Source organism: Apostichopus japonicus, chromosome 17 (assembly GCF_037975245.1).
Source record: "Apostichopus japonicus isolate 1M-3 chromosome 17, ASM3797524v1, whole genome shotgun sequence".
Lineage (NCBI taxonomy): Eukaryota > Metazoa > Echinodermata > Holothuroidea > Aspidochirotida > Stichopodidae > Apostichopus > Apostichopus japonicus.
Window position 1 is genome coordinate 24,230,193 of NC_092577.1, and position 63,640 is coordinate 24,293,832.

Consider the following 63,640-nt stretch of genomic DNA (forward strand, 5'->3'; position numbering starts at 1 on the left):
TCTCAAAAATAGATAAATCCTGCGAGAGTGCGCGAAAGGAGCCCAGACTCGAAACAACACATGTCACGTCATCTGCATATTGAGCGCATTTCACTTTGGCACCCCCTGGCACAACGAATGGAACAAGTCTGGAGTCCCTTTCCAAAAGACGAGAGAGGGACTCGCTAAACAAAACATAAAGTAATGGAGACAGAGGGCACCCCTGGCGCACCCCCCTCTCTACGTTAAAAACCTCCGAACAAAACCCATTTACGATAACAGAACTGAAACTTTGTTCATACAAAACAGAAATCCATTTACGAAAATTTCGGTGCAACTGAAACGTCTCCAATACATTCATTAAAAAACCGCGATTCACCATGTCAAAGGCCTTCTGCTGGTCCAGAGACACCAATGCACATGGCAGATCACGCTCAATAACATAGTCGGTCAAGTCGCGCATCAACCACAAGTTCTGCTGGATGCAATGACCCTTCACTGCACAAGTCTGGAGATCACCAACAAGATGCGGCATAGCCAGTGCAAGGCGGTTGCACAACGCCTTAGCCAGCAACTTGTAGTCCACATTTAACAAAGTGATCGGACGCTTGTTATGGGGATCCAAGGGGTCCCCAGACTTTGGCAGCAAAGTAATCATGCCCAGACGTTGACTTTGGTTTAACAGTCCGTTTTGGAAGGCGTCTTCGAAGACGGCTCTGATGTCGGGTCCTATTATTGCCCAGAAGGTTCGGTAGAACTCCCTCGGAAGCCCGTCCGAACCCGGGGACTTGCCATTCTTCATCTTCGAAAGCGCCTTCCAAAGCTCAACAGTGGTTATTCTGCCCCCCAAAATATCATTGACATCGTGGGGAACGGTTTTTGAGATTCCCCTCAATAAATCAGACTGTGCCGACAAGTCGACATTGCCACGCGTAAACAAACTCGAGTAATACTCTTTATATACGCGGACAATGCCGTGAGGGTCACTGACCACGGTCCCATCGGTAGCGCGCACGGACGGGACGCGTCTGTCACCTGCCGATGAGCTAACGGACTGGTAAAACCTCAGTGAAGGGCGCTCCTCGGCTTCCACCGCTTCGACACGGGCCCTGACGCGGGCACCGTGGTACTTTTCATCGAGATACGTCTGCAAAGCGATGACTGCCGAAGGGTCGCCAAACTTCACCTCCGCGCACAGCTTCGAGAATTTTTCTCTTCGACGCCGTGCGCGGGTCACGCAATACTGAATTGCGTAGCGTTTGATGCGCGACTTGATATTATCCCACCACTGGGATGTAGAAGCAAAGGCCGGCTTCAATGTTTGCCATCCTTTGTACCTGGTTTCGAAACCCTGGCGGAATTCTGCCTCGCCAAGAATCCGACAGTTAAGCTTCCATAGGCCCCGCCCGATCGGGAAAATGGAAGGCAAAGTAAAACGTGCTACCACAGTATCATGGTCAGAGAGCGGACAGCTGAGCGTCTCGCAACCCGAAAATTTAAAACTCATGGGCGAATACACCCGATCTATCCTGGAGGCATCTTCTCCGTTAGGCCTCACCCACGTATACCCCGTACTACACGGGTGCATATGCCTCCATACATCGGCCAAAAGGTGTGCCGAAGTAAATCTGTCCAGCTCTGTGATTCCAGCGTCAGGACTAGCAGACACAGAAGTTCCGAATCTGTCAAGACCCGAGTCTGGGACACAGTTAAAGTCTCCGACCATGACACACGGCGCACTACCAGGAACAAAGGAAGGCAGCGTGTTAAAGAAATCTCGTCTAGCAGAAGGCCGATTGGGAGCATACACATTGCAAATGGCGATGTTACCCTGTGGATACTTGAATAGAATGCAAACCAATCGGCCCTCGTGATCCGTCTCCACCCTAGTGGCACAACCCGCCTGACGAGCTGACAGAAGGATGACAGTGCCACAGGATGAAGACGAACCAAACGAAGCATGCAGCTCGCCACCCCACTCATAAGCCCATAGAGGGACATCTTCTTCCAAAATATGTGTTTCTTGCAGGCAAACGCAGTCGACCTCCATTGATTTACAATATTGGAAAATGCGACTGCGCTTGCGATGATCCCTCATGCCATTCACGTTCAAAGTGGCAACTGAAAGTGTATGGGCCATGAGAGGGCAGTGGGGCAAACTACGAAGACGACGATTCCGTAAGCTTCAATCGCGCCCTAGACGACATATCGTCGTCCGAGTCGTCACTTGAAGCCGACCTTTTAAGAGAGGGTTCCCCCATTTCATCGTACCAGCTCGTTCCAGTGGCACGTTTCGGCTCGCTGATCACCGATTCACCGGAGTCGCTATCAGACAGAGCCTCCGGAGGATCGATGACCACCGATTCTCCGTCAGACAAAGCCTCCGGATCTGGCGATACCGGCTGGGGACTGGGGACGGAACTGGACGAGTTGATGGGGGAAGCTGGTGGAGACTTTCTCGGTGCGGGCACGGGGTTGGGGTCTGCAACTACGGGGGTGGGTGAACCAGGTGCAGGGGAGGGTAAAATCCCACCAGATTCCCCCTCCTCTCGTGAAGTAGTAGGTGCGTCGGAACTTGACTTACCCCCACTCTTAGTCCTAGAGACATAAGAGGAGGGACAAGCTCGAAAGACATGTCCCTCCTTCCCACATAGTGAGCACACAACCTCGTTTGGGCAAGCGGTGCTATCATGCCCAAGACGAAGGCAGCGCCCACATTTCTTGTTTGGGCAGCCCTTGGCTTCGTGCCCGGTCTCCCCACACCTGAAGCAGGTACGGGGCTGACCGGGATACCGCACGTGGGCTTTATGCCCTGCTATAAACAGGAAGGAGGGAATGTCCTGTTTCAGGTCGATCCGAACCTGTCGGTGCCCGTTCAACACCCCAGGGGCTTGTGCATAGGAGCACATTTTGGCAGCCTTGACAGCCCCAAACCGACCCAAAACCGTTACGACAAGTTCCTGCCGCACCTCTAGTCCTACGTGGATGATAGTTACCCATACGGATCGCTCGTATGGAGTAACTGTCATCCCCTCGACGTTACTCAGCAACGTGACACCTTTCTGACGGGCCACGTCACTGGTAAAACGTAAATCGTACGTATTATGACCCTGGAGAGCTTGCAAAGCATCAACCTCTCCAGGCACAACAACACCCTTGCTCTTCAAAATACTTAAAACTTGCACCGGTGGAACCGCTTGTTCACCGGTGAACGACAACTTAACAATCCGAGAATCACGGCGCGATGCCATGATACCAAAGGTGGCTAGGCCACAGGGGAGTAACAAAAAACAACCTAAAGACAGGATAGTGAAACAACAAACGATATACGAACTGAGGAAAACACACGAACACAAGCTATCACACCCGCCTGGCGGGAAGTATAGCACAGTACAGCACAGCACAAAAACAGCTGTAATAGATGAAGAGCGAGAGCAAAACGCGTCCGCACTCCACGAAAGCCAACTGCCAACTCGTGCAATGGTGTTAGTGATGTTAAGGACGATAAAAGTACTAATTTTAATACTTTGTTTTGTGATGATCCCGAGTTAAGTACAGTTATGGGTTTCATTCATAAAGTCAAAGTGAATGAAAATGTCAAACCTAAGCATCAAAAGCTTAGAAGGTTGCCTTTCAGTGTACGGGAAAGGGTTTCAAATGAATTGAAGAAGTTGGAATCCTCGGGGGTGATTGAAAAGATAGATTCTTCTGAATGGGTGTCTCCCATTGTGGTTTCATACAAAAGGTCTGGGAAAATAAGACTGCGTAGATCTTAGGGAAGTTAACAAAGCAGTAATTCCCGATTTTTTTCCACTCCCTAAAATAGACGAGTTGTTAGGGGAGTTACGTAATTCAAAGGTATTCTCTCAACTTGATCTGACATCAGCATATCATCAATTGTTATTACACCCTGATTCTAGGTCACTCACAGCATTCATAACTCATAATGGGTTATTTCAATACAAGAGAGTTTGTTTTGGTCTCTCCTCTGCTTCTTCAGTGTTTCAAAAAATGATGTATACAATACTTGCCGGTATTGACGGAGTTCAATGTTATTTGGATGATGTAATCATATATGGTAGGACTGAAGAAGAACATAATAAAGCATTGGAAACTGTTCTAGCCAAACTAAATTCTTACGGTATCAAACTGAATATTGGAAAATGCAAGTTCAATCAAACTTCAATGAAATTTTTACGACATGTCGTAAGTGAAGAGGGCGTAAGAGTTGATGACAAATATACTGCAATTACAGGTGCTAGTGTTATGAAATAGTGATACCATCTCTTTGATGTTACCGAAACACTCCATCGAGACACCTTACAGGCCTCTTGTATATTTATGTAGGTCATTGATTCAGTTTTCCCACTAGAAGTTTTAACTATTTTATTGAATCTTGGTACAGGGCCTTTTCCCAAAATAGATTCCATTGTGTCTGTGGAACATTCGAGAAGGTTCTATCGCGTGGTATGGAAGTTTCCATACAAAAGGGGATGGACTTCCAAACTCCCAACCAATCAGGGCAGATCAGTGCCAGCGCACTTATTTTTGCTTTTTACGTGACCCGCCATGCGGGATACAAAACGTCACGGCCAAACGGCACTACCGAACCATCCCATTCTGACAAACGAAACTAAGGTCTAGCGAGCCAAAAAAACATACGCCCGCCGACCTGCAGAGACAAAACGCCCAACCCCCTCCCCACTCAAACATTCAAAAACGTACAGAAGGACGACCCGCACGCAGCGAAACGAAAAACCCCTCCCCAGCACACCAGCGTCCAAAAAAGGCAGCCCCAGATAAACGGCGAAAATCGCCTTCAATCTGAAGGCGAATGTCAGACTTCACCGCCTCCAGGACTGCCTGCCAACTGGCAAAATTCCCCCTAAAAACCAAATTACATCTATTCCGCCAAACATGTTTTTTTACAATAGAGCAAACAAAAATGATGCGGTGCAACACAGCTACCGAACAAACTGGAGGGTCTACCCCATATAAAATAAAGCCCTGCCCTACCGACCATGAACGGTCTCCCGTAACACGGTCGGTCCAGGTCTGGAACCACTCCCATAAGTTGACTACAAAGTAACAATGCCAAAAAACATGAGCAGTACTCTCTAAGCTGTCACAGCCGGTCCTAGGGCACAGTCCATCACCCAATCGCCAATGATATCTTTTTAGGTTGGTCACCAAGGCACCGTGTGCAACTCTCCATGCAAGATCACGGAGCCTGCAACCATTCAGCCTTGAATGCACCGAACGCCATACTTCTGCAGAATGACGTCCCTGGACAAAAGTTGCATTCAAGGCCTTATCCCTCAACGAACTGTGAACGAGGGCCGGCTGTGACAGGTCAACGGGGGGCAACTCAATCAGCGCGGAGCAGATGACACGCACCGCCCTGTTTGGAGTACTACTATGCGGTTCTCTGTTGCTAAACAGCGCCGGGACCCATCGACGCAGGTGCAAACCGCCCCAAAAACGTACAAAATATGAACAAGGCAACCCTGGGTCAGTTACCGCTACAAACAACTGCTTAAATAACAAAAAGGTCAATTTACTTCCCAGATGAACCACCCCCAGTCCCCCCTTCTCCAGTTTTTGGTACAATACCGCCCTCTTGACCAGCTCTGTACCACCGGACCATATGAATGAAAAAATCGCCCTCTCCAACCGTACCAGGACGCGACGCGGAATAGGATACACCGCGCCAGGGTACCACAAGATGGGCGAAACGAAACGATTAATAACAGTGACTTTCCCCAAGATCGAAAGCCAGCGGGTGCCAAAGGTTTCGAGTCTGCTCTCAAATACCTCAGCCCTCTCGTTCCAGGTGACATCACAAGGTGCATCGTAGCCGAACCATATACCATTAATTTTGATATTCTGATCCGACCACGACGCACCGAATGGTAAGTTTCTGTATCTCCAGCTACCAAGACGAAGGCCCTTTGTCTTTTCTGGATTCAACTTCGCCCCGGTAGCTCTCTCAAAAATAGATAGATCCTGCGAGAGTGCGCGAAAGGAGCCGAGACTCGAAACAATACATGTCACGTCATCTGCATATTGAGCGCATTTCACTTTGGCACCCCCTGGCACAACGAATGGAACAAGTTTGGAGTCCCTTTCCAAAAGACGAGAGAGGGACTCGCTAAACAAAACATAAAGTAATGGAGACAGAGGGCACCCCTGGCGCACCCCCCTCTCTACGTTAAAAACCTCCGAACAAAACCCATTTACGATAACAGAACTGAAACTTTCTTCATACAAAACAGAAATCCATTTACGAAAATTTGGGTGCAACTGAAACGTCTCCAATACATTCATTAAAAAACCGCGATCCACCATGTCAAAGGCCTTCTGCTGGTCCAGAGACACCAATGCACATGGCAGATCACGCTCAATAACAAAGTCGGTCAAGTCGCGCATCAACCACAAGTTCTGCTGGATGCAATGACCCTTCACTGCACAAGTCTGGAGATCACCAACAAGATGCGGCATAGCCAGTGCAAGGCGGTTGCACAAGGCCTTAGCCAGCAACTTGTAGTCCACATTTAACAAGGTGATCGGACGCTTGGTATGGGGATCCAAGGGGTCCCCAGACTTTGGCAGCAAAGTAATCATGCCCAGACGTTGACTTTCGTTTAACAGTCCGTTTTGGAAGGCGTCTTCGAAGACGGCTCTGATGTCGGGTCCTATTATTGCCCAGAAGGTTCGGTAGAACTCCCTCGGAAGCCCGTCCGAACCCGGGGACTTGCCATTCTTCATCTTCGAAAGCGCCTTCCAAAGCTCAACAGTGGTTATTTCGCCCCCCAAAATATCATTGACATCGTGGGGAACGGTTTTTGAGATTCCCCTCAATAAATCGGCCTGTGCCGACAAGTCGACATTGCCACGCGTAAACAAACTCGAATAGTACTCTTTATATACGCGGACAATGCCGTGAGGGTCACTAACCACGGTCCCATCAGTAGCGCGTACAGACGGGACGCGTCTGTCACCTGCCGATGAGCTAACGGACTGGTAAAACCTCAGTGAAGGGCGCTCCTCGGCTTCCACCGCTTCGACACGGGCCCTGACGCGGGCACCGTGGTACTTTTCATCGAGATAAGTCTGCAAAGCGATGACAGCCAAAGGGTCGCCAAACTTCACCTCCGCGCACAGCTTCGAGAATTTTTCTCTTCGACGCCGTGCGCGGGTCACGCAATACTGAATTGCGTAGCGTTTGATGCGCAACTTGACCTCATCCCACCATTGGGATGTAGAAGCAAAGGCCGGCTTCAATGTTTGCCATCCTTTGTACCTGGTCTCGAAACCCTGACGGAACTCTGCCTCGCCAAGAATCCGACAGTTAAGCTTCCATAGGCCCCGCCCGATGGGGAAAATGGAAGGCAAAACAAAACGTGCTACTACAGTGTCATGGTCAGAGAGCGGACAGCTGAGCGTCTCGCAACCCGAAAATGTAAAACTTACGGGCGCATACACTCGATCTATCCTGGAGGCATCTTCTCCGTTAGGCCTCACCCACGTATACACCGTACTACACGGGTGCATATGTCTCCAGACATCGGCTAAAAGGTGTGCCGAAGTGAATCTGTCCAATTCTGTGATCCCAGCGTCGGGACTTGCAGACACAGAAGTTCCGAGTCTGTCAAGACCCGAGTCTGGGACACAGTTAAAGTCTCCGACCATGACACACGGCGCACTACCAGGAACAAAGGAAGGCAGCGTGTTAAAAAAATCTTGTCTAGCAGAAGGCCGATTGGGAGCATACACATTGCAAATGGCGATGTTACCCTGTGGATACTTGAATAGAATGCAAACCAATCGGCCCTCGTGATCCGTCTCCACCCTAGTGGCACAACCCGCCTGACGAGCTGACAGAAGGATGACAGTGCCACAGGATGAAGACGAACCAAACGAAGCATGCAGCTCACCACCCCACTCATAAGCCCATAGAGGGACATCTTCTTCCAAAATATGTGTTTCTTGCAGGCAAACGCAGTCGACCTCCATTGATTTACAATATTGGAAAATGCGACTGCGCTTGCGATGATCCCTCATGCCATTCACGTTCAAAGTGGCAACTGAGAATGTATGGGCCATGAGAGGGCAATGGGGCAAAACTACGCCGACGACGATTCTGTAAGCTTCAAGCGCGCTCTAGACGACATATCGTCGTCCGAGTCGTCACTTGAGGCCGACCTTTTTAGAGAGGGTTCCCCCATCTCGTCGTACCAGCTCGTCCCAGTGGCACGTTTTGGCTCGACGATCACCGAGCCCCCGGAGTCGCTGTCAGACAGAGCCTCCGGAGACCCGATGACCACCGAGTCCCCGGAGTCGCCGTCGGACAGAGTCTCCAGATCTGGCGACACCGGCGGCGGGCTGGGGACGGAACTGGACGAGTTGATAGGGGAAGCTGGTGGAGACTTTCTCGGTGCGGGCACGGGGTTGGGGTCTGCAACTTCAAGGGAGGGTGAACTAGGCGCATCCGGCCCCCCCTCTTTGCGTGGAGCTTCCTCCGAGGCAGTAGGTGCGCCAGAGCTTGGCGCCTTTGATTGACCCCCACTCTTTGTCATAAAGACATAAGAGGAGGGACAAGCGCGAAAAACATGCCCCTCCTTCCCACAGAGTGAGCACACAACTTCGCTTGGGCAAGCAGAGGTATCATGCCCAAGACGAAGGCAGCGCCCACACTTTTTGTTTGGGCAGCCCTTGGCTTCGTGCCCGGTCTCCCCACACCTGAAGCAGGTACGGGGCTGACCGGGGTATCGCACGTGAGCTTTATGTCCGGCAATAAAGAGGAAGGAGGGAATGTCCTGCTTGAGGTCGATCCGAACCTGTCGGTGCCCGTTCAACACCCCAGGGGCCTGTGCGTACGAGCACATTTTGATGCCCTTGACAGCCCCAAACCGACCTAAAACAGTTGCGACAAGTTCCTGACGCACCTCTAGTCCTACGTGGATGACAGTTACCCATACGGAACGCTCGTACGGAGTAACTGTCAAACCTTCAACCCCACTCAGCAACGCGACACCCTTCTGCCGGGTCACGTCACTTGTAAAACGTACATCATAAGTATTACGACCCTGGAGAGCTTGCAACGCATCAACCTCTCCAGGCACAAGAACACCCTTACTCTTTAAAATACTAAAAACTTGCACCGGTGGAACCGCTTGTTCACCGGTGAAGGTTAACTTAACAATTTTGGAATCACGGCGCGATGCCATGATACCGAAGGTGGCTGGGCCACAGAGGAGTAACAAAACAAACTAAAGATAGGTTGGATAAAATACAATATACGATGACTATATACGATAACGATATACGATATACGAACTGGCGCACACCCGCCTGGCGGGAAGTATAGCACAGTACAGTGAAAAAACAGTTATCAGATGTAGAGCGAGAGCGAAAAAACACGTCTGCACTCCACGAAAGCCAACTGTCAACTGCCAGCGCACTTATTTTTATATCATTAAGTTAATACAGGATGGTCAGGTTATTGGCTGCCTACTAATTGTGCGCAGAGGGATTTTATAGAAGTAAGGTATAAAAGGCGGCATGGGGGGCCGAAAGTTCACCACTCCGTCAGCAGTTCGTCGCTTCGTCATTACTTCGTTACGATTTCATCACTCCTTCTAATTGCTTATTTGACGGAGTCAAGTCAAATCATTGTCATTTTGTTTTATTTGTAAGAGAATCGACAGAGAAGAAATTATACCGAATCACTTATCAAATCCTATCTCGTCAAATTGTTTTTCTGTGAACTAATTGTTTTTTCCGTTCGAGACATCTCCTGAAGAAGCATAAATACGGCATGAAGATAACCCCAGTACCTTTCTATCGCGAGTCCCGATATAGTATTACTATCGGAGGAGCCGGGCTCGTCACAATATTACACTAGTGTCCCTAAGGATGAAAAAGCACTACGGTCATTTTTGGGTTTGGCCGTATACTTTTCTAAATACATACCTAATTTTGTGGAAAAGGTACAAGCACTTAGGAAAATTTTGCGCAAAGGGAATACATTCATATGGTCAAAAGAATGTCACGAAACTTTTGATGATGTGAAATTTCATATTGGTAAAGATCCAGTACTTGCTATGTATGATCCTGGACTGGATTGTATAGTCAGGACAGATGCGTCACAAGACGGGTTAGGTGCCTGTCTTTAACCAAGTCAAAAGTGGGTTAGAAGTGACCGTTTTTTGTGCGTCCCGCACTTTATCTCATGCAGAAAAAAATATTCTGTAGGGGAAAAAGAGGCCCGTGCTTGCGTGTGGGCCTGTGAAAAATGGCATGTTTTTCTGTGGGGCAGGAAATTCAAATTGTGTACTGATCACCAAGCATTGATTACATTACTTACCAAGGGTACAGATCGTCAATCAATGAGGATTGCTAGGTGGGCTTGTAGATTGATGAAATATGATTATGAAATGATGTTTACAAAAGGTTGTGACAATATTGTAGCTGATTCATTATCGAGATTACCACTGGTTTCATCAGATTTAATTTTAAGGATGATGTTCAGGAGGTAATTTGCCAGGTTTTGTGGGAACCTATGTACAAATTAATTTCTTTAGACGAGTTTAAAGAATTTTGCAGAAATGACGATCGTTTTCGTATTTTGAAGAGTTACATTTGCAATGGTTGGCCCAAATTTCAAGATGTTAAAGATTGGGCTAAGCTATTTTATTTTGCTAAAGATGAATATTGCATAGTTGGTGATATTGTTACGAGGGGTGATAGGATTTTAGTACCTCATGTGCTTACTTCAAGGGTGTTGTCAGACGCTCATGAAGCACATCAGGGGATGACCCGAACAAAACAAAGGTTAAGGGAACTCTACTGGTGGCCCATGATGGATGTTCAAGTGGAAGATATGATTAAGGATTGTTTTGTTTGTCAACAATGACAAAACTCTAAAAACTGCTTATGCTCCTTTACAACCAGTGTTGTATCCAGAAAATCACTGGGACAAAATTGCGATGGCCTGAAGTTTGTTTTACGTCCACAGTAACAACAACCAAAATTACGTGGTTTTTGAAGCAAATTTTCAGTCGAGAGGGTTTTCCGAAAGAAGTCATTACAGACAATGGTCCTCAATTCAAGTCAAAAGAATTTGATGATTTTTGGCGTGAAAGGGGAATAGTGCACCGCTGTTCATCTTTGTATTATCCACAGGCAAATGGTGCAGTGGAAAGGTTCAATTCAGCTTTGAAAAGTATAGTTCAAAATACAATCAATTTGGGTAGACCATGGAAAGAAACAGTGTTACAATATCTTGGTGTATATAGGGCTACCGCACATGCAACTACTGGGGTGTCGCCATCTGTATTGGCACATGGTAGACATATTAGAACAAAACTGAATATTGTAGGATATGGGTTGCCTAAGGTCAATGTTGGTAAAGTTAGGCATAGAGTAAAACGCCAACAACAAAGGTACGAGAAGTATGCTGATCGGAAAAGGAATGTTAAATTTAGTGGTCTTCATGGAGGAGACTGGGTTCGGATACAAAAAAGTTGGTGGGTCCAAAAAGGGTCAGGCATTATAGTGATCCTATCAGAATTGTAAAGAAAATCAGTGATCATACTTTTCAAATGTCTGATGGAAGGAAATGGAATGTGAGTAAATTAGTTAAGTGTAATCCACCGGAAACTGGTACTAAATTTTGTTTTCATAATACCGTGCCTGAAAGAACAGATTATAAAACTCCTAATTTGGAATTAAGTCAAGAGTTAGGTCGAGCGAGAAGACAAAAGAAACGTCCTCAATGGCACAAGGATTACGTAATGTATTGATTTTATTTTAAGCCAGAGGAAAATGTGACATCTAATTATTATTGGCTTAACTTTACTTTCTACTCCCTACACCTGTTTCCGTTGGCATTTATGCAAATGTGCTTTACTTCAGTTTTATTGTTTAATTTATTACGTAACTGTTTGGTGTTTAACACGTATATAAAGTTTGCACGTGGAAATATACAAGGAGTTGGATTTACGTTACTGCTGTGTTCGGTATACTTATTTATACCCCCCTGACTACACGACACAGTCTGTTTAACAACCACCAAAAACCTAACTGAAAACCCACAAACAGAAATCTCTTACTAACCCACAAATGTATACAATGTAGCGTTCAACGTGACGTGAAAAGGACACGGACCCAAAGGCCAACAGAACCAAAACAATAAAGCTCTACAAAGCAGCCCCAAAATGCCAACTCCAAACCACAAACAGAACCCCCAACCCATATTTTGTAACGACCCCCCCCCCACACCTGACCACTAACCCACTTCAAAACTTCATCCGGGGTACGCTGTCCCGATAGTAGACAACAGGCCTGCGCAATACCCTCATTGAAGGAATACACTGTGGGTATGGATGCATTGCATTGTTTTCCTATTGTTTACTGGAACAGAAAGCATACATTGTAATATGAAAATTTAGATTTGTGACAGGTCCCACCTATGCAGCCTTCAGGGGTTTTTCTTCTTTTATCTGATGTGGTAACCACTTGTGCGAAAAACCCAAAATCATTTTATTTCCATGATTCTAATTAAGTGACAGTGCAAAGTCTGTCATGTTTTTAAATTATACACACCTTAAGCCATGGAAAAAAGGGTTAATATTGATAAACTGTATTCATGTTCGGTTTTTAGGTTCAAGAAAGATGATCTCTATAGATTGAAAGATGCACTTCAAATCCCGGAGAGAATCAAATGTACGAATGGATACAGTGTCCAAGGATTGGAGGCCATATGCATTTTGCTATCACGATTGGCATATCCATGTAGGTAAATATTTTCAACTTATGTCATACCAAAGAATTTAAAATGGAACTTGCTGCCATCTCGTTATTTGCCAAGCATATGAGACAGGAATAGGATGTCATGGGACGGCGTCTTTAACCGTCAACACTATAAAAAAAAATTTAACTTATGTGTAGGCCTATGCTGAAGTTTCGTCAGCACTGTTGAACATTACCCATGGTTTTCCTTTAATATATAAATTTCAATGTAGGACCACCATGAGGCATTAACAAGCTAGATCACTAATGGTGCAGTAGCTCATACCTTTTAGGGCACCTCCAAAAGTTTAGGACAAAAATATTTGACGACCAAAACATTTTTAGGGCACCAATTTTTTTTACGGGCCACAGAAAAATGTTCAGGACCCACAATTTTTTTTAGCCCACGTGATCTTTTTAATCTTCAGCACCGATTTCAACATAGTTCAAAAACTTTTTACCTTTGTCAAGGTTACCCTCTCTGGCTTCTTTTGTTGCCCGTTGCATTAAATTGCTCATACCTCTTTGGCCCTTACTGATGTAAGAGACAATGTACATAGCACACGCATATGGATCTACAACATATTGAATGTCCATGTTGGCTTTCAAAATTTCTAGCAGATCCTTCTTGAAGGCATTAACGCGTATTTCACTTGGAGACCTTTGTAGGAACAGCTTTTAGACTGAACCTGATGGCACGGATGTACTGTTCCATGCTATCATGTCAATATGAGGAGAACCTCTTTGCTGAAATTCAACTCGGTAGAAATGATCAATTATTTCACCAATGGGATCATATGAGCTTTGCAACACATCAGTGAGAAATCTACGTACCATGTAATCAAAGTGTCTTGCACAGGGGTCACTCTGAATTAGATCTGACTTTTCTTGCTATGTCATAGTTAAAGTCCTGTGCAGTTAGCTTTTTACCTTTCATTTTTTTCTTCCTTAGGCTAAGAGTCTTTCTGATGGATTTGGTTAATGTGCAATTTTTTGGCTTTGTAGAATATATTTCGAACTGACTTGGCAAATCATCTGTCTGTGTGTCGCAATAACCACTTACAGATGTTGCTGTAATGAACCCTTTGGTTAGTTTTGTTTCTAATTTGCCCACAAAACAGGGTTGGAAAGGCTAATTCTTCTGGGTACTTGTCTTGAAATAAACCTGCCTTCACTCAGGGCAAAGCAATATGCATGGTTATCTGCAAAGTTTGGAGTGAGCATGGTATCTAATGTGCCAGCTGCTTGAACTTCTTCACTTGGCACTTCTGTCCACTCATCATCAGAATCAGGTTAGATTTGCAGATTTATTTGTTCTGCTGTGCTTTCTAGAGGCTGTATTGTACTTTGAGTGTATATCTGTTTGTTGGCTTTCTATAAATTCTTCCCAATCATGGTTCATTCCTTTGAGTGAGTCTGTCCAGGTTTCTTGAACTGTTACACCTTCATCTCTGTATAGCTGACTATTTGTTACAAGCCACTTGGCAGCATCAACCACTGTATTTGGTCTTACATTTTGGGAATCTAAGAGAAAGCTTTCTTACAAACACTCAGTAAAATTGCACATTAACCAAATCCATCAGAAAGCTTTCTCTTAAACTTGTCCAGGCAGTGTTCTAACAGTGGTTGAGACATCAGCTGGAACATTGACTGCATTTCCTTTGATGCTCATTTCACGACCTCTGGGCAATTCTCTCATTTGCATGAATGGAGTACGAAGCGCGACCAGCCTTTCTTCCAAAGAATGTAATTTTAGTTCAACTGGCACTTCGGGCAAAGACATGTTATTGTCTAATCCTAGGGGTGAAGTTTTTCCTTTTGTGACATAAAGGTTACACGTTCTACATATGTATTCCTTTCCATCACCTGAAACTGAAAGCCCCAATTTCATTTCTTTGCAAGTTGATGTGAGATGTTCAGTGGAGAGGACACTTTCTTTCTACCATAATTGTTGACAACAGCAGCAGATAAATTGAGGTCCAACTGAAATGGATTGCCAAAATCTGATCTGTAGAGCTTGAAATGACTTTGTACTACGAGTTGGTCTAGATGCACATTTTTCAGGCAACTCTTTCTCAATATACTGTTTATCTGTACTGAGTTGTTGCAATCTTTTAATGTTTGCTAATCTTTCATGCTCCTTGTATATATTTCTTGTCTGGATTGACTGCATCCTTGCTTTGTTCTTATGCCTTTCATTGGCTAAAAGTTAGCTAATTGCTCTAGCCTGTCTCATGTGCTTCAGATTCTTTGCTCTTTCCTGTAATACAAAATGTTTTCTCTGGTTCTTAATGCGTATCCAGTTATTTTGTGCTTCTTCTGCAAAGTAGGATGCAGATTTTCTCAAAGTTTGCATACGTTTCTGGTTACCCACTTGCTCAGACTCCACATAGGAATCATCTTTTCTAAGAGTATGCATTCTAATGGTATTATGCCTCCTTTTTTCAATTTGAATGGCATGGTCTGTCTGGTTGTTGTTATTCTATGGAGATTCTATTCTGTTGCTGCTTTTTTTTTGGAAGTCTCATTTTCTCTTGTTTTGATAACATTGCTCGGCTGTTCTTTCTGTTTGTTAGTCTCATTCGCTCTCGTTGTTTTCATACCATACAGATTGTTCTGCTGTTCTCTAATTTTTTTCATTCGAGTAACATTTTCCTTCTGTTCTTTCTTTGTGTATCCTGTGTTAGACCTCATTATTTTCATGCGCTTTGCGTTTAACTCAGTTTGTAGTTCCCTGAATGCTTCGTTCTTACGGTTCTTTCTTTGTTTCTTTGATTTTACTCTGTCTCTCTATTTGTAGTTATTATTACATGCTGTAAGCTTTCTCTCGCATGGTGCTAGATGAAGCAGATGGCAAACCCATGTTACCTTGTTAAAGGTGTGCAAATTTCAAATCCTGCCAAAGATTCTGTCTATTTCAGCTCTAACAAGTTCTTCACTTATTTATGGCACACGTAATGGGTCCCCACAGCTGACATCAACAACAACATCATAGTGGTGACTGTTTGTGTTTCTCAGATATATTGCGCTTTTTGCGCTGTCAGTTGCTGCACTAAGATTGCTACATGAAGGGTATCGAAGAAACTGACAGTTATAATGATGCAATGCATATGTTTAAATGTCCGTTTGCAAAAGATGAGCAGCAGCCAATAGTTCAACCTCTGTTGGCCAAACATTAGCATTGTCCATGCCAGATACATTTATGTACTCTTGAACTGTTTTTGATGTATCATTCAGGTGGCTTTGTTGGATAGATAGAACCACTACTGTCGCATTACCTCATGATGTTCTTCTGTTCATGTTACCAAATGAGATAAACATCTGAAAAAGCAGTTGTCATTACCTTTCATTTTCTTAACAATGAATGCTTTGGCATCAATGTTACAAATTCGTGCACAATTGAACTCAGTTCGACCAATATAATATCGACTTGGTGAAAGTTGGACCCAACAATAGCTGAGGTTCCCCAATCACCATCTACTGGGAAGAAATGAAAGGTAATACTATTCTTGGTGGCAATTAGTTCAATTTCAAGTTGTTGACATAGTTCACCATTTGAATTTTGTTTGATCTGTTTCAGGATTTGCCGATTCGGTTCTTATCTTTTGAACAGTTCTCCTGATGGTTGCTTTCCTTTTATTGTTGCTGGCTTTTCTTGTTTTGGGCATATTGACATATGCTTCGTTGGTAAATTGGTAAATTTGTTGTGTTGCTGACTGATGGACCAATGTGGAATAAATAATAGACTGATTGCAAGGTTGATTGCTCAATGCTTGACATCTACTTTTTTCTCTTTGTTGGTGATACTGATAGCAGTTCTGTCGGTGATTGATGTTCGTTGCTCTGATTGACAGCAACCTTCATTGATGTAGAAAGATAGGCAGAGTGAGGCCAATTTATCAATGCTGATAATAGGCTAATTGATTGCGACTTTTAGGCTCATCGATTGTGGCTGAAATGATGAAAAATTGTGGTTGGTGGATGATAGGCTGATTGATACTTTTTAAGAAAAAGTCACCCAGGAAAGAACCTGGGCACGAAAACCAAACTACCAAACGACTGATCCGCTCTCAGCCCCAGTCCCCTTGCATCGGGACTGTGATAGGCTGATTGATTGTGGCTAATATATGTAGGCTGATTATGGCTGAATGCTGAATAAAATTGTTGCTGATAGACAGATTGATTATAGCTGATAGACGGATAACGGCTTCTATGCTGACTATGCCCAGGTTCATGAATGATTGAATGAATGATTGTGGCTGTTTAAATTGGCGGATATGCTGGTTAAGTTGAATTTGGCTAATATGCTGTTTCATTGTGAAATAAGTTACTTTGGCTGATATGCTCATTGACTGTCGCTCATATGTTGATTGATTGTAGCTGATAGGATGATTGATTGTGAAATATGTTTATATGGCTGATATGCTGATTGACTGTGACTGATAGATTTAGACTGATTGAGAGGCTAATTGACAGACTGACACACAAAATGACAAATATGTTCACTGCAATTGTGACTGACTAACTGATGAGGATTGACAATCTGATTGACAAAGAGTAACAAGTGATTGATACACACGGACTAACACTGGTTGTGAAACTAATTGATCTTTGATGATGAGCACTTTAATTGATGCTGCTTGACAAACTACAGTCCTGATTAATATGCAAAGCTCCATCTTACTGAAATGAATTCTCTCTGTTCAAACTTCAATCACCAAGTTCAATTTGTAAGATCAGTTTCCTAGTTGAATTAATTACTAAGGGAATTCCACAAGCATATACCAAGAGCATAAACCAAGAGCAAATTCAATTGCTGAGTTCAATGTTCAATCGGCACATTGAAATCTTTTATTTCAATCTCTGCTTGATAACAGACTCATTGAATTGAATTAACTATAAAGTTTAAGCCCTTTGACAGAGTGATTGAGACACATCGAAATAATGACTGATTGATTCTGAGTAAGAGTTACAGTGATTAATACTGACCAATTCCCAAAATTATCCTTTCCCTTATTCCTGAGATGCAAATAATATCGTGCCTGTTTTTGAAAGAATTTTCCCACAAAAGACTTTAACTTTAAAATGATCGAGAATTTGTACATTTTCTTTTACGATCTCATATGCAATACTTGCGCTTTTATTGTTTGTGGCAAAAGCCGAACAGGGTACAGATCACCCTTGGAGTGAGTTACAGCATCTTCTGTGAGGAAGTTTTGGGATCCATGGTAGGTTGCTTGCATATACTCATGACGGGTAGCAAGAGTTTTGCACAAATTTGTTACATTCTTTGAAGTTTTAGCTATTTCTTTAAAGTAATTGTGCTTCCCTTCCACCCTCAATGTGTTGATGAGTGGGCCATATTTCAACAGCATCTCAGGGTAATGAACCAAGTAGTTTGCTTTGGGTTTCATTGATACATGTGGAAACGCTTCAAAATACATTGTCCAAAATTCATCAATTAGATCAGCTAAAATATTGTCAATGCCCTAGGTACTTTCTTTGACATGCAATACTGTACGACATTCAATTCAATAATACTTCCCATTCCTTACTATCTTGGGGAATGAAAGAACCGACCATTAAAGGTAACAAACGACAGAGACACAGCTTGACAAGCAGTTTGCTTAACTTTAAAAGTCTGAATCTTGTCAGATATCCAAAAAAAGGTTATTGGTGCGATCAGAACTTCATAGGGAATTTTTTCTATCTGTTCATTAACATGGCTTTAACGTGAAAAAATGTTTCAGTATCACAATACTTGACAACCTCTGCAATGACTTCAGGGACTACCCCTTCAAATAGATCATGGGCAATGTCTGGTGGACTGCCTTCCACAACATGACAAAAACTGTAATTCATTGAGGCAAGAAGACTGCTTGATTCCATATAGTGTAAAGAGGGCAGGGTTGGTCTGTACTGCAACTGCTTGCAGTTCATATGCTTGTTTGGTTCTCATTCGCAAATTATCAAATCGAAATTGATTCTTGTGATCACCTTTCATTACATTACATAATCTACATAACCTCCCATGATTGAAATGTGTTTGAAATGCACCTAAATCATGAGCGGCCAAGTTATCTGCCACTAAGAAAGAAACAGTTCCACGAAAAGTATATTGAAGTTCATCTTTGAAAATTTCAATACCATTTTGGTCAACAATCTTTTGATCTGAAATAAGTGGCTGGATTATACTTTCATAACCATATTTTTGGACATAAGACCTATTCAGTGAGTGATTGTGTGCCCTACCATCCCGGAAAGGCCCCCAAATAATATCTGTTACGAAGTCCAGATATGATGGTTTGGGAAACGAACATAATAAAGTAGGTTAGAAAGGTTTTGTTTTGAAAATGAATCGAATACGTGTCTCTTGGTAACAAAAATATATAACAGCATAAATACATTTCATACCTTAATACTTCAAGTTAACTTAGCGCGCATGCAAGGTACCTCGGCTACCGCTGGGCTCTCCGTCGAGGTGTCAAATCCCAGGGTAGTCGGTCGGTGTTGATTAAGTAACCCTAGTGCGGGTGTGTCTGGAAGCTTCCGCAAGGCGCTTTACGTAAATAACAGTTCCGGAAGAGAACAGGACTAGGTAAGGTAAATGATAAGTCCAGAAGAATGGTATCCAAAAGAGAGTTAAGAGAAAGTCACACACAGGGTGATTGGCATGGTGAAGATAGGCCGGAACGGAAAAGGTGGGTTTTGTAAGTGCTAGGCAGACGTAGTTGTTTTACGTGGCGTGACGTACAGGTTGGTGCCACTGGGAGAAGAGACCGAGCCACTCCTTTTACTAATTTATATGACATTCGGCGAGGTTACTCTACCCTAGCTTAGAACTGCACTGATTGTGCTCTTACGTTTTCAAATGAGCATAATACACATTTAAGCATTACATAACACTTGTGTGGCAAACAAATAAATAAATAAATAACAGCAATTAGCGTAATAAAGCTTTAAAGTAACATGCTACATGTAACATGTAACATGCTCTATCTCTCTATCTATCTATCTATCTATCTCTCTCTCCACCTCTCTCTATCTCTCTCCACCTCTCTCTATCTCCACCTATCTCTCTCTCCACCTCTCTCTCTATCTCTCTCTCTCTCCACCTATCTCTCTATCTATCTCTCTGTCTATCTCTCTGTCTATCTCTCTGTCTGTCTCTCTGTCTATCTCTCTGTCTGTCTCTCTGTCTATCTCTCTGTATCTATATCTGTATCTATATCTGTATCTATATCTATATATCTATATCTATAAAGCATCTGTCCAGCGAGGTACTGAGCGTTTCGCTGAAGAGAACATACAACAACGGGGAGAGGGGACAACCCTGACGGACTTCTCTTCGAACCGGGAAGGGACCAGAAGTTAATCCGTTAACAGTGACAATGCTCGTGACGTCCTTGTATAATAACGAGACTCAACGAATATATACGGAGTTCAATCCGAAGGACTCTAAGGTTCTGAACAGGAAGTCGTGATCTACCATGTCAAAGGCCTTTTCCTGGTCCAGTGAGACCAGTGCACATGGCAAATCACGAACTTTAGGAAACTGATCAAGTCTCTCATCAACCAGAGGATATGTTGAATACACTTGCCTCGAACAGCACAAGTCTGGAGAGGACCTACAATATCCGGCATCACGTCCGATAAGCGATTTCCTAATGCTTTGGCCAGGATTTTGTAGTCCACATTTAACAGCGTTATTGGACGCCTATTTCTAGGGTCCAAAGGGTCTCCTGACTTTGGGAGGAGAACAATATTTCCAACCCGCTGTGTTTGGCTCATGTAATTCAACTGGAAAGCGGTAGCGAACACATCTCTCAAGTCCCCACCGAGGACCTCCCAGAAGGTCTTATAGAACTCTGCCGGGAGGCCATCGGGACCGGGGGACTTTCCCTTCTTCATCGCTGCTACCGCTGTCCAGAGCTCACCAATGGAGAGATTCGAGCCCAAGCTATCATTTTTACTCTCAGGGGGGGGGGCCTTGTCTATACCAGACAACAAGTCCTGGAGATCCTCGCTAACAGCAGCCCTGGAGTACAGGTTCGAAAAGAACGACCCAAATACCCCTAGGACTGCCTGCGGGCTCTCCACGACGACCCCACCAGGATGACACACTGCCCTTATTTTGCGGTCAACCACAGACTTGGTGTCGTCCCGGTAAAAACGAATAGTGGGCTTCTCGTCCGCCTCAACAAACTGGATTCTGGCACGCACTCGGGCTCCGTGCAGTTTCTCATCGAGAAACACTCCAAGTGCATGCAGATCAGACGATGAAGAACCATCCCTTGCTCGATTGCACAAGGAATGGAACTTGAATCTCCGTTGGTGAGCTCTCTCAACACAATACCTGATTGCGAACTGCTTGATGAGGGACTTGACCTCGTCCCACCAGACTAACGCATTGGGAAAAGCAGGCTCGAGGGACTGCCATCCTCTGTACTTCTCGACAAATTGCTCCTTGAAGTTTTGCTCTTTAACAATTTCCGTGTTCAGCCGCCAAAGTCCCTTCTCCACATGAAAGGACTCCGGCAGCTGCAAGCGCAAAACAACAGCGTCATGATCAGATAAAGGACATGAAATAATCGAGCACCGAGATCGAGGAAACTTGCGCGGGGCATAAAACCTGTCGAGTCTGGATGAAACTGTTCCATCTGGTTTATGCCACATACAAGCAACCACCTGGGGATTTTGGGACCTCCAAACATCCACAAGATCTCGGTGCTTGACAAACAAGCCTAGCTCAATTATGCCGGTGGTACAATTGGGGGACTCTTTCCTCGAACGTCTATCTAACGCAGAGTGAGGGACACAGTTAAAGCCCCCCCCCCCAAGGATACAATTTGCCTTACCCGGTACAAAGGATGGCAACACCGTGAAGAAATTTTTCCTACATGCTGGCCGGTTGGGGGCATACACATTGCAAACCACCAACTCACCCCGCGTGAGCCTTAAGTGTATGCACACCACCCGACCTTCATGGTCTTTCTCCACTTTTCCCACACAATGACACAGTTTTGGGGACACCAAAATGACAGTCCCGCAAGATGCCCCTGATACAAAGGAGGCATAAAGGCCTCCTCCCCACTCCAAGGACCAAAGATCAACATCACTCTCACAAGATATGTGGGTCTCTTGCAAAAGGACCACATCCACTTGGAGCAACTTGCAGAACTGTAAAATCCGTCGCCTTTTTGGGGTACCCCTCATCCCATTCACATTAAGGGTGACGAGGGATAAGGTGTCTGGTGTCATAACCTGCGATGTTTTCCCAATACGGCTCTTTTCAGGCCCTTAGCGGTGTTTCCCCTTTTCCTACGACCTAGCAGACCTCTTAGCTCCTCGTCACAAGGAACAACAGGAGGTCCACTAGCGACCATCGTGTCCGGTATAGTGGAAGCGACTGCGGGCAGGGTGGAAGGGCCGCTCGAGTCAGTGAGATCAGTGGCGTGTTTTGTCTCATCAAACCAATCGGAGGACTCCTTAGCCACAACTACTAAGGCGGAAGCACAGTCCTCCATTGGCGAGTCCGAATCTGGGCCACTTAATGTCTCTTGGGCCGGTTGACTCGAGGGCCGACTAGTGTCACCGATTAGCGGGCGTAGCTACCGGTGAACCAGTACAAGCGGCATCCTGCTCCGCATGCCACTCCGCTAATACCATCTCCGCCGTTTTGTCCTGCTCCGCCTTAGTGGGCAGGCTGGCAGTCTTGGCCGGAGCGGCAACTTCCTCCAGGGACGAGGTGGAACACGAAGGGGAGTTGAAAACCTCCACCGGGGCGCTAGTGTCGGACACTGGGGCGATGAGAGGAGCATCAGGTGATACGGTTTGAAAGGCCGGGACGGGGACCGCTTCAACCACGCCCGTAGCCACCCTCGCGGCGTATGAGCGGTCTGGGCATAAACGAGCGAGATGGCCCGTTTTCCCACACGAGTTACATACGATATTCCCTTTACACTCGGCCAGGGTATGCCCAACCTGTAAACAACCTGTAAACAGCGGCTACACCGCTTGTTCGGGCACAACCTGGCCTCATGCCCTTCCTGCCCACACCTCCAACAAGTGCGAGGCTGGCCCGGGTATGCAACGTGGGCCCTGTGCCCATTAGCCCACAAGGTAGAGGAGATATCGGACTTGAGTTGTAATCTAACTCGTCTGGTCCCGGTCTTTACACCCTTACATTCAAGGAATTCCGGCTCCTCGTAGCCGGTCACTTTCCCAAAACGCCCTAGTGTCCGCACAACAATCTGTTCAGACATGTCCAGAGGGAGATGGAGGACTGTCACCCACACCGAACTGTCGTACGGTGTGACCTTCAGTCCCTCGACTCCCTCCAACACATGGACCCCTCGGACGCGGGCAGCCTCCGAGGTAAAACGAACATCAAAACAATTCATACCCCGGAGAGGTTTACGCTGAAGCGCGTCAACTTCTCCAGGGACTTTTAAACCAACAGAACGCAAAACTGAAAAAACTTGTCCGGGGACGACCTTAACCTCCCCCCGAAAAACTCAACAATACGATTTTGCTGTCACGGCGAGCCGCCATGACAGCTAGGGGTGTGGCAAAGCCACGCACCTATACAAAAACCAAAACGAAGCAAACCCAAAACACACAAACTACACTAACACAAAACTGCAAACTAATGAAAGGCCAACGTAAAAACACAAAAAGGTGTGGTCAACGAAAAGTGGAGAGCAGCCGAAAACACGTCCGCACTCCACGAGAACTGAACTCCACCATCTGATATGACTACCAGAAACTTAGTACCCTTTTCCACTCGCTTTTGAATAAGTGGTAGCATGTCATTGACAGGTGCAGCTATGTTGCACTTGTTAGTGGGGTCTCTCAGAGTAACCGTGATGGAGGATCTTGTTGGTAGCCTTGAAAATGAAATATAAAGTAGACAAGTTGTTCAAAAAAGTCTTGACATTTTTTCCCCATTTATGAATCAACTTAAAAAAAAAAACATGCAAGAAGTTATAATAATAATTTAGTCAGGGGCGTTAACAAGATGGGGGATACGGTCACCGACCCCCCCCCCAAAAAAAGTCAACAAGAAAATCAAATATGACTACTATTTTTGAGATAATGACACAGTCCCACGCCTCTGATGCCCATGTATATATTTTAAATTAAGCTACTCACTTGAAATGTTGTCTGCCATGTTCATCTGCTTTCACCACAGGATCCAGCTCCCTCTCTCATTTCCAAGTAGCCGCTAGGAGTCAAAGGTAACCGGGATTAGGGAAGTCATGGTCTAGGTAGTTAGGGCTGTCGTCAGAAGGGAAGATGCGTCGTATATTGATTCGTCGATCTACTGCTGGGGATGTAGAACAGACTCTGACTTTATTTTTATTGTCTACAGAAGTACCATCGACCTGTCTCAAAACATTGCTGCAGCCTCCATACAGTACCTTACCCTGGCACTGTAGTAGTGGTTATTCACATTTGTCGCTCGAAGATTATTTCGTTTGTCAGGAACTTTGGCTAGACTGTGGCCTTTGTACAACTGTGATGCTTGGGGCCACTAACCTCCGTCGTAGTGCCATTACACCTGTTAAGCAGAAATATGAAATCGGTTACCATTACTATAATTACTATTTTATTTTGACTACACTGTATTTGATGTTTACTTACACATGTTGTGTTAAATTCATCAATTGTCATTGTCAACGGAATTTATTAAAAGTGTTGATACTAACATTTTTCTAATAACATTTAGTACGCTGTATTGGCCCAGATATTCAAATATGGTGACCTTACATTCCTGAAATTTTGAAGGAAATTTACCTGACTGGGACACACAGTCATCTTGTGTGTTCATTTAGAATTTTTTAGAACAATTTGGAAAGAAAGGACCTGGAATGTAATTGTTAAACTTTTACCATCTATAACATGCTATAATCTGGGGCCAATACAGACTACCTTTAAATACTAACATATGTATACAGAATGGTACGAGAAGTAACTTACTCAGGTTGGGATTGGTTTTCAAAATGTCCGCTTCAGCTAGCAAAACGGTTTCCTTAACACTTGACAGCGTTAGTCCACAAGTCCCTGTTACTGACTGCCTCCTACAATGTGCTTCGCATCCGTTTTCTTTAAGAATTGTTGTCAATGTTTTTGTGCGATTCCTCTAAAGGCGGACGGCCCCTTGGTCGACGAATTTTCTCAGATTTTGGTGTCTTTCTTTTACGGTTTTGAGGACTCAGTTCAAGCCACGCCATGCCAGGCGGTATGTTTTCCATGCTTGTTTACTAGCTAAATGTTGTTACATATAATGTCGAACACCGGGAACACTAATTGTATAAAGGCATCTGTAAAGCCGCTTTGAAAGTTCATGCATGCAATCAATGAACAGTGGGCCATTTGGACCAATTATTAGCCCATGCACCTTCGTTTCAAAGTAGGCAATTATGTTGGGACATGATTTTGTTTCTTTCCCATTAGTTGTCAGCAATTTTATGAATTTCGTGTCACAACTTGAAAAAAGGGTCTTTCATTTACGATTTTACTAGACATCTACGATAAAATATAAACAGCGAGGAAGGGAGTTAAACGGTGTATCACATATAATAAACAGTCCGTAGTCTTGATAGGCCTATTGATGGTGTGAAAAAGTTGGCAAAAATGGTACTGTCGTTGTGGCAACGTACGTATATTCACTAAATAATGGCATGACAAGCGACACGGGCTGAGCGACAGTTGATTCGAACAGATGTGAAGCAATTAATTTGACTCATTGTTCCATACTTAAAATTTGGATAAGAAATTAACACCTGGTTGTAAATATTGTTTGAGAAATCAGAGAATGGGGTTACGTCTAGCTAGGCTTATCTCGGCAAATAACGTAGGTCTTGGCTAAAGGCAGTAGTTAGGCTCGCTATTACTGTATTTCGCCAGTAGATACGTGCATAGGCTAGGCCTAACGAATAACGGTATACAAACAATTTATTCAAGTTGATTGGGACCGAGTTCGTTTGTAGACAGGTTTGACAAAGCTAGGCAGGGGAAATGGATTTAGGGATAAATAGATTGATAGCAACTGGATGGTATTGATTCCTTAAGGCTAAAGTGTTTTCCCTAGTCTTACTCTAGTCACTCTTGGCCTAGGCTGTTGTACTAATTATGCCTTGTTGCATTTAGTCTTGGTATTAGAAGGATTTCGGCAAAGGGGGTTTTCCTTTATTATTGCTTTCCAATTGACAAAACAGGGATTGATTGGAATTTGGAGGAAATATTGCTTATCAAAACAACATTGCATGTAGGGTTTATAGAAGTTTGACTGTAATACTAATAACTGTTGATTATGAATTACTGTAGCACTTAGCAGGTTTCATTAACTTAAGTTTAAAAAATGTTCAAACTTCAATGGTTCAAACTTCAAAGGCGAATGTCAGATTTCACCGCCTCCAGGACTGCCTGCCAACTGGCAAATTTCCCCCTAAAAACCACATTACATGTATTCCGCCAAACATGCTTTTTCACAATAGAGCAAACAAAAATAATGCGGTGCAACACAGCAACCGAACAAACATATAAAATAAAGCCCTGCCCTACCGACCATGAACGGTCTCCCGTAACACGGTCGGTCCAGGTCTGGAACCACTCCCATAAGTTTACTACAAAGCAACAATGCCAAAAAACATGAGCGGTACTCTCTAAGCTGTCACAGCCGGTCCTTGGGCACAGTCCATCACCCAATAGCCAATGATATCTTTTTAGGTGCTTTTTACGTGACCCGCCATGCGGGATACAATACGTCACGGCCAAACGGCACTATCGAACCATCCCATTCTGACAAACGAAACTCATGTCTAGCGAGCCAAAAAAACATACGCCCGCCGACCTGCAGAGACAAAACGCTTAACCCCCCACTCAAACATTCCAAAAACTACAAAAGGACGACCCGCACGCAGCGAAACGAAAAACCCCAGCACACCAGCGTCCAAAAAAGGCAGCCCCAGATAAACGGCGAAAATCGCCTTCAATTTGAAGGCAAATGTCAGACTTCACCGCCTCCAGGACTGCCTTTTTAGGTTGGTCACCAAGGCACCGTGTGCAATTCTCCATGCAAGATCACGGAGCCTGCAACCATTCAGCCTTGAATGCACCGAACGCCATACTTCGGCAGAATGACGTCCCTGGACAAAAATTGCATTGAAGGCCCTATCCCGCAACGAACTGTGAACGAGGGCCGGCTGTGACAGGTCAACAGGGGGCAACTCAATCAGAGCGGAGCAAATGACACGCACAACCCTCTGTGGAGTACTACTATGCGGTTCTCTGTTGCTAAACAGCTCCGGGACCCATCGACGCAGGTGCAAACCGCCCCAAAAACGTGCAAAATATGAACAAGGCAATTTACTTCCCAGATGAACCACCCCTAACCCACCCTTCTCCAGTTTTTTGTACATCACCGCCCTTTTCACAAGCTCTGTACCACCTGACCAAATATCGCTCTGAATGAAAATATCGCTCTCTCCAACCGCACCTACACCGCGCCCGTGTACCACAAGATGGGCGAAACAAAACGATTAATTACGGTGACTTTCCCTAGGATCGAAAGCCAGCGGGTGCCAAAGGTTTCGAGCCTGCTCTCAAGTTCCTCAGCCCTCTCGTTCCAGGTTACATCACAAGGTGCATCGCAGCCGAACCATATTCCATTCATTTTGATATTTTGATCCGACCACGATGCACCGAATGGCAAGTCTCTGTATCTCCAGCTACCAAGGCGAAGGCCCTTTGTGTTTTCCGGATTCAACTTCGCCCCGGTAGCTCTCTCAAAGATAGATAAATCCTGCGAGAGGGCACGAAAGGAGCCCAGACTCGAAACAACACACGTGACGTCATCTGCATATTGAACGCATTTCACTTTGGCACCCCCTGGCACAACGGATGGAACAAGCCTTGAGTCCCTTTGCAAAAGACGAGAGAGGGACTCGCTAAACAATACAAAAAGTAATGGAGACAGAGGGCACCCTGGCGGGTTGCCGGACAAATACCCCCCGGACATATACCCCCCGGACTCATACCCCGGAACAAGTACCCCCGGACAATCACCCCCGGACAAAACCCCCGAGGACGAATACCTACGAGGACAAATACCCCCCGGACATACACCACCGAGGACAAATACCCCCCAGACAACTACCCCCGGACATACACCCACGAGGACAAATACCCCCGAGGACAATTTACCCCACCCCCCAGCAATTACCCCCGGAAATTCTACCCGCACAAATACCTCACCCAGGTTACTACCCGAACTAAACCAGAATACGCCCCAGCCTCCCCCCTCCCCACGAGCCCGTTAACCAAGCGGACCTTTAGCTGGTAAACTCTGTAGTACGAAAGCCCATTAGGGCCATGAAAGAGAATTTTCTTAATCTGGTATATCAGATTATTATTCTGATATATCAGATATATTATTCTGATATATCAGATTATTATTTTGATATGAAACGTTACAGCATCTGAAAATCCAAAGCATCTGACAATCCAAAAGTTCATGTAGTAATTAGAAATTGGCCGGATTTTCCACGTCTTCTATAACCAAATTTAAAAGTAAAATAACGTAGCTGATAAAAGCTGCTTGTCCACAAAATCACCAAGGTTGAAGAATAACATGTATGAAGTCGGCCTGACGTTTCGACTGTTTTCTACAGTCGAAATGTCAGGCCGATTTCTTCCACCTTATTTAAAAGTATGATAGTTAATAACAATAATACTACTGCCACTCGTCGTCGTGGACGTGGATATCATCGTCGTGGATATCCAATAATATCGAAAGATATCAAATATATATGAGAATTCCTCTTGGTAGTTATTGCAGCTGATAAAACATAACGTAGTGCAGACGAGTTGTAATATACAGTTGCATTTGTCTAGCAGAAAAATCTTGCTTCCAGGGTGAAGTCCTTCTACTAAAATGGCTGCACATGGTATGTATCCACAAAATTGAGTCATGTGTTTTTTTTCCAGACTGTCTCTTGATTGGCCAGTTGTTGCCATGATACAAAAACATCTTCTAGGGTACGGTAGTGAAGATATTTCAACAACAGGTGACTTGCCTGATTTATTCTGTTGAGTCACAATGTTGAATAGGCTGACCAGCGGTGAACAAAACAGATGATTTCAAAAGGAATTGCTGGTCTGTTGATGGTGAAAGGCAATTGATGGTACTTTTTAAGAAGTCGTCACCCAGGAAAGAACCTGGGCACGAAAACCAAACTACCAAAACGACTGATCCGCTTAGCCTCAGTCCCCTTGCATCGGGACTGTGACTGTGTGATCATCGTCGGGTGTGCATCACCATTCCCCTCGAAAGGGAACAGATACTACACATGATCTTAGCCAAAAGGCCGAGAAGGCAATTGATGGTTGTGTAGTAAAATCAACTGAAAATTGTAAACAAACTGTGATGAAGTGCAAATGTTTTTAGAATTGATGATTAAATTTCGCTACAGTTCCGACAACCTCTTTGCATTTGTCGTTTAGTTGTACTCCCCCCCCCCCTTTCTCTCCGACCGACTACATGGTCACGTGGTTAGAGCATCCGACTTGCAGCCGGTAGGTTAGGGGTTCGACTGTTGGCTGGGTCATACCGAAGACTGGAACCTGCTATTGTGCTTGGTGCTCAAGCAATGGAGTAGGGAAAACAAGCCAGGTGCAACTTAAACCGATTGGTTAGAAACTGAGCCGTAAAACCTTAACAAATCAACAAAACAACTCTCTCTGTACCGATCAGGGTACTGCGAAAGGGACCACTGGCGTAGCAAGCGGGGGGACAGAGGAAATAATACCATCACAAATGTTGGGATCGCAAAAGCGATTGTGAAAAGAACGAGCGATCAAAAACTATTTAGTACATGGATGGGTAACTGATTGATCCGATTTGCATCCAAGGGTATTTCGAAAAATGAGATATATGCAGGCCAATACGCTGGGGGGGGGGAGGTCGAATGGTTCGGACGACCATCATATAAATAAATATTGAAAATTAGGGGTCACCCCTCACCTAAGACTCCTCCCACAGGATACAGATCAGTATCGTGAATTCGACCCCCATGGCGAAATCATGCGTGCGTGTCTGATTTACAAAGTAGAGTGGAAATGGGGAAATGGTGACGGTCGTGGGGAGGGGTATAAGGGAAAAGCGCATTTTGCACATAATGCGAAGAACGCGTATTTTATGTAGAATGTATGTAGACGTAGATCTCATTTGAGAATCACGTCACATGCCAGTGATATCCACATGACAAATTTCTCCTATCCCCAGTCTCTTTTCGGTCTAACAACAGCGAATAATTGTCGAACAGTGGCACTCCGTGCTTCTGTGAATATTTAGTTTAATTGAGAGTTAAAGATTGAAATAGAAAGTAAGAATGTATATGATGTCATGCATGTATTACAAGTTGCAAGTCTGATTTACTCATTTTTACTTCAACTCTTTTCATTTATGACAACTGATGTCTCTAACTTTGTTTGTTTAGCCTACCTTCTGTTTGTATTTCGGCATGACGTCATATGACCGTAAGATCGGACACGATAATACGGCTGAAAAAAAATTTGCGTTTCGTGCGCAATCGAGTTTGTGCCGCAGTCGTAATTTATGGGCTTTAAAGACTAACCCTAGTCGATTTTTTTTAACCCTACAACCCCAATCTTAGTCCTAGGTACGTCCCTGCCTATAAGCTGATCAGTATCAGTATTCTTTAGCAACTATTAGATAAAAATATAACATTGTTAATAACATAACATATTACATAGGAAGATTTATTGCACATGCCTAAATTTTTTTTTCTATTGGTGCGTCCAGGGAACTGCTACTCCATGGAAAGTCGTCGCGCAAATAATTTTGTGTGTATACCGAATTTGCATATACCAGACTTGCGTGTATACTAATTTTGTGTTTATATACCGGGGCCCCTTGTCGACTTGTCTCGTTTGTGATTTAATCTTCCTTGTAGTTTCGCACAGTGCTCAGAGTACAAGAGAGGCAGGTTTGTAACTATTACAATCTCATCCTGTTCCCGGGGTCGTCATTTAATGTCCCAATCCAACAGACGTGAGTCAATTCTCAGCCTTTAGCCACTTTCCGGAATGCTGAGAGAGTAGGTAGAAACCTGTCCGTCGCCACTGCAGGAGAGCCTTGTCGAACCTAACTAATGAACACAGTTAACCCGAATCACAGTTAATCCACTACAATGGAATCAACAACAACTGCTGTACGGCTATTGGACTGCACCGGAAATTGAAAAAAAACTAACATTTCAGCTTTTCACAGCCATACTCGAGATGGGAATTGAACCTGAACCAGCGTCACAAACACACAAAATGGAGGCGTGAAGAAGCGAAGATATTAGGAGACATTTTTGTAGGGGTGGGGACGTTGAGGTGTAGTTTTTTGATACCTCAAAGTAAAAATACACGCTCAATGCTGATTGTGTATATGTGACATCACCATGAATTTGGATGCCCCAAATCCCCCAAATTTACCCGAAACTCCTGGCGGCGCCAATGATGTTAGTATAGTCTTGCCTTACAAGAGCAACATATTACACCATTTGGCATCTAAGCACACTTTCGTACAGTAGAAAATCTGTTAAAGGTGATGGGGACACCCCATGAAAACTCCCGGGAAAGCGCCAGACGCTACCGGCCTTTGTAATAATTATTACAAGGAAATCCTATGATTCTTTGGCTTATGGGTGGCAATTTGTGGGCAATGTAGCAATCACTAATCTGTTTATAGTTGGAATGTAGAATTATTATAACTAGGGAAAATTAAATTGATATCTTAGATTATCATCATTCAAACAGAATAACCAGAGAATAGGTTTTTTGAAACCTTACAGCCAATTCTGCTGGTATAACAGGCTAAACCGTAACCAGGTTCGACTATGATAGCCCAGTGGTCCATGAAACAATGCATGGGGGGGGGGGGGTATGGATGATGATCATGCACACCAAACTAGAGGGGTGGACCCTGGTTGTGCTTGCCCCGCCCCTCCCTTCTGCTCCTCCCATCCTAAATTGGCGTGCACTCACAGCAAAAAATAGCTTAGAATAAGCAAAGCAAGAGGAGCGTGGAGGCCGAGTGGCTAATGCTGTTGTTTTATATATAATCCTGTTATGTTGTGTCCTTGGGCAAGGCACTTTTTTCTCGACTGCCCCTCTCCATCCAGGTCCATCCAGGTGAATAAATGGGTACCTGTGAGGTAACTAAGGTGTGTGCGCTGGATTCTCAGCAGCCAGCCAGATGACCAGGGATTCAAAGTGCTATGAGATGGTTGTGCCATATGAAGCGCTATACAAAAACTAACATAACATAACAAATCATCAAGTAAAATTACTCAGAAGAAAACTTGAAAATGGTAAGTCGCAATAAGCCGGAATTGTTCGGAGATTAATAATACAGAATAGTGTCACTATAACAAATATTAAATTAATAGTTACTACCAGCAGTGAGCAATTCCCAACCCAACCCCCGGGCCTCGGTTCATTGTCAAACCGTATCCAGGAGTTTTGGGGGCTTATATATGAAAAGCTCGAATCTTTTTAAAAGTCGGGAGGAGGTTATAAGGGCCAGGGCACACGACGACCCTAGTGGTGCCAGTTTAACCGTCACCCTGACCCAATTGTAAATATGCTCTCGGAGTTGCCCGAGGGACCAGGGTATATGCTGAGGCCCGCGGGAAACTAAACTCGAAAAAAGACGGGCGTATCCGTCGCTGCATCCGTCTCCTATAGTTAACGGCATATGTCCAGGGGTATATTCGTCCAGGGGGTAGTTGTCCGGGTGGGTAAGTAAGTAAAACTTTATTGATCCAATATGGAAATTCGTGTACTCGCACGTACATTCTCAAATGATAGAAAAAATATCACTGTACAGATAATATGGTAAGAGGGGTAACAAATTAAGGTTGAAGATTGCTGTTGAAAAGTTGAATTGCGGTGTCTGTTGGTTTTCAAGCATGGGAGTCTCAGTCTCCCACTGCCCCTACTCATGCAACTATCATGGAGATGGTCATGGAGTGGGTGGGCACTGTCCCCCCACACAGTGTCAAGTTTACTCTGGAGTAAGCATTGATAAACTTCGTCTACCGTAGGCTGGGAAGTACCGATCACCTCTTCCGCTTTCTTTCTAATTCCATCGATACGATCTCTTTCCGAATTAACTACATTTTCACCCCAGCATATAAGACAATAACGCCAGACCCCACAAATTGTAGCATTATTAAACATTTCCAAAATTTCAGAGCGAACAATATGTTCCCCCCATGATAAATCATTGTTCAAAGTCACGCCAAGGTATACATTTGACGCGACACGTTTGACTGGAGTTCCCTTAATAATGGCTGGTGGTGGGGGATTAGCATTCCGCCGGAAGTCGATCACCATTTCTTTCGTCTTGGTAACGTTCAGTTCCAGGAAATTCGAGTCGCAGTATTGAACGAAAGACTGTATTTGGTTGTGGTAGGCACTGTCCACAGACCCGTTGATTAATCCCACCAAGGCAGTGTCATCAGCAAATTTAATAAGTGAGCACCCTTTCTCCGAGGATCTGGCATCATACGTATATAGCGTGAATAGAAACGGTGCCAGAACTGTACCTTGGGGCGCCCCAGTATTAGAAGAGGTAATCCTGGAGCGACAGGTTGGGCTGAGGTTAACGGATTGCGAACGGTTTGTGAGGTAGCTCATTATCCATTGAACAAGGCGGATCGGGACTTTCATTTCAATGAGCTTATTGGCAAGTATATGTGGTTGAATAGTGTTGAAGGCGGATGAAAATTCGAAGAACATTACACGAGCATTATTTCCACGGCAACAACTTTCAAGATGGGAGTATAACTGTTCAAGGATGGCGTCCTCGCAGCTACGACCCGGTTGATATGCAAATTGTAAAGGATCTAAAAATGGTGCTACAAATGTTTTAAAGTGTTTCAAAAATATACGTTCGCAGACTTTCATTGGCACGGCAGTGAGGGCGATGGGGCAGAGGTCATTGAGGCAACATATGGTTGATGCTTTCGGAACGGGGATAATACCGGATGTTTCCATAAATTAGGAACAGTACGAGTTTCAAAAGATCGGTTGAAAATCACGGTAAAAATATTGGCCAATTCAATTGCACACAGTTTGAGAATACGAGGTGGAAGCTTGTCAGGACCCGCAGACTTCGATGGCTTGAGTCGGACGAAATGTTGGCGGACTTCAGCTTCGGTTACAGTCAGATTACATTCCGCATGTGAAAACATTTGTTGTAAGTTGTCGCGTTCGACATTAAAATCATGCTGTTGGTCAAACCTGCTATAAATGTCATTCAATTAATTGGCATAGGCTAAGTCTGATTTCGGCAATTGGCAAGATTTGGATTTATTAAGGTATCCCGACACTGCCTTTCGTAGACGCTGGCGCAAGCCTGTCGTCTACTATCGGGACGGCGTTCCCCGGATGAAATTGGGAGTGAGTTAGTTGGTAGGTGTGGGGGCTGTGTGGTCGTTACATAATATAGGTTGGTTTAATTTTTCTCTTTGTGGTTTGGAGTTGGCTTTTTGGGGCCTGTTTGTAGTGTTTTATTTGTTTTGCTTCTGTTGGCCTTTGGGTCCGTGCCCTTTTCGCGTCACGTTAAACGCTGCGTTAGTGAGAGATTGATGGGTTTCAGTTGTTGCTTTACAGACTGGGTTTGTTTTTGGTTTTGTTTACCTTTGGTCCGTGTCCGTTTCTTAGCACGTAAAAAGCACAGGTATCCTGACATGAGTCTAACACCTTCCCAGGCTCGTTTCATGTTATTATCCGTGAAGTGGCCCTCGATTTTTTCCCGGTATAGTGCTTTCTCTTCCCGTATAACTCTTTTGAGGTCTGCCTGGACACGTTTTAATCCCTCCCGATATCCTTTCCAGAACATACCCTTCTTTCTGATGATAATGTCTTTCACTCGTTTGGTAATCCAAGGTTTATTGTTGGGGTTGTTGTTGTTTGTTGTCGGGTTCCCACCCGGTTCCCCTTCCTTGCGTGGAGCTTCCTCCGAGGCAGTAGGTGCGCCAGAACTTGGCGCCTTTGCTTGACCCCCCACTCTTTGTCATAAAGACATAAGAGGAGGGACAAGGGCGAAAGACATGTCCCTCCTTCCCAAAGAGTGAGCACACAACTTCGCTTGGGCAAGCAGAGGTATCATGCCCAAGACGAAGGCAGCGCCCACACTTTTGAAGGCAGCGCCCACACTCTTTGTTCGGGCAGCCCTTGGCTTCGTGCCCGGTCTCCCCACACCTGAAACAGGTACGGGGCTGACCGGGGTAACGCACGTGAGCTTTATGCCCGGCAATAAAAAGGAAGGAGGGAATGTCCTGCTTGAGGTCGATCCGAAGCTGGCGGTGCCCGTTCAACACCCCAGGGGCCTGTGCGTAGGAGCACATTTTGATAGCCTTGACAGCCCCAAACCGACCTAAAACAGTTGCGACAAGTTCCTGACGCACCTCTAGTCCTACCCATACGGAACGTTCGTATGGAGTAACTGTCAAACCATCAACCCCACTCAGCAACGTGACACCCTTCTGCCGGGTCACGTCACTGGTAAAACGTAGATCATACGTATTACGACCCTGGAGAGCTTGCAAAGCATCAACCTCTCCAGGCAGAACAACACCCTTACTCTTTAAAATACTAAAAAATTGCACCGGTGGAACCGCTTGTCCACCGGTGAAGGTTAACTTAACAATTTTGGAATCACGGCGCGATGCCATGATACCGAAGGTGGCTAGACCACAGAGGAGTAACAAAAACAAACTAAGGACAGGTTGGATAAAGTACGATATACGATAACTATATACGATAACGATATACGAACTGCCGCGCACACCCGCCTGGCGGGAAGTATAGGGCAGTACAGTACAGTGAAATAATAGCTGTTATCAGATGGAAAGCGAGAGCGAAACACGTCTGCACTCCACGAAAGCCAACTACAAAGTCATTTATTGCTCAATCTTCCTCATGTCAAAATATATATTGTAGTAATGAATTAAAACGTATTGACATTTAATAATAGATTGTGTGTATACTAATGTCGCGGAATAAACATTGCTTCGAAAAAAATATCTCTCATGGTAGTAAAGCTGCATGTCATTGACATGACAGTTAAAAATACCATTAACAATTCTGAGGCTCTCTAGAACCAGAATGAAAACATTTCATGGTTCCTTGCTGCTGTTCATTTGTTCCATTCACAGGGAAATTTCTAACAAAGCCCTAATACAACAACAGTAATTTATGCTCACAAACTTTTCTTGCCAAAGTAATGCTAAGCCCTGATATCAATTGCAACACACATCCATGGGCGGCGATCCGTATTTCCGAGTGGGGGGGATATGACCTTGTTGACTATCTAAGCGTAGCGCCACCATGGTTTGGCGCGAAGCGTACAAGAAAATTTTGGGTTTTACAAACCCTCTAGATGGCCGGAAACGGCACTTCCCGAGGTTTCCAAGCGGCATATACCCAACTTTAAAATAGGGATATCATGTCCGAAATATCTCATAATCAGGATCCAAAATACTTCTATGTATTCAGGTTGGCGTGTGTGTGCGTGTGTATGTGTGTGTGTGTGTGTGTGTGTGTGTGTGACGCTTAAGCTTGTATGCACGATAACTCAACAAGGGATTGACTGATCATGATCAAACTTGGTGGGTGGGTGGCCCATAGTGAGTAGATGAACCCTATTGTTTTTGGTGCCCACAAAGGTCACCAAAGGTCAGTTATGGTCCAAAAACCCAAAATACTAAAACTGCAATAACTCCCAGTGCCAATGTGCGTCAAGGTTGATATTTTGGGACAAGTTGTGAACTGGTTAGGGAAACATTTTGAAACTTAACGGTCATGTGATGTGAGGTCACCAAAGGTCAATTAATGTTAAAAAACTAGTTTTTTTGCGATAACTTGAGAACGAATTGTCCGTTAGGGTTGGGAGTTGCTTCAGTGTAATCCAATTGTCGACCCACATCTGGGTGACCCTTGACCTCAATTTGACCTCTGGTGACCTTTTCATGTTTTGGGGATTTTTACAGTTTCGATGCTATTTTCAGATGTCAAAGGTACCTTCCGATCATAAATATCGATAGGTTGACCCCCGTGTGACCTTTGTGTGCGAACTTATAAGGGGTCAAAGTTTTCGGTCGGAGTTAGGATGGCTGTACAGACTTATCGTGTTGATTTTTGGGATCAGCAGATCAAACTACATTTGAAACCAAGGTCAAAAGGTCAAAGGTCACATTAGAAAAAATGTGCTTAGTTTGGGAGAAAACGGGCGAAAAAGAAAATGTTTGGTTTTGATGCTAGATTTGGATATCAAAGGTACCTTCCGATCAAAAATGTCAATGGGTTGACACCCGGGTGACCTTTGTGTGTAAAGTTATACAAGGTCAAAGTTAATTTTCAGACATTTAATGCAATAACTCCCAGGGCCAAGGTGTAACAAGGTTGATATTTTGGGACAAGTTGCAAATGGTATAGAGGAATATTTTCAAACTTAACGGTCATGTGATCCGAGGTCATCAAAGGTCAATTAATGTTAAAAAACTAGTATTTTGGGTGAGAAAATGGGCAAAGAAAAAAATGTTTGAATTTTTACAGTTTTGATGCTATATTCACGTCTCACCAATCAAAAATGTCAATAGGTGTACCCCAGGTGACCTTTGTGTGTGAAGTTATATGAGGTCAAAGTAAATTTTCAGACATTTAGTGCAATAATTCCCAGTTCCAAGGTGTGACACAGTTGATATTTTGGGACAAGTTGCAAATGGTATAGGGGAATATTTTCAAACTTAACGGTCATGTGATCCGAGGTCACCAAAGGTCAATTAATGATAAAAAACTAGTATTTTTGCGATAACTTGAGAATGAATTGTCCGTTAGGGTTGGGAGTTGCTTCAATGTAATCCAATTGTCGACCCGCATCTGGGTGACCCTTGACCTCAATTTGACCTCTGGTGACTTTTTCATGTTTTGGGGATTTTTACAGTTTCGATGCTATTTTCAGATGTCAAAGGTACCTTCTGATCATAAATGTCAATGGGTTGACAAGTTTGAAAATATTCCCCTATACCATTTGCAACTTGTCCCAAAATATCAACCGTGTCACACCTTGGAACTGAGAGTTATTGCATTAAATGTCTGAAAATTAACTTTGACCTCGTATAACTCCGCACACGAAGGTTACACGGGGGTCAACCCATTGACATTTATGTTCAGAAGGTACCTTTGACATCTGAAAATAGCTTCGAAACTGTAAAAATCCCCAAAACATGAAAAGGTCACCAGAGGTCAAATTGAGGTCAAGGGTCACCCAGATGCGGGTCGACAATTGGATTAAATTGAAGCAACTCCCAACCCTAACAGACAATTCGACCGTTAAGTTTGAAAATATTCCCCTATACCATTTGCAACTTGTCCCAAAATATCAACCGTGTCACACCTTGGAACTGGGAATTACTGCACTAAATGTCCGAAAATTTACTTTGACCTCATATAACTTCACACACAAAGGTCACCTGGGGTAAACCTATTGACATTTTTGATTGGTGAGACGTGAATATAGCGTCAAAACTGTAAAAATTCAAACATTTTATTCTTTGCCCATTTTCTCACCCAAAATACTAGTTTTTTAACATTAATTGACCTTTGATGACCCCGGATCACATGACCGTTAAGTTTGAAAATATTCCTCTATACCATTTGCAACTTGTCCCAAAATATCAACCTTGTTACACCTTGGCACTGGGAGTTATTGCATTAAATGTCTGAAAATTAACTTTGACCTTGTATAACTTTACACACAAAGGTCACCCGCGTGTCAACCCATTGACATTTTTGATCGGAAGGTACCTTTGATATCCAAATCTAGCATCAAAACCAAACATTTTCTTTTTCGCCCGTTTTCTCCCAAACTAAGCACATTTTTTCTAATGTGACCTTTGACCTTGGTTTCAAATGTAGTTTGATCTGCTGATCCCAAAAATGAACACGATAAGTCTGTACAGCCATCCTAACTCCGACCGAAAACTTTGACCCCATATAAAGTTCGCACACAAAGGTCACACGGGGGGTCAACCTATCGATATTTATGATCGGAAGGTACCTTTGACATCTGAAAATAGCATCGAAACTGTAAAAATCCCCAAAACATGAAAAGGTCACCAGATGTCAAATTGAGGTCAAGGGTCACCCAGATGTGGGTCGACAATTGGATTACACTGAAGCAACTCCCAACCCTAACGGACAATTCGTTCTCAAGTTATCGCAAAAATACTAGTTTTTTAACATTAATTGGCCTTTGGTGACCTCAGATCACATGACCGTTAAGTTTCAAAATGTTCCCCTAACCAGTTTTAGTATTTTGGGTTGTTGGACCATAACTGACCTTTGGTGACCTTTGTGGGCACCAAAAACAATAGGGTTCATCTACTCACTATGGGCCACCCACCCACCAAGTTTGATTATGATCAGTCAATCCCTTGTTGAGTTATCGTGCATACAAGCTAAAGCGTCACACACACACACATACACACACACACGCCAACCTGAATACATAGGTTCCTTTGCTTTTAGCAAGGAACCAATAACAACCGAAATGAAGAAAAAACTCAACCATTGAAACTTTGTCTAAACCTTAAATTTGTGCAGCCTTTATGCATTTACCATTAACAGCATCACGCAATTTCTTCTGCTCCTCAGCCCTTGATAAACAGTTTGGGTATTCACGGTTGGCCTGATATAGAATGGCTTTAAATGGAAGAAAATTTCTAAGTTAGTATTTCTTAACCCATGTTTGGCCATTAAATACCAGTCCTCCGAAGAAATTACTAGTGGGCATCGTCTTTTTACTTAGTACCTCCGACATTAATTTCAATACTAAGTCTCTCCCAGAATTTGACTTTTCCCAGATGTTGTGGTACCTCAGCAAGTCTACTTTTACTGTACACCCTTGACCCACGTCACCTATTACTGCACTAGTATCATCTACAGTGCAAGAAGGCTTAGGAAACTTGAACTGTGTGGTTTGGGTGCTTTCTAGATGTGACAGCCTATCCTCTAAATTGTTCAGTGAAGACTTTGTCTTCTTGAGTTCATTTTCCAATGACAAAATGTAGGCTGTAACATGCTGTGGAATACCATGAAGCCCTAACTACTGCTCATCAATTACAGGAGTTGTCTCAAGATTCACGGGAATCTGCTCTGATTCCGTAGTGGGAATGTCATCGAATATTTCAGAAGAGTACCATGACGACAGAATGGGTGGGGATGGCCCCGGTTCATGGTTCGTGGTTGGTGTCGCGAATGGTGGTAGAGTAGCCCGCTTTAGGGCCATGGAAGCTCTGGGGTTTTACAAGCTCTCTGGTGCAATCTAAGCCGTATATGGAACATTTCGTGTTGATTTTATCGACTGAGATTTGGGGATTTTGGTCCGCTTTGTCTGTCATACATGAAAAAATGTGTTGCAAAGCTAGAATACATCAACAGACTGAAAGGACAATAAGACCAAATGACCAATGTCCAATTAACGTAAACATGTATATTTCCACCCGTGGCGTAACTCCTGTGGACAAATGGTATCCAAGTTCCCGAGAACTTGGAAAGGCTAGAGCTTGAATTTACTGAGCCTGGCCTTCTTGTCAGCAAACATATCGATTAGTCCATCTTTATCAGTGACCATGCCTCCTCGTTCTCGATGGAAAGGATAACCAGCGAATCCAGCCGGTCTTGAGAAATGGTTGAACGTAGGTAAGTCTTGATTAGCTTCAACTTGGAGAATGATCTTTCTGCGGTCGCCACTGTGACTGGAAGTGTAATAAATAGGACCACAGCCAATAACAGCTTTGATCGAGTAGATACTAAGGTCACAGTCATTCAGAAGCTGCAGCACTTCAGAAACGTGTGACATATGTCTCTCACGTTATCACCATAGCACCAACGGAACGACTCAATCTCATTAACAAGGTCAGTTGTGTAGTTTGTTACATCCACGCCGTCTGTGCATATGTCTCCTTTGTATTTGTCTGCATACACTCTGACAGCCTTACGGACCTCAATAATGTCAAGGGACAGAAGATTCTTGGGGTGAACGAAGTTGAAGGTATCAGCGACTACCTGCTGGCCTCTGAAGCGTTCTTCCAATTGGATGGTAGTGCTGTCAATCACTCGATAGAACGTTTCGGCTGCGAATCTCTTCTCCGGGTCCATTCCGTCTTTCCAGGCGCGAAATCCGTGAATTCGAGCAGACCGTGCTCTGCGATGTTTCCACTTGAACTCGCTGACGCGAGTTTTTTACCGGCCAAATTTGGGCAAAATATCAGCAAAACGGTGGAAAATATGCCAAATTCGATTTACTGTCTGATACGGAAACATGCAAATCCACACACAAATCTTAGGCATCGGCGATTTGGCCGATAGCTGAGGAAAGCATCAGCCAAAGGGGTTCAAAATATGCCAAATTTGTGGCATTTGGCCAGTAATCGGCCAATGTCATGTGGCAACCCTGACCGAGAGCGAATTCATTGAAATTCATTGAAATTCCACTGTGTACCTCAGGCACTTGAGTCAGTTGTGCGGAAAGAAGGATACGAGATTTGCAGTAACTGGGGCATATGATTCACGTACAAAAAAATATGTCCATTGTCTCGTTTATAGTTTGTTTTCCAACGAACTAAGTTCTGTACATCAGTGCAGCGGGGGCCCCGTCCGAGCCCATAGGCGTTACGCCGCTGATTTCTACGTGAGCATTAAAACAACGAAGAAATAAAATGACGGAACAAAGTTAGTATAAACAAAACAAATCTTTGATCGAAAATGAGTTAACAAGCATAACAAATGTTATGGCGAACAACAAATGCAAACCAGTTAGTTAAACAATCAAAGGGAAAGAAACGTTCTTGTTTTCGAAAAGGATCGACCAGAATCTGGTGGGCAAATTTGGCTGTGGACATTGTTAGCACTTTCGGGATTTCGGTACGGTAGTATTTGTTATACTGCATTAAGGCTATATTCCAAACATGTAAAAGGCTGTATCGAAACAAATACCATACGTAGGCTATTCAGTAATAAAAACATAACGTTAGTAATTTGTCGAAATTTCCAATGACCGTACAAACATCGTTATCAAAACCGGTAAATGTCATTCGTAATTGAAGTGCTAGTAGCGTTGGGAAATTTGGCTGGAAAATTGTAAGCTCTTTCGGGATTTCGGTAGTGAATGTTTGTTTTACTGCACTGATAATAACATTAAAGTGGCCATGACAAGAAAATGTCAACTTCCAGTCTTTTTGGGATCCATCTAAGCATGCTCTCTAGAACATATATCAACCATTCTGCCAGTTAAAAATTTGATTTTTCCCTTCGAAAATTGAGATTTAATTACCCTCTTTGGGGCTTGAAAAGTTCGTTCGGCTGAAAATTTTCCTAATCTCATGACGTCATTTGACGTCATGTTATGAACACGATTCGGCTCTCGCTGATTCCTCCGAAAACATATCATACTTACAGTACGACAAGTGTACATAAATACACAAAACAATCGATAACAAGTCGGCGCGAAATCAGATCGAAATTTCCCGTGGAATGTCAGATTTAGAACCAAATGCGGCAACCGAAGTTCAAAGTGATAGTGGTTCTTCACCAGGCAGTGAAATTGGGCTATAATTAGAGTGCCCTTTCTCATATTCGAAGCAGAGAGTGAAGGCGATGATCATGCCAATATTGAACCGAACGTTGATGGTGGACCTGAGGCATGGGCGGGATTACGGGGGGGGGGGGCCAAGAGGGGGCATCTGCCCCCACTTTTTTTCCAGACCATAGTTCCCTTTTTTTGTCGTTTTTGCAGACAAATGTGCACAACCCTAATCGAAATTATTCCCCCACAACAGCTCTATCAAATAGGCCTATTTGTTTCGAATCTAAGTCGAATTTGTGTTCAACATCGTAACATGTAGCATGCAGAATAACTGGAGCTGTAGCTAGCACATGGTTCGCAGCACAGGTTACGAATCCTGGAGCTAACACACTAGCGATTCAATTCTACATCCGCGGCATGTGCTACAGTGCTAGCTTAAGGATTTTCAATGTTGCTGCTCTACTGAATGCGTTGAATAACTAAATCCAGAGAAACGATTTACGAAAGCCAGATTTGCATATTGGGTATATCGATAATTAAATTCAATACACTGACACATGACACCCCCCCCCCCCGTGTCATTCACCAGTATGCAATGGCAATGCCGATGTAATTTCTTTACTGCTCGAAATCCTGGAATGAAGGTATGTTCAGTCCCCAATATTTGCCAAGTGCTCCAAGAAGTGGGAGGAGAATTTCGAAGTGGGTGCTGAACATATTGTAACGCTAACTCAGTCTAAGATTCTGGGGCGTCCAAATATTCCCTGCTGAGGACTGGTGGTGGTATGGAAACAAATGCGGCTTGGATGGTTGTATGTTAGTAACGACGAGCCTTAAATCTCGCTATTACATGCAAAAGATATAACACATAGATAAACGAGTAAAGAACAAGTGCTGTGTAGATTTCGCAATCTATTACTATAAACAGCCACGGTACAAACAATACATCGGCACGAAGCCCTCAATAATAGGTAGAAAAACATGCACTTAACGATAATGGTCACAAACGAGGTCTCAATACCGAAGTAGAGTCCTATAACGATACGTACAAAAGTGTATAAAAGACGAATACAAGACAGATACAAGTACGACCACAATGGTCGGAGCCAGGGCTACTACCGAACCGAACGATTCAGATCGGGAGCGAAGACTGGTCACAATTCTTGAGGTCTGCTTCAGCTGAGCTGGTGAGCAGACATCACGTGACCTCTAATTATTACGTAATGTAGCCTACGACAAATAGAGGGCGACATATATGATGACCAACGGCATCACACTATCCCCTTCTCAGTCCTTAACTTGTCCCCAAGTTATGAAAACAATATAGTAAGGATCGCTAATTAGACACAAATCTAAAATCATTCACATACTAATACAAAAAGAAATCCAAAATACATGAATACGTATAAAAGCAAAGTATAGCTAATAGTGCCTGCCATGCACGAGAGCCTATACACACAATAACATTTGATATGAACTCTTAATATGGGTTCAGAACTAACTTTTAAGATAAAAACGTATCGCATGTCAATCTGTACCGACTAAAAAAATATGTCCTAGCTCGACTGCGAAAGAAGAAAGTTACGCAATACGAGCACTCTAACAAATGGTGTTAATGTTTTAACGCCTAAATTAACACATTTTTGTAACACTTAATGAACGCGTTTTAGTGTTAATCGGATAAGGTATTAACACGTTTATGTGTTTATGTAAAATTAACGCCTCAACGCGTCTTCCGCCATGTAACACTTAATTAACGCGTATACGCGTCTATAACCAAAAATAGTGTTTTAAAAGCAACACTAGGTGTTGAAACAGGGATTAATGCTTTAGCAAGCATGGTGTTCATTTTGGTTTTAAACAATCGTTCCAAAATGACCTTAGATGACCCCGGGACAGTCTGGGAACCAGCTGGGTAAAAGATGTGAAGCACACTAAGCAGCCCTTGCTTGAACAAAGTTAAAATCCCAGTTTTTATATACACAAAGATGACTGGGTTAATTTCTCAATCTGGAAATGAATTACTTGTGCTCACATGAGGGTTGAAACAAACTGTTCTTATTAAGAGTGGTACATCTTGTTCACATTACGAACTCTTAAACAGTGCAATATATATCATGAAATTTGCACAGTTCTGAAACAAAGGGAAACAGATTATTGAATATGCACTTTTTATTAACATTCACTACTTCATTGAATCCAAAAAGCAACAACAACTGTCAACTCCAAAAGAATCATGCCAAGAAAAACTTAAAGCTCTTTTATGGAAAATTTAAGCTTGTTAAAAAACTGCTGGTAATTGCTTCCCTTGAAGTATGTGTACGGCTCTTCGAGAATATGCTGTTGGAGGAAGCCCAGCAGCTGTCCATATATGGCAGGATAGTTCAAGTCACAAATGTAATATCCACCCAGCAGAGCAACAACTGCTTTAAGGGAATTGTTTGTTCCACAGTCAATGAATACTCCTTCACCAACAGCATAAATCATTTTGATGTCATTGTCGATTGCTAGGCTGCGGAGCTCAAGAGGGGCTTTATCCTTCATGCCAAGCTTCCGGCTAAGGACATCCTCCGACATGTCAATGTTGTCGACCTGCAATTAAATAGGATGAATATTATCAACTGTAACTATATATTCTTAAAAGTCATTTCATAAATAATAATGTTGCCATTCATATATACCTACTCTGATATCCAGTTCAAGGGAGCTATAAGGGACCAAATAATAACCTTTGACCTCAAATATAAAACAGCTCATTTGTCATAGAAACACATAATTGTGATTTTCTGCACACAAGGATGCTGCGTTACTTTATCAAGTGAGGTAGTCATGGAGGAGTCTAGTCTTTTTTAAGCCCCACAGTGAATGTCCATGCCACACTAGAGTATAGCAGACTGGAAGCACAATGGAGCTGAACACTTGGGGAGCTTTTTCCCTCTGCCCGAATAACGTGATTGTCAAACACCATTATCCGGGGACCTCATGACTCCGCATACCAGACCAAAAATAATAACTAAAATAAACTCAGGCTGGCGCGGCACAGAGCCACTGCCAAGGCAAAAAAGGACTCAGTGACCTACACATATTCACCCAAAACCGGGACAAATTCAACAGTACTGTGCAAGATACCACCTAAGAACTGGATGTTGGTCTTGGTCGATGACACCTGTAATCCCAACGGAGAAACCCCAAACTCTGCAAGCAAGGTAGCATCATCTGCAAATACCAGGTCAGACACCCGGACTTCACCAAATGAAACCCTGCAGTATGGGACCCTCTCCATAAATAAGTGCATACAGGTGTTGAAAAGGCGTAGGAGCTAGTGTGCACCCCTGCCTCCCCCCTGAAACAAGAAAGTCAATGACTTTGTGATTCCTTGTTCATGAAAACTGCTGTATTCAATATTTTACAATATATTACCCTATTTGACCACGGTATATCATGATGGCGGTAAATAACCAGAAATTTAACATGTAAATTTACCGGTAAATTACCGACTCACAACACTGGTGTCTATCACCCCAACCCCTTCGATTAAATGACTACTTACGGTAGGAGCATCAGTTAGGACTTCGGCAACATTTCTGAAGAGCTTGTCGGAATTGGTCTTTATTAACTGAGGGCCCTTCTCTATGATGGAGCTTCCAATCCATGCCTACAGTTCTTCTAGAATCTGAAACCATAAAAAGCAAGCCTAACAACTAAGAGTGGTGGCCCATGGCAAACAGTAAGGTCACTAACCATTCTAATTGGGGGATAAATGCCAGGGTGCCAAGGTCTTTCATGTACATGAACCCTGGCATTTTGCGGCTCAGTTTAAAAATGACGTCATTTTTAAAACTGAGCCGCAAAATAATTCTCCTACCCGCACCTAAGCCTCATATTGTCCCTTCTAGTGACGTCACAATAGGGGAAATCCCGATTGGGGTAACACAGAGCAGACTGCTGCTTCCGATATTATTCCCTACTGCTGAGTGCATACGTAGTGACATCACCTAAAGAGAGCCGGGCCACGTATACAGGTCATGTTACTCTGCTATAAGTGATTCTACAGAAAACACATACAGTACACACATGCACATCATTTGTGTACACAGTCACAGAGTACTCTATGTGTACCTTAGTGTTAGATCAATTGTTGGTAGGCTACATCAGAACATAATTTTGACACCATAGCAACTCACATAGCCACCATCTTGCAGACAAGGAATCCTTGCTACAACCTCCTCCACTGTTTTGCCAAGTCTCCATGATGATAATTTGGGCCGGACTTCTGCCATTAGCAACTTGATAGTGGCTTCACGTCGCTGCCCATTCCATTCATCAACAAGTTCATCTCAACGTTCAAGGAAGTCATCTTCTGATAAAACTTTGCCAGTCGTAGGTCTAGAATTGAATAAGTTTTGTGTTCATTGCCAAAAACGTATTATGAAGGGCATGCACAGTGTGGTTCAACAATAACAATTTACATTTATTGATGATTCATTGTCTCTCTCTATTCAGATTGGACCTCTTATACTTTCAGTGTCCCCAAGTGAGAACCCCCAAATGAGCAGGTTAAGACCTATAACATGTAAGCATTTTGGAACCAGACTCAGTAGGCTCACAATTTTTGAGACACAAATGACCTTTCATCCCAGCACTCGGGCAAATTACCGAAAATAGGAATACATTTTTTCAAGGATTCATTACATGCACAGCAAGCAAGTCTACTTTACCATGGAAGGCTGAATCTATTTTTTCGTGTATTACCTCATCTATATTTTGGATTATGTAATTGACATATTTTTCTCCCAAAATCTTGTGTATTTTTCAAAATTCTATGCTAACCTGGCGATTGTTTAGATATGCTTTTTAAACCTCAAAACTATTTGGTCGTGAAACAGATTGTTTCTAAACTGGCACAGAGAAAAAGAAAGCATGTAAAATCCCAGCATTCAAAATTTGAGCATGATGCCTTGTTGCGTTATTTTATCTTAAATGAATTTCACCTTCATCGATGACGTCACAAGGAGAGGGGGGGGGGGGGATTCCAAGGCCACCCATAGACTCTACACAGTAAATGCTGCTGCTTTGCACCTTGGTGGTGGAAAGACGAAAGGTAATATTTACAGAGGAAATTAATGAAATTCTTTCAATCTTGTGAACATTTAAATTGTAAGTTTTTATTCAGATCCCAATCTGAGTTCATTTGTTACAGTGTTCTGTTTTCTAAAGTATGTTCTGCATTAACTTTGTGTTACACAGGTTCCCACAGTGGCCCTTGTGATGTCACCAGGAGTATTGCGCAAAGGCAGATGTGTCTTATTTTCACACTCATATCGGCTGAAATTTTGTCTGAGGTTTTAGAGTTCCTCAATAGTTGGTACTGAAATACCTGAAGGCATATTTACATGATCATTGTACTTTAAAGCAATATATGTTATTCCGTTTCCTTCTGAGCGTCCGTAGGTAAAGGGTTAAAGAGCATGCAAACCAACCTTCCCAAGTGGAATCATTTTGCAACTGACATGTCTGGTGACTCAGCTGATGAACAGGTGGTGAGGGATGTTTTTCTGTTTTCCTTCAATGCAGCTGATGAATTCTGGAGCTCAGCTTACAACTGAAATATGACTAAAAAGAAAAAAATTATTTAACGCTTTCTTGCATATAGAGCAAAACATCCCAAAAACATATACCACTTCATTAACCAGGGCAACATGCACATTAACAGTCAGAAAGCTCTGACCACTGAGTACTATACATCAGGGATGAATATACTTTGACAATGGCATGATATGCTTGGTGACTGGGTATCTTGAGGAGGCGAGGAACACTCCTGTTGTGGTCCAATTTGGCACACTTTGCAGATGGTCTAACCATGGAGTTACGAAAGACACTTGCTGCTATTGAGTTAAGTACACCAACAGACTGATGTTATTGTTTGGTCCTGGTCAACAGTGTCTTAGAGAGATTTGGCAGAAGGTATGGGTCACGTCAAGAATGCTAATTAGAATGTAACCTGGTGAAAAGAAGCACTCAGGCACTGTCCTAGTTTTTGTATTCTTCCATGGCTCGTCATACTACATACTCATGAATATTGATGAGATCGGCACTGGAAAATGATGGGGACCATCTACTCATTATGGGTATTCCACCAGCCAAGTACTGTATGAGACCAATCTGACCTTGCATCTTCCACTTATCTTGTTAATGAGGTACTGCTTGCTGGTTTTGCTATCTCACATCATGCATTTCCTAACAAGCTTACTGGTAATTAGTCTGCTCTGGGAGTGTGATACCCTGTATAAAATCCACAGTCCCCAAATTCACCATAGACCCTAAAGCGAGGGTTATTCCTGTGGATTCTGCTGATATGATTTGTGAACTGATTAAAATTGTCTGTAATGTAGTTGCACATGGTGCAACAATGAATAATTTCATCTCCCATGATGTTATACCTAGTAGATAAGATACCCCCAACCACTAGTAGAAATAGTTTATTTCATGACATACAGTATCTGAAAACTACCAAACTGAAAAATTTACTGGACAAAATGATGCCATCCTTAACTTACAGAAGCTTGAGATAGCACAACAGAGAAACAGGTCACTGCACTGTGGAGAGAAACAAAAAAAAATTAAATAAATAAAATTACTAACAAGGTCATTAGGAACATTTATCCACAAGGTTTGACCCCGACTGTGTGAATCCGGGTTCTGGGTCCGAATTTCCTTTTGGGGTTTGAATCTAATTATATTATTTGTTTATAGTGAATTGTGATTCTTTTAGAAATGTATAATGACAAAGCCATGTTTTGACAGTAAACTTTAATAATATATCATTTTTGTTATTGACTTTACGACTAGTTCCTGGTATATTTCTAGGCACTATCGGGCAGGAGCCTGCAGGCCACCTTTTATTAAAATTCAACAATTTATGCAAATTAGGCATATTAAGTGACCTCCAGTGACCTTTACTGCCTTAAAAACTATCAGCACTGAATTTTTACCGTATCAACTAGATTTTGTGAAAATCTGACAAACTTAAAAAACTGCATAAATTATGCAAATTATACACAGCAAATGACCTCCAGTCACCCCAACTGTATACTAAAATTTCACGTGACAGAAGATAGACCATACCCACCAAGTTTCGCTAACATTCGACAAACATTGAAAAATTGCAGGGGTTAAATGTGGTGATCATGAAAGTTGGTCAGTATTACCATTGACCAATAGTACATATGGGGTGTTCAGGAATTTTAGGGCAAAGGTCAGCATGGAGGTCAGTTTTGGCCATTGTGTGAAAAATTGCAAAGTGCTTCTCCTACAGATCAAATTGGATGATCATGAAAGTTAGTCAGTATCGATCACCGAGGACCAAAGGTACGGGTGCGTTCAGGGATTTGAGGCCAAATGTCACCTAGGGGTCACTTTGGCCCCAAATAGCTATTTTCCTGCACGTTTGTAGTGAAATACTAGGCTAAGATAGGCCCACTGATAAAGTTAGCCTAACGTTGGAATGGTTGACTGTGTCATGTTTCGCTGCGGTGCTTCCACTTTCAGAAAACTAGCGTGGGTCAGTTACGTGTAATGGTGTAAGAAATATGGGGTGGCCAGATGCAAGCAACATGTTCAACCAAAAAATTATGATTTGATTGGCTTTTTTCTAGTATTTATAAGATGTTAGGAACAATATAATAAATCTGGTGGCAATACACTCACAAATGAGGAAATCTTGATTTTTCTTGTTTGCTACTGCGGCTAACACAAACTGCGGCTTGATTTACTTATAAGTACCGATAGCTGCATAGTGTCACATTGGCATGTTAGCTTTAGCACACTTTTCCGGTGGTTTTGCCAGTCTGTGTGAGATAATTAAAAGTATTTATTACATTACGAGCTGTTTCAGACTTATTTTATTAAATTCTACAGGTTAGGAAATGACAATTTTCACAAAATACGACTTAAATATTAGTAACTGCCTAGTTAGGGCCTAGAGAAAATCGGGTTTTAATTACGACCAAGTCCAACCTGTTTAGCAGATTTCTAAGGCATAATGCATTTTGACTGTTGTTAGGCTAACATTACTGTGGGAGTTCTAGTTTTAACTAGTTTTACCGGTTCCATTTTGGCTTATACTCAGGCATAGATAGTTCTAGGTTAGGCTAGAAATACAATTCTACAGTTAATATTTATTTAATCGATAGGGTTAGGGTAGTATTGTTGAGTTCTTACAGTTTTTTCTACTTAAATTTAATTATTCTGGCTAATCTGGAAACTTTTCAGAAATCATGATCACTTAAGTTCACAACTGCATGCTGTGCTCTGCACCAGTGCGCTGTGGTATATGACGTAGCACACATGACAGTGACGTAATGCACATGTTTACTGTTGATCAGGCTATTAATTTTCAAAATTTTTGGTAAACAAACAAACACATCAAAATTACAAGTTATCACAAGGAGTTGGGGCCTAGCGATGGCGCTTTTTTGTGGGTTCGCCCCCCCCCCCCCAGATAACCTAAAATCTGACGGTCCTTTGGCCAGCAGGTGCTGTTTTTATTTTTTTATTTTTTTATTAACTTTATTCGTAACCAGGGGTCCTGTCACTGGTAAACCAGTGTTCTCCCCAGGATCCCTGCACATATAAAACATACAAAATATAACAAACAGAACACATAAATAAATACAGAATATAGATATAAAAATATAAAAAATATAAAAAAAAAATAAAAATAAAAAAATAAAAAATAAAAAAATATATATATATAAAAATAAAAATCTAATTCGATTTCAAAGATTCCAGAAAGCCAGGCCATTTCTAATTGCACATTTTAGTTTATTTTTAAAGGTATCAGTGTTATTGCACATACGAATATGCCGAGGCAGTGCATTCCATTGATTAACCCCATGGCAAGTTTGACGACGTCTCCCCCAAATAGTGTTGGAATGTGAAAGGCAGAAACCACCAGAGGTAGAGGCTCTTGTGGCAGATTCACTCGAGGAGACATGGGCATACTTGTCACAGAGATAGTCAGGAGCAGCTGCTATGTGGATTTTATGCATAAAAACCTGACGGTGATAATTCCATCTTTGCTCTATAGGGATCCAGGATAGAGCTGAGAGAACATCAGCTGTAGGTGCAGTCCTAGGAAGATCTAGAATAATCCGACCAGCTCTTCCTTGCAGAGATACCAGACATTTTTTATACTTGGCACAGGTGTTAGACCAGGTACAACTAGCATAATCAAAGTGGGGGCTTATCAAACTATTGTACACCATAATCCTGTATTTGTGTGGAAGATACTTCTTAACCCTCCCAAGTATCCCAAGACGGCAGGATATTTTCTTGCAAATCATAGATAAATGGTCTTTGAAAGTTAAGGTACTGTCCAAAAGCACCCCAAGGTACCTAAAAACATGAACCTGTTCTATATCATGTGAGTCATAATGGAGAATGAGAGGGTCAGCTCTCTTCATCATGGTTGGTGTGCCAAAAAGCATACTTTTGGTCTTTTTTACATTCAAAGTCAATTTGTTTTTGACCAGCCACTTGCCAATCAGAATAAGATCTGTAGAGAGAACCTGCTGTATTTCACATATTTTCTCAGAGCTATAAATAACAGCTGTGTCATCTGCATATAAAATTGCCTGGCTTTCACTTGTGGCAGATGGAAGATCATTTATGTATATAGAGAATAGTAATGGCCCAATGATAGATCCCTGTGGAACGCCAAATGCAATTCCCATCATATCTGAATACTGGTTCTCAATCTGAACAATTTGGTATCTGCCCGCAAGATAAGAGCCGAACCAATCCAATGCAGAGTCAACAACTCCATATGACCGAAGTTTGTCAAGCAAGATGTCATGATCAACTGTATCAAAAGCTTTTTTAAAGTCAAGGAACAAGATGCCAGTGTAGTTCTTTCTTCCACAGGCACCGTCCATGTTTGACAAAATATCATCAACCACATAGCTGAGAGCCGTAGTAGTGGAGTAACCAGGTCTGAAGCCTGATTGCCATTTGTTAAGGATCTTGTTACTAGTTAGATACTGATACAGTTGATCATGAACAACTCTTTCCAAGATTTTTGACACAACTGGCAGAACTGAAATAGGTCTATAATTGTCGACCTGACTGCGTGTCCCATCTTTGAAAACTGGTGAGACCTTGGCAGTCTTCCAGTCAGAAGGGAAAACCCCATGAGAGAGTGAGAAGTTGATAATATAAGTAAGAGAAGGAGCAATGTGGGAGGCAGATAGCCTCAACAAACGAGCACTTATGTTGTCAAGGCCAGTGGCTTTCCCGGCAGACAGGCCCTTTAATTGCTTCTCAATCGAGTCAATGCTAACTGTCTGGAACCGGAAATTACATAAAGTATCATTTGTGGAAGGAGTGTGGGGTCTAGAATCGAATTTACTAGCTAGCTCACTTCCAATGTTAGCGAAAAAATTGTTGAAGACATTAGCAATTTCACACTTGTCATTAACAACAATACCATTATCAACTATGCTAGCAATGTTATGGTGTTTGCTACTATGCATTGCTTCTTTAAGGGTAGACCATAATTTAGAGGAGTCATTTTTAGTGTCCTCAATTTTGGTTTTGAAGTACTCACATTTTAGTTGGGAAGCCAGATTATTGAGTTTGTTTCTACATTTTTTGTACCTGGCCCAAGTGTCCAGTGAACCATGTTTCTCAGCGACCTTCTTCAGGTGATCCCTCTCCCAGGTCATCGAGATGAACTCATCAGTGACCCAGGGAGTGTGCTCACCTTTAACAGTCACAGTTTTCAGAGGTGCATGGGCATCAGACACTTCATTAAAGAGAGTTTTCCAAGTATACCACATGAGGTCAATATCATCCAGACCTTCAATACAGGAAAATGGGATTTTGGAGATATCATCAATAAAAGCTTCCTGATGGAACCGTTTGAAAGATCTAGTAGTGATCTTTCTGGGAATATGTTTGGGTTTGTTAGCCCTTCTAACAGCATAAATCAGCCTATGATCACTCAGACCAGTGGGTATCACTCCTGACTGAGTGACATAATTTTTACGGTTCACATAAATGTGATCTAAGAGGGTTCGTGAGTGAAGAGTCACACGGGTGGGCTCGGAAATCATTTGACTGAGTTCATTCCGACGTGTATAATCATGCATATCCTTAGTAAGACCTTTCTTGCAAGTGGGAAGAAGATCTAAATTGAAATCACCTAATATCAAAGTTTCATAATTACAATCCAATGCATTTGATATATTGTTCAATATGTCATTCAGGTAAACAAAATCTGAGTTGGGAGACCGATACACCGAGCCAATCAAAATTGGTCTGGTCTTCGGTAAAATAATTTCAGTCCATAGACAATCGAGGTGGTCTACCTCAAGATCCAGACGTCTACGTCCCACCAAAGTGTTGGAGATGAATGTCGCTATACCATGAGATTTGGAGGTGGTACCATCTTTCCGTTCACAGGTGAAGCCAGGTAGGGTTATGCTTTCATCCGGTACACTATCATTCAGGTTAGTCTCTGATAGTGTGATGACATCAAATGGCTTACTAGCCATACTCAGTTTCAGTGTATCATAAGATGAGCGGATTCCCTGAATGTTCAAATGGCAGATTTTGAGTCCCCTGCTGTACCGTCATAAGAGTCAGTCCAGAGAAAGCGGTACCACTAAGACAATCCAGCCCAAATTGCCCCTACGAAATGAATTTCGCACACCACCTTTAATCCTCTAATCTGTAAGTAAATTGAAGAACATTGACCCATAGCCTGGGGAAATAATTAAGAATCTGTGACAGGAAGTACATCACACTGTGCACTAAGTCAGTACAGGAGTGGCTATTCTTATAACTGTTCGTAAGAATAATTTCCGATTACGCATGCGCAGTTGCCATTTTTATGACAGGAGTACTATTTTTTACGACCAGGAGTAACAATAATTTCCGGTTAGGGTAAGTGTTAGGGTTAGGATTGGGGTTTAGGGTTAAAGTTAGGGTTACCCCTACTACATGCGCAGTTGCTTTATTTACTTTACTGCGCTTGAATTCGCCTTTGTCGTAAGAATAGTTTATAAATAATTGTTACGACTAGTCGTAAGATAAGCCATGGACTCCATCATTATAATTACATTCTGGGTATGAAGTAGGGCTAGTTCGGTCACAGATTCTAAATTAGAGCCAGGTAGCCTAGCCCTATTTCTTCTGAGCATATTCAGGGTTTTATAGGCTTCATTTGTCAGTTTGCGGAACTGAATAGGCAGATATGATCCCAAACCTAGGCCCGTAATTTAACATAGACCTAGCCTAGGCCTAAATAGCCTACTGACTGTGTCCAACTTAGCAGCTAAGGGCTAAATAGCTTACCGTACTGACTGCGTCCAACTTAGCATTGTTGACTTAGTTGCAAGTTAGCAGACAGCACGTTAGGCTATCTGCATTCCGTTTTGTGTCAACGTGTAGCGTCAGTTAACGTTAGGCTATTTGCCGCCTTTTAGTTCAACAGTTCTGGCGTGACGGTCGCTAGTTCTAGGCCTATGTTCAATTTTCACGTCTAATATTTCACCCTATTAATCTAGGTAATGCAAAAATTAAGCAGACTGCAAAATACCTCTTCTTTTCCTTTCAATCTGACTGGTACAGAACGGTAAATCAGGAGGTGATGATGACATTTAGGTAGGCACTGCAGGCGTACGACGTTCGCGTGTCGCGCTCGTGGTGTCAGCCTCAATCCACCAATCATATAGCAATACGTCTGAAGAAGGCGTGGCTTAATTCGTGACATCATTTGCTATCAACACTTGGGTGCTAATACTACTTGGGCCGTGATGTTAATATTAATATACCACAAAGACGCTGGTGTTGATAAAAACATTTGAGGCATACGTCGAGCTCAATATCGTTACGCGATCACAACTTTGGAAACACATGGCAGTGTTTATAGAACTGGATTAACACCAATAGCCAATGCGCACTACCATGCGGGACGATGCTATTGAACGGAATGTTTAGAAAATAACACACCAACGCGTTTTCAAAAGACGTTTCTTTTTAGAGTGAGAGTAATAGAAGAGTAATATGACCTTACATGCACGTGTTCATACCCTAAAGGAATAACGCGGCTCGCGCGAAAGTGCAATTTGGACTCATGTGAGGTCACATTCCAGATACAACTAATAAAAGTAAAAACAACTTACGGTGCCGTACATAGATATAAATACATGAAAACAATCCAAGTGAATCAAAACATAACACTCTTGATGTAACACAGAGATCCAAACCACAAAATAAATTGATAGGAAGTCCGCATCAAAATATGAAATGTCCACAAGATTTCCAAAGTAAAAAGATATCATAACGAAACCGGATGTCCGCATCAAAAGGTGAAATGTTCATAGTAATAAGGTGAAATGTCCATAATAATAAGGTGAAATGTCCATAATATTTTCACAGTAAAAATGTATAATAAAGAAACACGTTATTTAACACAAAAGTCCTGATCGAGGACATCTCTATGGATTAACGGTAAGTCAACAGTTCCCTGGTCTGTGGGGGCAATTCGAATCCCTCCTTCTCCGTTGTAAGCACTGTACCATCTGGGTATTGGACCGTATGTTTTTCCTTCCTGTAAATAACTCCCAGACCAAGGTTTTTTACTTCCGCGTTGATGATGAGTGGAATCCTTGAAGTAACCATCAGGTTCCGCAGACGGGTCAGTTCTTTATCATCCAGAGTTGAATCCGACGATGCTGTTGAAGGGGTTGATGTTGAAGTGGTTGGGGAAGGTGTAGAGCTATCCTCAATGGGTGATGTCAGGGGGGTTGGCGCTCGTCTACCACTGGGTCCAAACGAAAGGTCGATAGGTCCGCAGTCTACCGTTGAGGCGGGGGCGTTCTCACACGACTGGTCGCTCGCTTCGATGAGGGCAGCTAACGGATCGAAAGGTGACGGGGGTAGATCCTCGGTGCCAAAATCCAAAGAAATATCATTAAGCCACTCATTGTTATCCGGTGTCACAGCAGGACTCGACTTTGAATTGGCAATCTGTGGTCCAGTTGATTGTGGCACAATAGGAGCTACCGGTCCTGGCCTCCTTAAACCAAAACGCCTTCCTCGTCTACCCCTAAATTCACAGTTTGGGTGATGACTGCGAAGCTGCTTCCATGAAAAAAATAATCGCCCGCACGAAAAACAATCTACTTGTGGTCTACCAATACCACGCCCGAATGGAAGGTTTGCGGACATTGCTCTATCTTTACAATAAAAACAATAAAGCAGTAAAAATGAAATATGTTTCCTATGTTCTGACAACACCGGTTCTGGAAGCAGAGTAAGCGTCAGTGGAGAATCAGGGCTTCACCCACTAATAGAGCGAACGTTTACCAGTCCCGGGTCAGAACTAAATATAACTCTACTCGTTGCTTACGTAACGCTTACGTAACCACGAGGCCTCACCAACTCTGTTGGTCTCAACACTCTCTCCAGATGCTAAGCACAATTTAAGACGATCGTGGTGAACGACCTTCGGCCTCGATCGTTCCGACTGTTTTATACGATAAGTTACATCGGATAACTTATTAACTATTAAATATGGGCCTTCCCAATATCTTTGCAACTTAGGAGACAGTCCTTTTTTCTTACTGGGGTTATACAGCCAAACTTGATCACCGACGTTATAATTTTTGGCATTGCTAAGCCTATCATAGGACTTCTTCTGCCTTTCAACTGACGCATTTGTTTCGATTTTAGCCATTTCATGAACTGTCCTAAGTTTTTCTTCCAATTTACTTACATAGCTAATACTTGAACTAATTTCAACATGGGGAGGGGGTACCAGGAGATCAACTGGGAGGTTCATCTCCCTTCCTAACATCATTACACTGGGTGTCTCTCCCGTGGTCTCGTGAACAGAGGAGCGGTACGCCATGGTAACATGGGGCAACCATTCATCCCAATCACGTTGGTTTTCCGAAACAACGGCCGATAACATTGCCTCTAAGGTTCTGTTAAAACGCTCCACCATGCCATCAGATTGGGGGTGAAAGGCTGTGGTACGAGTTTTATCAATACCAAGGAGCTGTGCTAATTCTTTAAACAAACTTGACTCGAAATTTCGGCCCTGGTCAGTATGCAACTGTAGGGGAACACCGAACCTCAACACAAACTGTTCTACAAAGACTCTGGCCACAGTAACTGCCTCCTGGTTTGGGATCGCATAAGCCTCGGTCCACTTAGTAAAGTAGTCCGCTACACACAAAATATATCTATTTCCCGTGTCGGTAACTGGTAAGGGTCCCAATATATCCATGGCCACTCTTTCCATGGGGGCTCCTACCACGTACTTTTGCATACGTGCTCTAAGAGATTTAATTGGACCCTTCCTTGAAGAGCATTTTTCACATTGCCGACACCATCTCTCTATATCCTTATGATATCCAGCCCAGTAAAATCTAGATTGGACTCTCCTCATAGTTTTCTTAACACCTAGGTGACCAGCTGTGGCATTACTATGTAACAAAGACATTACCTCATTACGCATGCTTCTAGCCACCACTAATTTCCAGGAGATCTCATTCCCCGAGTCAGATTCCCATTTTCGATAAAGAATACCGTTTCTGAGACATAAGACCTTCCACATACCCCAGTAAGTTTTGAAAGTCTTGTTCTCAGCTGAAATCAGCGACCACTGCGGCTTTTCTTTGGAAATAACCATCCAGCCTATGATTCGACTGATGTCGTTATCACCCTGCTGCGCCTTCCTAATGTCTTCTACAGACCACTGGTCCACCCAAGCACCATCTAGCTCTAGCCTGGGAGCAACTATCTCTGGCACAACCTGTCCATTATCTTTTCCACTTTGAGTTGGACTTTCTACTGATGTAGCTGGTTCCATCCCCTTCTCAGCATCTGTCCTAATTTCGCCCAGCCTATCAGTTTGACTCCCACCCTGTTTAGTTTTACTACGGGTTACCACCGTACATACGTGGGTGTCAAGGGTACCCCCACTTTCACTAAGTTGTTGTCCAGTAAGATTCCCCCCAGTATCTTCTACTGTACTTAATTCCGTTTCCTCTAAACGGAGGCAATACCTACAGTCTACGCACGGGCGTCGGGAAAGCGCATCTGCATTCCCGTGTTTACTTCCTGGACGGTGCTGAATTTCGTAGTTATAAGTGCCCAGCATTTCAAGCCATCGCGCAATCTGCCCCTCGGGTTGTTTAAAATTAAGTAACCACCTCAAAGCACCATGGTCAGTTCGCACAAGAAATTCAGCACCGTACAGATAATGGTGAAAGTGTTTAATTGATGCTACTATAGCGTACAACTCTTTTCTTGTTACGCAATACCTTCGTTCAGCCTTACTAAACGATTTACTAAAATATGCGATTACTCTTTCTTCTCCTCCTGGATTTGAGAGAGAACACTACCCAAGCTTTCATTGCTTGCATCTGTGTCAAGAATATACTTATCACTGGGGGTGGGGAAGGCTAATATAGGAGTAGAGGTTAGGGCTACCTTCAAGGCGTTAAATGCTTCTTCGCATTCCTCATTCCACAGAAATCGTTTTCCCTTTTCTGTCAAACGATGTAAAGGACGTGCAATAAGAGTGAAGTTTTTAACAAACTTCCTGTAATAAGAACATAAACCTACAAATCCTCTCACGTCACGAACACAATTTGGCCTTGGCCAATTTTTAACAACAGCCACCTTTGACGGATCAGTCGAAACTCCGTCCTTGCTAACTACGTGTCCAAGAAACTCCACTTTTTGTTTGAAAAGAAAACATTTCTTAGGCGACAGTTTCAGTCCCGCTAATTTGAACCTCGTAAAAACATCATCTATGGCAGCAATGTGTTCCTCGAAATTCTTTCCAAAAATAATTACATCGTCTAGATAGACTAAACATGTTTGCCACTGCAAACCAGATAAAATTTTCTCCATCAATCTTTCAAAGGTGGCTGGTGCATTGCAAAGCCCGAACGGCATGACACAAAATTGATATAGACCACTGTGGGTGATAAAAGCGGTCTTTTCCCTATCAGACTCGTCCATTTCGACCTGCCAGTAGCCACTCGCTAGGTCGAGGGTCGTAAACCAAGTGGAGCCATTAAGACTATCTAAGGAGTCATCGATTCTAGGGATCGGGTAGCTATCTTTAGTGGTAATATCGTTAAGCCTACGATAATCTACACAAAAACGAGTTGATCCATCTTTCTTTTTAACTAAAACAACTGGAGACGCCCATGGGCTAGATGAAGGTTCAATCACCCCCGTCTTAACATATCTGAAACCTCGTTAGCCGCATCCTCTCTTTTATTCAGAGGCAGTCTCCTAGCATGTTGTTTAATAGGGGCCACCTCTTTAGTTGGAATTTTGTGTTTCACAATATCAGTCCTTCCTAAATCCTCCTTACATTTTGCAAAAATACTCTCATGCTTCAGAAGAAGCCTCCTAACTAAAGCTTTTTGATTTTCATCAAGTGATCCCTCCAAAGAGTTGTACAGCCCTAAAATGTGATGTGGTAAGTCAGTGACTCCCCCACCCTCATTGGAAGTGTCACCCTCCGTGTTTTGTACCGATAAAACTTCCTCTACAGGCTCACACGTGGCCGCCGTAACTCCTTCATACACCGTGACCGGCACTGAATCTACATTAATCATGCGGATTGGTATCACGTGACTCTGGGAATTAACCACAGCTTTAGCTACCATAATCGAGTGTTTCTTTACAAAATTTTCACAAGGCTCTACAATAAACTCTGTTCCGTCTAATTTATTGGCAAGTTTACCCGGTACTACAATTTCCTGGCCTGGACTTATGCAGACTGTCTCAGCTACCGTGATTCTATTCACAACGTTACTAGGGGCATTCAGTCTCTCGTTGCCGAAACATTGAACCATAATATTCCCAATTTTTATCTGACCAAGGCCTAGATCTATTTGGCACTTGTATTTTGCGAGGAAATCACACCCTAATATGAAATCAGTAGATATGTCTGCAACCCACACCGGGTGGCTGGCCGAAAAATCTCCCATCTTCAATGAAAAATTACCACAACCGAACAACGGTATACTTCGATCATCGGCCATAACCAAGTCCTCTCCAGTTCTCTCTAACTTTGGCCGTGCACTCTGAACAATTTCCTGATACATACTACGTTTCACCACACAAATATTTGCACCCGTATCAATCAAGCTATCTAAAGTCCTACCATGGATTTGTATTCTTGCGTACAATCCATCTCTATTATTCTTTTCACTAAGTGACGTAACAAAGGGCCTTTTGGGACCACTAGCCGACTCATGGCCCGCTGAACCGGCTTTTACTAGTTTCCCGAGTTATGACTTGTCCCATTGTTATCATATACTTTTGGTTTTGGACAATCACGAGCAAAATGCCCAACTTCTTTGCAGTTGTAACATTTGTTGTCCCTGATCATATTCTTACCCTCTCTTTTACGAGGCTTTTCCGAATTCCCGTGGCTCTTCTCTAACGATTTAAAACATTCCTGAATTTTAGCTACCATTTTCTCTACAACTTGATCTAAATTACTGTGTACCTCTTTCGCCAGTTTCTGGTCAGTATCAGGGGGGCCTGACACAGGTCTAACTAACCTTCTACTATTTCTCTGATTTTCAGCCTGTTGAAACGTTTCAAATTCAATAGCTGTTTTTACTGCGCTGTCCAAACATTTTGGGCGAGACTGATATATTCCCCATCGCATGTCAGTATCAGCCAGCGCATCAATAAAATGATCTTTTGCCAAGGTCTCTTGTAGATCATACTTAGCTTCAGGGTTGGCTAATTTAACCAATCTCCGGACTGACTGCGCTAATTCTGGAAGGTTTTCACCTTTCTTTCTTTGTTTGTTCTTTAACTGAGCACGGAATAATTCCGTTTGATTTTGTGACCCAAAACGTTTGGACAGGGCGGCAACAAGCGAATCGTAATTACGACGCATCGAGGTATCAAGGTCGCCTAATACTGACAGTGCTTCACCTCTTAAGGAAGTGGCAAGATGCATTCCTTTAGAAAGGGGATCCCATCTATTCATTTCTGCTATCAATTCAAACTGTACAATGTAATCATTCCACTCACTACTCCCGTCAAATGCTACGGGGCGTACTTCCGTTCTCTTTGGGTATATACGGGAATCTGAGGGAGGTTCAGGCAAATCATTAGAATGGTATCTAACGGGCGGGGAATATTCCCCCAACTGCACATTTCTATCCGAGTTGTTGATAACTTGCCTATCATTCAGTTGATCATCTTCAATTCTCCTATAACTTCTACCAGCCTCCCTATTCACATAATGGCCAGCTCCATGGCGACTTACGGAGGGACGGTGGTCCAAGTCGTAACCATAATTATTACATTTACGCCATTCGCCTACACTAGGATAACGTTTCTTATCGTCTGCTCTATCTAACCCTTCTAGAACTGACCTAGAATTACCTGCACCACTGATCAAATATTTATCTCTATACACTGTATCCTCACTAGGGTAACGGATCCTAGAGAGGGAATCACCCCTCGAAATTCCACTTGGCCCCAGGCCAGTTACACCACCCCGTGGCATACTGTCAGTCCCAGACTGACGAATTTCGTAACGCGCAGCCCTTGGCTGCAAGTCCTCCACCCCATATTGGGTCGCATTTCTTGTATCAATTTCCCTGGAACCTCGTCCAGGTACGCCCCCTAATGGCATATGATCAGCCCTAGACTGATATAAATTGTACCCTGCAGTCCCTGGCTGCGAATGCCTGACCCCCATATGGGCGGGACTTGACGTGTCCCTTTCTCTATCCGATAAACCATCACCAAAATTGATCAACGGTGCATTCTCCCTATTAGACACAGTTCTACTGAAACCATTTCCCAGATCAAGTTTAACTACACTATTTGAAATAAAATTACGAGGGCATTCAGTAGGGGGCACATTTGCCCTCCTCTCACTCACACCATCGTCCACATGCCGGGGCTGCTGTTTTCTTTCTCTCTCCTCAAAATCACGAGAAACCCTCATACGTATGTCACCCGTCACAGCCCCGAAGCTTGCTTCGCTATAACGCTTAGGCCCATTTAAGTAATGATTACGAGAATTTGAAAAATACTCACGTGGTAGCGTACTGCCATCCAAGCCGCCGTCACTAGGGACGCACTCATCTACCACCATCCAATCCTGATTACACAAAACATTCCCATTCTGAATCTCACTAAGTGTGGGTTCTTCGCGAACTCTGTTTTCAAACTGTGAGCCCGAACAGGGTGCAACACTCTGTTCCCTACAGGAAACCAGTTCCTGCCTTGACACACAGGTGTCCGAATCAAAGCTAATTAAATCATTCATGCTCAACAGAAAACAGAATCCGACCGCTTGCCACCAATGTAACGCTAACTCAGTCTAAGATTCTGGGGCGTCCAAATATTCCCTGCTGAGGACTGGTGGTGGTATGGAAACAAATGCGGCTTGGATGGTTGTATGTTAGTAACGACGAGCCTTAAATCTCGCTATTACATGCAAAAGATATAACACATAGATAAACGAGTAAAGAACAAGTGCTGTGTAGATTTCGCAATCTATTACTATAAACAGCCACGGTACAAACAATACATCGGCACGAAGCCCTCAATAATAGGTAGAAAAACATGCACTTAACGATAATGGTCACAAACGAGGTCTCAATACCGAAGTAGAGTCCTATAACGATACGTACAAAAGTGTATAAAAGACGAATACAAGACAGATACAAGTACGACCACAATGGTCGGAGCCAGGGCTACTACCGAACCGAACGATTCAGATCGGGAGCGAAGACTGGTCACAATTCTTGAGGTCTGCTTCAGCTGAGCTGGTGAGCAGACATCACGTGACCTCTAATTATTACGTAATGTAGCCTACGACAAATAGAGGGCGACATATATGATGACCAACGGCATCACAATATTCTTGATCGATCCAATGCACTATAAACTAATAATTTTAGGGGGAAAGAACTGTCTAGATGCGATTTATTGTTACCAGAGGTGTAATTTTTGCTGATCTAGGATTTCCTTTTTGATTAAATTTCGACGCGATGCGCCAACTGATGGTGGTGCACCGCCTAAATAGTGACGTATAAGCTTCAGTTGTACATCACCATATAAGTTCTTCTTCCATCCTCCCTAAATTTACACACGTTCATTAATAGTTTAGATGCA

General features: G+C 43.2%; 1 protein-coding gene, 1 long non-coding RNA gene and 1 pseudogene across 4 annotated transcripts; all 3 read right to left on the reverse strand.

Moving 5' to 3' along the window:
• Positions 1–28,923: 28,923 nt before the first annotated feature.
• Positions 28,924–29,159, reverse strand: LOC139957856 (U2 spliceosomal RNA; annotated as a pseudogene).
• A 14,882-nt stretch (positions 29,160–44,041) lies between these two features.
• Positions 44,042–55,496, reverse strand: LOC139984973 (uncharacterized). Of its 3 annotated transcripts, none has more exons than XR_011799246.1 (7): positions 55,050–55,496; positions 50,231–50,295; positions 49,006–49,045; positions 47,929–48,061; positions 46,633–46,834; positions 45,999–46,121; positions 44,042–45,040 (listed from the first exon to the last, which is right to left on the reverse strand). It is a non-coding gene; the product is annotated as an uncharacterized lncRNA (long non-coding RNA). The 3 variants fall into 3 exon arrangements; XR_011799245.1 differs by having other exon boundaries at positions 50,156–50,295; XR_011799244.1 differs by lacking the exon at positions 50,231–50,295.
• A 4,207-nt stretch (positions 55,497–59,703) lies between these two features.
• Positions 59,704–60,591, reverse strand: LOC139954739 (uncharacterized). Its single transcript, XM_071954657.1, has one exon. It carries the CDS (start codon positions 60,589–60,591, stop codon positions 59,704–59,706), a length of 888 nt encoding a protein of 295 aa, XP_071810758.1.
• Positions 60,592–63,640: the final 3,049 nt, after the last annotated feature.

Excerpts from the sequence above, each read along its gene's own strand:
- LOC139954739 (XM_071954657.1), bottom strand. The coding sequence starts at position 60,591 with ATGTATCAGGAAATTGTTCAGAGTGCACGGCCAAAGTTAGAGAGAACT.